General features: G+C 38.8%; 4 protein-coding genes, 1 long non-coding RNA gene and 3 pseudogenes across 8 annotated transcripts in view; 6 read left to right on the top strand and 2 right to left on the bottom strand.

Moving 5' to 3' along the window:
- Positions 1-284: 284 nt before the first annotated feature.
- LOC149102312 (histamine H2 receptor-like) lies at positions 285-1,728 on the top strand. The gene has a single exon (XM_089275601.1). The coding sequence runs from the start codon at positions 306-308 to the stop codon at positions 1,245-1,247; it is 942 nt and encodes a 313-aa protein (XP_089131727.1). The 5' UTR covers positions 285-305; the 3' UTR covers positions 1,248-1,728.
- Positions 1,729-5,738: 4,010 nt separating this feature from the next.
- LOC149102311 (adenosine receptor A3-like) lies at positions 5,739-6,914 on the top strand. The gene has a single exon (XM_089275352.1). The coding sequence runs from the start codon at positions 5,836-5,838 to the stop codon at positions 6,766-6,768; it is 933 nt and encodes a 310-aa protein (XP_089131478.1). The 5' UTR covers positions 5,739-5,835; the 3' UTR covers positions 6,769-6,914.
- Positions 6,915-8,650: 1,736 nt separating this feature from the next.
- LOC149102310 (adenosine receptor A3-like) lies at positions 8,651-10,162 on the top strand (annotated as a pseudogene).
- A 2,895-nt stretch (positions 10,163-13,057) lies between these two features.
- LOC149102309 (adenosine receptor A3-like) lies at positions 13,058-14,921 on the bottom strand (annotated as a pseudogene).
- A 3,822-nt stretch (positions 14,922-18,743) lies between these two features.
- Positions 18,744-19,828, top strand: LOC110064115 (adrenocorticotropic hormone receptor-like). The gene has a single exon (XM_020771116.2). It carries the CDS (start codon positions 18,748-18,750, stop codon positions 19,798-19,800), a length of 1,053 nt encoding a protein of 350 aa, XP_020626775.2. The 5' UTR covers positions 18,744-18,747; the 3' UTR covers positions 19,801-19,828.
- Positions 19,829-23,496: 3,668 nt separating this feature from the next.
- Positions 23,497-25,197, top strand: LOC149102308 (uncharacterized; annotated as a pseudogene).
- A 154-nt stretch (positions 25,198-25,351) lies between these two features.
- LOC110064317 (adrenocorticotropic hormone receptor-like) lies at positions 25,352-43,863 on the bottom strand. Of its 3 annotated transcripts, XM_089275088.1 has the most exons (3): positions 43,755-43,863; positions 43,514-43,571; positions 25,352-27,058 (listed from the first exon to the last, which is right to left on the bottom strand). In XM_089275088.1, the coding sequence occupies exon 3, from the start codon at positions 27,027-27,029 to the stop codon at positions 26,013-26,015; it is 1,017 nt and encodes a 338-aa protein (XP_089131214.1). In that variant the 5' UTR covers positions 27,030-27,058; positions 43,514-43,571; positions 43,755-43,863; the 3' UTR covers positions 25,352-26,012. The 3 variants fall into 3 exon arrangements, with proteins under 3 accessions (XP_089131214.1, XP_020627012.2, XP_020627013.2); XM_020771353.2 differs by lacking the exons at positions 43,514-43,571; positions 43,755-43,863 and adding an exon at positions 32,508-32,847; XM_020771354.2 differs by lacking the exons at positions 43,514-43,571; positions 43,755-43,863 and adding an exon at positions 28,165-29,658.
- Positions 43,864-56,224: 12,361 nt separating this feature from the next.
- LOC149102307 (uncharacterized) overlaps positions 56,225-60,948 on the top strand; it is a 10,111-nt gene continuing 5,387 nt past the window's right edge. The window contains exons 1-4 of one of the 2 annotated variants that reach the window (XR_016202463.1): positions 56,225-56,359; positions 58,959-59,115; positions 59,773-59,848; positions 60,437-60,948. The exon at positions 60,437-60,948 is cut by the window's right edge and continues 5,387 nt beyond it. This is a non-coding gene — a long non-coding RNA (uncharacterized LOC149102307). The remainder of the gene's footprint in view (positions 56,360-58,958; positions 59,116-59,772; positions 59,849-60,436) is intronic. The other variant, XR_016202464.1, reaches the window with a different exon arrangement.

Raw genomic sequence — 60,948 nt, 5'->3', positions numbered from 1 at the left:
TGTCTGCTTGCTCTCGGTGACTCATCGAAGAAAGCGGGGAGACCACTTACAAACTTAATTTTATTGCTTTGTTGCCGTAAATGCGATTTTAATTATCCCTCACGCGTGTCACTGACAGGAAACATCCTGACTGTAATTGAAAAGCGGGTCAGGGTATTATACATTCATGTCAATCACATGTGCACTTGAGTGCTTCACTCAGATTTTTGCCATCGCTGTTGTATCTCTTGTTCTTGTTAAGAAAGGATCTCTCCAGCGGGACCAAACCTTCTAAGTTAGATCGATAACCTCCTTAGAAAGTTAAAATGATCGATTTTACGACACAGAGAAACGAGGGAGCAATCCAGCTTTCTGCCTGTTCTTCGAGTTTCGCGGAAAGCTTGGAAAGCGAGGGGGCCATTTGTAAAGTCAATAACTATTTTTTTGTCTTCTGTGTTTCTGCGGTACATGTGATTTTATCCCTCACCTCACTGATAGGAAACATCCTGATTCTCATCGCTCTTCATAAAGTTTCATCTCTTCATTCATCGTCGAAACTTCTGTTTCGTTGTTTATCATGCACGGATCTCATTGTTGGACTTTTCTCGCAACCCATATTTGTAACCTACCTCATGGCGTTTGTTAACAAGAACTGGGACATTTGTGAATTAACTGAAAGTTTAGCATTTGTTTCAGGTTCAATATTGTGTGGGGAATCCATCAGTACACTAACTGCGATAAGTGTGGACAGACTTCTCTCTTTGGTGTTAGGGTTAAGATACAGACAGATTGTTACTTTCACTCGCGTTCGTCTGTTCGTAATAACTTCTTGGCTCATAAACGTTGCATTTGCCATGACTTATTTATGGAGGAAACGGTTGTTCTTTATGGGATCTTGCGTAATACTTCTGTTATTATTAAGTATCTCATCATGTTGCTACTTGAAAATTTACGCTTCTCTTCGTCGTCGACAAGTTCAAGTGCACGGTTCCCACATCAATCATGGTGCGTCCTTGAACATAGCGCGCTATAAAAAGACAGTTGCCAGTGCATTGTGGATATATTTAACAATATTGTTGTGTTATCTACCATATACTATTGCAACAACTGTTAGTGCATTCCATGGTGTTTCTCCATGTAATGCTATTGCTTGGAATATTTCTGGAATATTGGTTTTTCTCAACTCATCTCTAAACCCAATTCTTTACTGTTGGAAGATAAGAGAAGTGAAGCAAGCAGTGAAGCAGACAATTAGACAGTGCTTTTAAATTATCAGGTACTTTGGAACCTACGTACGTACCTATTCCTATGTATCTCGGTAACATAGAGCACATGAGGTTGTGACATTCTTCTTCCATCCACGTCGATTGGTTGCTAGAGCTCTGACAGTCAACCCAGCTGCGCGCCTTTCGTCCTCAACCGTTCTCGTCCTTGTTTTTTTATGTCGACCTTGTCATCACATAATTTGGAACCAGGTAGGCTGAATGACTTCAGAGAGGTTTTGTGGTTCATAACTGACTATCGCAAAATTCTGATATCCCAACACGTGGGTGGTCTCTTTTTTTATTTTGCTCTGAGCAAACGAGGTTCCTCTGTTTGCAAATAACTGAAACCCAAAAAACTCTATTTACTGCGCTGATTAACTGTGCAGGGAAAGGAGATGAAAAAAAAAAAAATTAGTAGGCTCATACGTGATACCTTATCATACTTTTTGAAATAGCGGATACAAGGTACTAAATCAAAATAAGTTTATGAGTTCCAGAAGCAAACTATGCCGCATTGAGCGTTGTCACGGCAGCGGATAAAAAAATCGTCACGACTTCTTGTAAGGTTCAGTAAGGTCTCCCTTATTTGAAACCATGCGATGACTGATATTTTATCAATTTCATTGTTTTAATTTCGCTAACCTTTAGCAATAGCACATGAGTTGCTCGATCTGTCGAAGTTATTATTAATCTCAGTTATAAACAAATAGTTTTGTGTCGGTAGTCGCCGATAATCTCAGGGCTAAATTAGCTCATACGAAATACTGTATGCCAAGCCGAATTTTGTACTTTTCTTTATGTTGGTGGAGACAGCTGCTTCGATCGTAGACTGCCAAAAATTTATTCTTCTGTTGCGGTTGGGAATCAAGAAACCATTTTCTTTTCGACATTTCATTTTGGACGTTTTTCTACCTCTAAATGCATTTCTCGGCTTTGTATTTTTCTCTTGGTATTGAATGATAATCAATCTTAACGAAGTTACCTTAGAATTTCGATCTTTCGGCCATCTTTTGTAGCGAATTTTATGCTTTAAAAGCGAACAGGTTTTGCTATCTGACCCTCCCTACTTAGCGATTTGCATGCATATTTTGTGTTTTTGGAGATTTCTGCGTTTTGCTTGTTCAGTTTATTCGGTTTGGATTTCTTTAAAGGTTATTGATAAAGGACTGGTAAAGCCGTCGGTGTTATTGCTTGGAATATTTCTGGAATACCGGTTTTTCTCAACTTATCTCTAAACCCAATTCTTTACTGTTGGAAGATAAGACAAGCGAGGCAAGCAGTGAAGGATCAAGGCTATTACACAGTGCTTCTAACTTATCACGAGACTACTAGTACATATACTTTTGAACCTCGCAACCTATACGTATATTCAGCCGGTTTCTCCACGCCATTAGGCAAATGAAGCTGTGACATTCTTCTTCCATCCACCTCGATTTGTCAGGCTAGAACTCTGACAGTCGTCCATGACTGCCACCCAGCTGCGCGCCTGTCGTTTTCAACCGTTCTCGTCCTTGTTGTTTCGGGTCGGCGACCCATGTTCGACTTTGGAACCATATAGGTATTCAGAGAGGTGTTCTATTTCATGATTCACTTTCTTGAAAATGAATCTAAGTTTCTAATCACCGGGTTACTACTTAGACTTGAAGCCTGGCAGGAATTGGAAATCTCTCTAGGAATTGGATCCAAAATATCACGTTTAGGGTTACTTTTACGCGATAAATTAAAACAACAGGAGAGAAAACGCTGTGGAGTTAATATCTATAATATCATGGGTGACAAATTACTCCTTAACTTGGGCGCGAAATTTCAGCGTTAATTCATAATTTCACACGTGAAATTACAAAATTGCTATGGCAGCATCTCTTGTATCTCGATCAGTGCCAAGATGGCGTCGAGATTTAAGACCGTGACCATTGAAGAATTTACGGAATTAAAAAAAGCGGATTAAAACTTAAATACGCGAAAGAGCACAATTAACTGGGTGAGGGTTTTGAGAAGTGGTGTGACGAAAATAGCCTTGAGAGAAACCTGGAGATGATTGTTCCTGAACAGTTGGATGAAGTACTCGAGCGGTTTTACGCCTTCGTGTGCAAACAAGACGGAACCGATTACGAACCTGGATCTCTAAAACTGATTATCGAACCACTCAGTGTGGAAAACGGAGGTCAGAAAGCTGAAGGCCAAGGGAGTTCCAAAATGCGAAATAATAACAATAACTGTTCATCGACAAGAACAAAGCGTTGAAGCCTACGACTCCCGAAACGAAGACGAGCTGCGACAACTGTCTAACATCATTGATGGCAAAGAAATCCACTTCAACCAGACAACCAGTCGAGTTCCCCTTCAGCCGCTAATCCAGTCCACTGCAGCGGTGAGCAGTGGCCACGTCTACAATTTCCACAACTCACGGTAATGTGGTGATAAACCAAGGACATGCCGGGCAAGCTAAAGTTTCGTGCACAACAAGCCGTGATTTATAATTTGTCCGCAACCATGCTCCTTGCCAGCTCTGAAGGTTTTTCAACTTTGTGCATTTTCGCTTGACTTTCATTTAGGCAAGTTTTCTTAGACCATAAAGTAAATTTTTAGTGATAATTTCGCATCAAAACAAACTGTCAAAACTTTATATGGCCTCGTGCAAAATTTTAGTTTCAGCTCATTTCAACGGCCGCCGTTGTCATTTCATTCATTGGTTCATGACGAATTAGAGCCAATCATTGTTTTAAGAAAGATTTGACAGTTGCCTAAATTTTGAAACATTATGAACAAACACGAAGAATTCGAAAGGTATTTTTTGAGAAGAAACTCAGAAAATTACGAACTTTAGCAACAATGTATGCTTTAAATGAAAACTATATTCTTCTTAATGTTCTCGGTTTTCGATAGAATAAACCAGTAAAAAAAGGTTACGGTTGTGAGAGTAATTTGTCACACACGATATTAAAAGGAAATCAAATGGTTTTCTCGTGAAAATAGGAAATAATTTCACGCGCGTTTTGTCAAAATTCTGATAATTTCCCTCGCCTAAAGGGTCTGGAAATTATTAGAATTTTGACAAAACGCGCGTGAAATTATGTCCTTATTTCACTCGTCACCATTTGATTACACATACAAATCGCATCTAAGATCTCTACTGTGTAGTAAGTCGTTCGTTTCTTCAAAGATTAACAAACATCAACATTGTGTAGCCGCTTGAGACTGAACCCAGAGACAAAATGACCTTGACCAAAATGAATCTTGGAAGTACAGTACATGCGCACCGCCTCTGCTGACTCACATCAGGATCAGTGGTCATTTTAACTTCATAGCGGAGCTCCGGCGGCCCAAAGGAACTCATCTCAAGGGCCGCCAAGCGGAGCCCCATACTCTGAAAATCTACGAAATCACCTGGAGTATCACCTGGTACTAAGTCGCCGGAGGAGGCCACAAGCTTAAATCAGATTCCGGATTCCGCAAAATTGCTGGATTATATTTTATTACTCAACATATTTTCAACGTTGCGTATTTTAACCGCTAGATTATCCCTGATTGTGCAGCAAGATGTCGGTGAGCTTTATTGAACACTCTACCAAATATGGAAACTAAGTCCTGATATCACAGCATAACTGTAATGAACGGATTACCGATAACGAGAACTCTGTAACCCGATATGTGAGCATCGTGGCAATTTGTCGATTAAGAAAAACAGTCATTTTTCTGACTGTCAACAGTATCAATCTATTTGATTGGACTGAGGATTTGAATTTTTAAGTTTCCCCTCATGATCTGACTTCCCCTACGTACATACGTAAACTTTATTTCTATTCGGATTTTTTTAAAATAGCACTGTTGTCTGACACTTGTCACTGACTGTTTTCTTGAAACCCACTGAACATTTTCTCTTTTCTTATGCAAAAAGAAAAAAGATAGAAACTGCCGCTAAAATCTGCTAACTGGGACAGCCATGCATATTAAGCAGCAGACCTTTCATTATCCAAACTAACAATGAGTATTTTCTGTTTTCTTATCGTGTATAACGATTGTTTTATTCACTTTTCCTGTATGTAATTCAAATCCATAATCGGACACCGTTTTCTGACATTGACACAGCTGAGTGCCACTGAACATTAGCCCACAGAAGCAACAACTGCGAAAACTGCAAGCAAGTGAAAATTATTAAAAGAAAAGTTCTGGTAAAAATGATTACTGCGGGATTCGAAAATCGAAAACAAGAGAAACTTTTGTCTTGTTTGGGCAAAATTCGGTAAACATAAAAAAGGGACGTTTTCCGCTGTCTGAAGCGAAAGGAAAATTAAAGCAAACAACAAGAACATCCTTTCAAGTTATTGAGGACCAATATTGCGCACGGTGCGATGTAAACTAATCGGGTTAAGTCCAAAGGCCATCCAATCAAGTCTCAGAAGTAGATGGATTCATCGCCTAAGGCTCACGCAGATAGATTAAAACCAAACAGCGGAAGTGAAGACGTCAATTAGTTATTTTCTCACCGCAATGACAATTCAACTTCAAGTTTTGCTGTTGTGGTGTCACGGGATCATCGTAAACCAGGACAGCCGACTTGCCTGCGAAGGGAAAAAAAAGAAAATTTAAAATGATTAATTTTACTTTGTATGGAGAAGAAGAGGACCTCAAATTGTCTTTGTGCTCGTGGAGTGTCAAGGAAAGCGATCAAAGCGAGGGAATCAAAGCGATATTTAGTCCTTATTTTTTTGTTCCAGTGAGCGTATTTTTATCCTTCATTTCACTGACAGGGAACATCCTGATACTCATCGCTCTTCAGAAAGTTTCATCTCTTCATTCATCGTCGAGGCTTCTGTTTCGTTGTCTATCATGCACAGATCTCTTTGTTGGACTTCTCTCGCAACCCATATTTGTAACCTACCTCATGGCGATTGTTAACAAGAACTGGAACTTCTGTGCAATAAGTGAAAATTTGGCCTTCATTTCAAGTGCTTTACTGTGTGGGGAATCCATCAGCACACTGACTGCAGTAAGTGTGGACAGACTTCTCTCTTTGTTGTTAAGGTTAAGATACAGACAGATTGTTACTTTTACTCGCGTTCGTCTGTTCGTAATAATTTCTTGGCTTATAAACTTTGCATTTGCCATAACTTATTTATGGCGCAAGAGGATTTTCTTTCTAGGATCTTGTGTATGGCTTTTGTTATGTTTAAGCATCTCGTCCTGCTGTTACTTGAAAATTTACGTTTGTCTTCGCCGTCAACAAGCTCAAGTGCACGGTTCCCAGGCCTATCCTGGTGCGTCCTTGAACATGGCGCGATATAAAAAGACGGTTTCCAGTGCACTGTGGATACATTTGGCCCTTGTAGCGTGTTACCTGCCATATACTATTGCCACTGCTCTAAGCACAGTCCGTGGATTTACTCCACGTAATGTTATTGCTTGGAATATTTCTGGAATACTGGTTTTCCTCAACTCATCTCTAAACCCAATTCTTTACTGCTGGAAGATAAACGAAGTGAGACGAGCAACTAAGGAGACAATTACACAATGGTTTGGGTAATCATAAAGCTTCTTGCGGAGAAGAGGAAGAAGAAGAAGAAGAAGAAGAAGAAGAAGAAGAAGAAGAAGAGGAGGAAGAAGAAGAACAAGAAGGTTTTATTCTCCCTATTTACCCCTCTGTCGACATTATAATAATATCATAATAATAATGATATTATTACATTATATTGTAATATATTATTATTACTATTATTATTATTATATAATGTCATTGTATTATTATGATGTTAATTTTATTACTTCTTTATTGACGTGTCAAGAAACCTTGCAGAGGAAAGTCTCCCCCACTAATAGGGGACACCTACACTGATCTAAAGTACTAGCTAAGATACAAATGAGTCAATCTAAAATCGATTACAAAAAGCTAAAATAAAAATTAAATCCTACTAATACTGTATCTCTATCTAAATTCATAAAGAAAATAAAATGAGATCACGAATTACATAAATGACAGCCACTACAGCCTTCAAGGTTGTTACTTAAATCAAGTCTGCGTATCCGTTTCTTAAATTGCTCAAGGCTTCTTTACCGTTATACTTTACTCTTGGACCTAAATCGATATGTGTTACATGCTAAAGACAGTGTCCCATGCCCTTTCCAAATACCTCGTTTAATTACGCAAAGAAAAACGTTAATTAAGTATTAATCTCCAAATCAGAACCAACCCCCCGGACGCAGTATCAGATTATCACTGTCTGCCAATCTGCATGGTAATCAACAACAGCAAGTAGACACGCGAAAGATGTTTGATTTGTTTTCATTTTTAATAGATTTCCCGCCTTTGCGGTCGTTGTCGTCATTTCCAGGTGTCGTTCTAAATATTATTAAGATATCTGCTTTTTAGATAGATCTTTTCGAGTATTCTAATACACCACCTAAGACAATGGGCTCCTACTACACTAAAAATTATACTTTTTTGGTTATTTTACACCACCACTGTTCTGACATAAATTCTGTCAGAGCAGTCCTGTAAAATTAATAATCCATAAATAGAATAGAATGATCGTGTTAAATTGAAATTTCCTTGTTGCTACAACTGTTTATTCAGTTATTCATGTTGTCAGGTATTTCGTTCAGTCCATTGTTAATAATTAATTCATTTCTTATTCTACCTGTGTAACTGGACCCAGTCCATACTACGCCGGAGAAATTTGGAGACCCAAAAGTCACTGGTCGTTTTGGATTCTATTTGAGGATAAATATTGGGCAGGGAAATCACATGATTATCGGGACGTCATCGTTTTGGAAAAGCTCCGTTTTCAAAATGCTTTCCGATCACGTACACTAAAACGCGAAGTCGACGTTTTGAAATTCTTACGGTTTGAAGAGCATTTTAGAAAAGCTCTGTTTTCGTGACGGATTAGTGTGGACGGTTGGCCTACCCGTAGACAATAAAGCTGCGTTTTCAAATTTCTGCGGCGTGGTGTGGACGAAGCCTTAGACCGTACGTACTTAAACCGAAAACATTTATTTTTGATAGGAAAGTAAGTAAATTTGCGAAATAACCAAAAAAATAATTAAATAGACGTGTCAATGCAATTTCCTTGTCCTTAGAGCTGTTTATTCAGGTACATGCACTATCTAAACATTTTCGCCTACTACATTATTAATTTCAAATTCAGTTCTCGCTTTTAATTTTACCTATTGATACAATTGCGTATTTCTACAATTCTTACGCTCGAGAATCGGTTTTATGACGTACGTTGCTGCAATTAATGTGGTGGTGATATAGGGAAAAAGGCTTGTTTTTAAGAAAATTACTCCGAGCCACTCTGGCATACATCATAAACGGTCTACTTCAACAGTTGATAGCTTACGTTTATTACCATAAGATTAAGATAAGGACCAGGAAGATGATTTGTTTGGCTTCCTGTCAATTGTTAGTTGTTTTTGGCGTTGTCGCCTCTGGCGTGTTTCGCACTGATCAGTTCTGGCTTCTAAACATCGACCTTCTCAGAGCTCTACTGACTCATTTAAACACGCTGCGATCACTTAGTTTGCAAAGAAAAAGAAGTCGAATTTCAAGATGACCAATTTTACTTCACGTCTAAACCAAGAGACAATCAAATTATCGACTTGCTCACTGAGTATGGAAGACAGCGAGGGAGCCAAATACATATTTAATCCTTATTTTTTTGCTTCAGTGAACGTGATTCTATCCGTCACCTCATTGTCCGGAAATACCCTTATCCTCGCTGCTCTTCCGAAAGTTTTATCTCTTCATCCGCCATCGAAACTTTTGTTTCAGTGTCTATCGTGTACAGATCTCTTTGTTGGACTTCTTTCTCAACCGCTATTTATTACTTATCTCGCGACCATCTCTAACAAGAACTGGAGCATTTGTGGAATAACCGAAAGTTTAGCGCACATTTCATGTGCTATACTGTGTGGAGAATCTATCAACACGTTGACCGGACTGCAATAAGCGTGGACAGACTTCTCGCTCTGTTGCTGAGGTTAAGGTACAGGCAGGTTGTTAGTTACAAACGCGTTCGTTTATTCGTGATAATTTCGTGGACTGCAAACTTCACATTTGCCTTAACCTACTTGCGGAACAAACGTTTCTTCTTTCTCTTGTGTTCCATATGGATTGTAGCGTGTCTGGCCATCTCGACCAGTTGCTATGCGAAAATTTACGTAACCCTTCATCGCCAACGAGCGCAAGTGCAAAACGCCATTCTTCAACAAAGAAATCCTGGAGGATTCTTAATGAACATTGCAAGATACAAAAAGACGGTTTCCAGTGCATTGTGGGTGCATTTAACATTGATGGTGTGTTATCTACCATATACCATTGCGGTTGCAGTAAGTACGATACGTGGAAAATCCTCGTCTAATATCATTGCTTGGAATATTGCTGCAATAATGGTTTTCTTCAATTCATCTCTAAACCCAGTTCTTTACTGTTGGAAGATAAGAGAAGTGAGAGCCGCAGTAAAGGAGACAATTAGGCAATACTTTTGTTCATTATGAGCGGCATAATCAAATTCAGTGAAGTATAATCAAATTCATAATCAAATTTTACTGTCATAATCAAATTCAGTTTAGTACCTGCTCATTAATGCAACGGTAGAAATAGACAAAAAGAGGGGTTACGGGCAAACTGTAGACCTTGACCGCTGGGGCTTAAAGCCTTATTAGGAACTGTTATACACAATCAAGATTTGAGGTAGATACGAGAAGCGAACCTGGAATTTTAATTTGACACGTGCTACTAAAACCAAGCATTAGGAAACAATCTCGTTAGTCTGCGAGCTACGTCACTCAGTTTGGAGAGTCCAGTCCTCCGTACTAGACTTCTCCCCGCAGGGCCGCGTTCGCGCGTTACTCAAAGGTGCTGCCGACTCGCAGGTTACATTTTTACGAATTCGTACAATATATATTGGAAATTAGAACTTGTTTCTTGTAAATCACTTTACTAAGTTCTTGTTTATCGATACCGTAACTCATGGCTTATGTTGACTAGGTTTACACCGTAGTTTTACAGTTCCTGGAGGGATTTAGGAAAGGTATCCAGGAAAGGGATACAGGAGTTCCAGTTCTTCTCTGCTTAAACAGGGAGGGGACAGGGCGCTAGACAACTCAAACGTTCTTGTATTTCAAGAAAGATCGCAACATTACTTCCACCTCCCCAGAGTATGACTGGCTGGAAGCAATTTAAAGCTGCGCCAGCATCGTAACATTTAGCCACTTTCAACCTTTTCAATAGCGGTTCAAGAATGAAATCATCAAATTATGGAAAATAAACAAGCAAATGGTGGTGATTCCCTGTGCCGGATAAAATTACATTTTGTTTCCCGTGAGGAATTTGTGAAGAAATATTAATTTAGGCTATATTTAATGGAGGCTAACCAACAGTCATGTTTTCTAAACTATCTCTTCTATGGTTACCCATATTCGATTAAAGCCCTTCTTGATAAATTAAGGATATGTTTTTATAGATTGGAGATATTACGCTGAGAGACTTGGCAATAATAATCGTATAACGCACTTACTGACGCCGCTTCGAGTTTCAATAGTGCTACTGCTTAATAATCTGAAAGCGCGTGGACCTACTGCTTTCTGGCCTGGGTTGTGGAAATTTGCCTTGCATCAGGGTACACCCTTTTCGTCAGCGACAGAATCAAAAACAAACGCCCGGAAAGCATTCCGGTCGACAGAGAGTCTTTAAGTACACAAGAACTCATCTGGGGCATCTGGGTCTTTACTCCAATGACATCCCCCTAGACAATTTGCACTCTTTGGACCGCTCCGGTTATGGCTTGCAAAATGCCAGTAACGTGTGATCACAGCGGCGTATATAAAATGGAGGGCTTGGCTAGCATTTCTATTTATTGTATTTATAAATAATCATGATGAGCCAGTTTTTTTTCACGTAACTTCAATAGATGATGTGCGATGTTCGAATTATGGGGCTCGTGAATACAACCCCTGCAGAGCAACAAACGTTTTAGCTTACGACCCGACACGACACTCCTTGGATAGGCAAACATATTTCGTTCGTTTATCTTACCCACTTGCATAATAAATGTTGAGGGTTGGTTGTTCCCATATAATGTGAAATGCCTACAAACTTATTATTGGAAAGAAGATAGCATGCAGAATCCTCGATAGAATCGAGATAGAAAAGTTTGTCTACGGAGTGCTATGTTGCATCTTAAAATCATTACTGGTATTGTTCTTTTTCGGATGAAATGCGACCGTATTGAGATTGCTGGCCCGTCGAATTCTGCTTGCACTTATGTGGGCACAACTGAAGCATTTTTTTGTACCTTAACAGAATTTGTATTGAGCTTTTATTTACTCCTCAGTGCCACGGCCAAACGATCGCACATTTCAACGCAACATATCGCAACATTGTTGGCCGCAACATGTTGCGCGCGTTTGGCCTCTGTGTTGCGACGTGTTGCGACATGTTGTGTGTCGTTGGCTCAAATTTGAAAATGGTCAAATTTTTCAAGCAGCATTTGTGGATGTTGCATGATGTTGCACTCGTTTGGCCAGGTTCGTGCAACAATGTTGCGTCCGGGCATGCGCTCTAGTTCGATTTTCAATACTCAACATATCGCAACACGTCGCAACAGAGTGGCCGAACGCGCCTAACAAGTTGCGCCCAACAATGTTGCGATATGAAAGTGAAGAATGATCATCGCAGTAAATTTTCCAATTTAGGCAAAGTACAGCTATTTTTTTCAGGCTTCTTCTTTCCAATTGCCTAAATTGGAAAATTTACTGCGATGGTTATTATTCACTTTCATCTACAACCGCAGTTCATGTTGCGATATGTTGCTTTGAAATGTGGCGATCGTTTGGCTGGAGCTTGCAAATGCTGGATCAACAATTTTGCGATTTGTTGCGTTGAAATGTTGCGATCGTTTGGCAGAAGCTTTGCACTTGTCTCATCACCCGTTTCGAGTGAATATGGACCCCTTCTTTCTTCCTCCGGTAATGGGGAAGGAAGAGGGGTGTTGCTTTTGAAAAAGGCATATGCATCTACAATTGTCTTATGGATGTAACTCAGTTTTACTGAGAGAAATCATCGTAAAAGAGGGTATTAAATGTGAAATAGAGGGTTATGTTGATGCGTTACTTCGCATCCGAGTCAGTTTAATAAGAGGACAAACGACGTCTTCAAAAAGAAATGTGTACTTTGCTTTTCTAAAATGGTATTAGGGCACTTACACTATTTACAATGCTACAGCTACTTATAATTCATTATGGACATTACTTACAAGCTACAGCTTCAGCTACAGCTTTTAATAAAAAAATTTCAACACTACTTACTATACTACGGCTACAAATGCTAACCAGTGTATGCTAACATTACTTAAGGACGGTGCCTACTTTTGTTACTGCGCACACGTTTTGCGCATCACGCAAGGTAGGTTTAAGCGCCACGCGCGCGCTGGGGTTGACACTGACGCAATCAACTACGCCACCAAGTACACGACTAAAATGAAAGCAAAATCTTCCCACCGTGACCAAATCAAGTTTAATGAACCTGTACTTAAACCAGGAACACCAGAATAGCAGCATGTCGCTAACCACTAACTGTCAACGTCTTCCAGCTGAAAAACTAGCTGTTATCTGGCGAGTTATACTGAAATCCATCTGTAAATATGTACCTGCAGATCTCGTAGTGCGCGCGCAAAACAAGTTCGAGATACGCAAATGTTTTACTTACTGGGGAGGTGACAGGAAAATATGTAACGGGCACCGTAAAAGTTTTCAAAAAAAGATCAATAACTATAAAAGACGCGTGGCTACCCCGACATTTCATGTTATGAAATGGAAGTGGCAAGCCTATTAAACACGTGATTAGTTTCTGGTTGCGAGCAAAAGGTATTTAGACTGTATTTTAGCTGAACCAGAGGAAGGCTGTCAGAGACCCTCAAAGCGTCGTTGAAACGATTTTGTAATTAAAAACATATCAAAAGTGGTTTTTATGTTACCATTTACCATGTAGTTTTAAGATCTTTGTAAATGTGTTTGCGTTTCTGTCTGTAAAGGCGAATTCTAAGGAAATCTGTGAAGCCTTACCCTTTCCTTCTTTTTTTCAGAAAAATGCTGATGTCAGCATTTTTGTTGAGATTTAAGGCTAATTATCTCGTAAAAATGTATGGCTACCCCAATTTTTCTTCGGGAATTCCAGTAGCCCTCGCAAAGATCTACTTTTTCCGCGTGGTCCTAATCTGGCGCAAAAACCTTTGTATTTAGTAGGCACCGTCCTGAATAACACATCCAATTTGCCTATCACTGAAACAAGTAAGTACTGTAAAATGGTGTTCTTGGATCACGGACAAAAAGCAAAGCTATGTATTCAGTAATGAGACAATTACAACACTCCTGTGAGCAACAGTTTGACCAAGCCTAACATAATAGCACTGAAGTATAAGGACTTCCATTATGAAAGTTTTATAAGTGAGTTATGTATTGATAATCCACAAGTGATCAGGGGGATCAGTTGTGTCTCCTAACTGTTTTCTACCAGTGTGGACCGGGTTTGAATCCTGAACCTAGCGTCCTAAGCGGGTTGAGCATGTTGTTGGTTCTCGTCCACTGAGTAACTAAAAACAAAAAGAGCAGAAACGCCTTACCGTCATGTTTATTGCTTGTCTCACTTCTCTTATCCTCCAAAAGTAAATAACTGGGTTCAGGGAAGAATTCAGATAAACCAGAGAAGTTGTGCTTCCTTCTGCGATAACAATGGACGGGCTCTGACCGTGCGCAGTTCCAGTTCTTTCGCACTATAGCGAAAGGAAGATAAGACGCAATCAATGTAAAAAAAATCCACAGCGAATTAGACACTGTCTTGTTATAAGCAGCCAAGTGAGCTCTAGTAGAGTTGTTTATTTGTCCTGGTCTAGACTGTTGAGATATCCGAGTCTGCCGATAACGCAGAGTAAAATAGATTTTCATGTAACAAGACGTTGACGCTGCAAGACATAGCAGTACATTCACGCAGAGGGTTATCGTGAAGATATGTATGTTCCAAAAGAACAACATGGCGAAAGAAGGGAACACCAACCACGAGGTGACAATAATTCCACGAACTCGCGCGAGAGTTACGATTTGTCTGTATCTCAGGCCCAACAGCAGAGCGAGAAGTCTGTCCACACTCATTGCCGTCAGTGTGAAAATAGAAATGCCACACAATATAGCTCCCGAGATTTGTACTACACCTTCAGTTATATGACAACTGCTCAAGCGTTTTCTGACGATTAAGATAAGGTGCATAACAAAACATGGCTGTGAAATGAGGCCAACGGCGAGATCAGTCGATGCCAGAGAGCGAAATAACAGCTTCGATGGTGAATGAAGCCGGTGGCAATCCACTTGAAGAGCAACTAAGATCACAATGTTCCCAAATGCAGCAGTAATACATAAAGTGATATTGATAGAAATGGCAATATAAGTAATCCAGGCTAGGCTTAGATCATGCAGAGCTTCAGAGCTCGTAGCACACGAGGGTGGTTGCGGTGTTCCAAAGCTTGAATTGTCCATTTTAATGTTGTCAAAGAATTGCCCAGTGGGTTGTTTGCGAGGTGGCGACCTCCTTTTTGAGACTAAGATGATGTAAAACTAATAAAAACGTTGTCGAGCTCCGGAAAGACTGAGTTTATCGTAGTCCTTGTACATGTGACATGAAAACAACCCGTCACCCTATTTCAAATTAACTATCAGTCGATTGAAATTAAAATTGCCATAAGTGACATACTAAAATACCATATCTGTAATTTGCATGATGAATTCATTTCCGAGTAAAACATGGCTTAAAGTTTGTTTAACCTGCGTAAAATGTATGTGATCTTTAATATATTTTTGGTTGAGATAAACCTAGGACAAATCTACAAAGGCAAATAAGAACAACGGTCCCTTTGGCTAAACACAGTAAAAGCATTTTCCTTTGTTGAAGTGAAACCGTTTAAGTCACTCAATTTCTATTTGTGACTGATTAGGTTGTGAAATGACGTGCCGTTGTCATGGGGAAATCTTGAGAAACATTTGAAAGTAGAATGACTATAATTAAACTTTCCATTAGCCCGGACGTCTCGCGTCAGAGATTTGTAAATACGTGGAGTGGACGCAAAATTATTTTCGAAACAGCTGCCGAATGGATTGGACATCCTGTAAACGTCACTAACGAACAAATGAAACTGTCTGATATTTTCCCCAGGTTTGATTTTATTACTTCCAGAAATAAAAATGTGAACTGAATAATCCAGCCATAAATCCTCAATCGTCATGGTGTCTGGTTTTAAACTGTAAACGACGATCTTAAAATAGATAACGCGTTTTAGTTTTCCGTAGCCACCTCTTTGCCGAAGTGCAAATTACTAAAAGTTCAATGAAATTGAATTGAGCAGAAAATAGGCAGAACCGAGAGAACGAGAGAAAGAAAAGCTGCCACAATCCGATTTTCTTTTCCAAAACGAGTTGCGAATATTTCTAAAACATGCTTTGGAATATCAAACATATTTTTGCCTCTAACGACTTACTGTTTTAAAGTCTATTATTTTTAAACATTATTAGAAAAATCATCTTGAAGAGATCCTTTGAAACTGGGGATAAGCCGGTGCAGCGCAGTTCTTCATCAGTGATCTTCAGGTTCTCGCCGGTATAATATTCACGCCTGCATAGAACAAGAACAGTTCCAGGATAAACACTTTCAGAACAGCTGCGTTGAAGACATTTTACCCAGTCAGGCTGATTTGTTGCCCACAGACTGACACCGTGTTCGCGCTGTTTTTGTCGGCTACATCGATTATATTCCATTACTGTAGTAAACATGAAGTATGTCGCAAGGAAGTTGAAAAAATTGAACGTTTAAGCAAAGATGTCTATCAACATGATGGACTTCTTAATTATGCAACTTTTTTTTTCCTGGATTGAACGGGAAGGTAAGGTTAAATTGTTATGAACTATAACAGTTGTCTTCAATATTATTAAATTAGTTTTCAAATTATGAGGTCGTACATAAAATTGCTGTAAGCCTAGGAGAGCTATAATCATGAGTTATGTTACCAAAGAATAAAATAAGCCATGAAATCCTATCCAAATTTTCTGTTGGGTCTGCTGAGTCGAATTTATAAGAAATTTTAAAACCGTTTAATTAATTAAGGTGGCTCAAAACAGTTTACAGCACTTTCCAAGACTTAGATTTTAATGGGTCATTAGAACCACTCTTTATCAGTTGATGTTACAATCAAGGTATCAAAAAACTGCCCAATCATTGGTGAACCTTAAATTTTCGGAAATTTATGTTGGCTTTGAACCCCATGTGCAAAATGTTTTTTTTTAACTTTCCCAAACGCTGCGTCTCATTAATGGGCTTCATGTTATCGTTATTGAAATATAATAACATAAAGCCAAAATTAAGGGTGGTTTTAGCAGGTCATTCTATTGCTATGGTAACCCATTTGGTCACGAAAATTATAACAACGTGGTCACATATGATTGGGCAATGTCTTGATACCATGACAGTAGCAAGAACTGATGAACAGTGGTTACAATGACCCATCAAAGCTTAAGTCTTAGAAAGTGCTGGAAACTGTTTGGAGCCGCCTTAAAGGCAGTTTCCGAAAACCATCACTCAAAGTAGGCCGGGTCATGTGATGTTCTCATCTTTTTGGTGGTATATGCTAAAAGATTTAGCATTCGATAGCTGAATATACAAAGGAAGTCAATTGCGCTTTAAAATTTTTTTGCAATTATTTATTTCCTAAAGGTTTAATGGTAGCTTTTGTTCAGTGAGGTAAATATGTACTCGCGTATGTACTCAAAGACACCAGCAAATGTTCACCGCGCAATCAATCAAACGCACTTTTGCCGATCGGCTCAAGCCAACATTTCCGCGCTTCCTTACTAATTAAAGCTTGAAAACAATCAGAGAAAACCGTTTGTCGTCGCATAAAATGTTTACCCATCTCTACTTTAACCTGGACTATAATGTAGAGGCCTATATTGGTCTCCCTTGATGGTCGATTAACAGACGAGACCGACAGTCTTAATGCAGCCCTACATTAGAATATTGCCCCATCAAACAAAACTCTTAGAAACGACCGCTTTATAAATCAATTTCACCCTCATGCAAAATTTTAACGTGTCGTGAACATCAATCAGACTACAGAGGGTAAACAGAAAACCGAACAAATTTTTATCAAAAGGTATAGTGAACTAGACTTTAAACGATTTCAAGGACGCCTGATTTAAATTCTATACTAATAATAGATTGTGGGTATTCTTGGCCAAGTTAATATCAATGTTATTTAAATAATGTCGAAAAATTTCAGTTAGTTTTAGTTTTTAATTGTTTTTAATTTCAGGTTCGTCTTTGTTTTCACGAAGGACCATGTTAAGTAACCTCAAATGGCTCGAGTGTTGGATTTAGTGCGTCATCACGTCAGAATTAAGGCATGGGTCTGAAACTCGCAGCGAGTGTTTTTAAAATAGATCGTGTTTAAGACATCATTTAACAATTTAAAATGATAATTGTGAACTTTTATCTTTCCGACAGAAGCAATCTTAAAAGTAATGCATTAAACGCTTTGGAATCAGTGTATAGCCCATCGAGTCATCTGGACACTAAGGTCAGTACACGACAGTTCTGACCCCGGCCACGGAAGACAAGTTACTCCGGACTTCACCCGGTAATTTACAGTTTGCCATATCAGTTTTGAAAGTATTGATTCAGTGTTATATGTCTGAAGATTCCGTTAAGCTGTCAATAAGTTTTCCACTTCCATTTTTTCATGTGTTCGATTCAACACGTTCAGCTGTTAGTAAAACATGCATCCGGCACGTCGAAGCTGTTGGTTTGAAACTTCCGTTACACACTCCATTTTCAGGTCCAGAGGGAGCCAAATTTCTACTTATTACCTGAATGTTGTAGGGACCTAGAAAAGTACAAAAAACTTCACAGTCAACAACTTAGCATTACTTGAACCCAAGAGACGATGGTCTATATATCATCGTCTCTTGTCGAGCTGTAGTCGCGTCTTAAAGAACTGATCATGATCTTCATGAATTATCTTTTTCACAAAACACGAGCTCTTGAATTATACAGACCTATTAATCTCCAGGGCCGGGTTGTTCAAAAGCCGGTTAACGCTAACCCAGGGTTAAAAGTTCAATGAAGTATTAGTTTTTCTCGTATAAAAATATTTTTTACCGCTCACGTTTTGTGTAGTTTGAGCTTAGTCAAGCTCAAAACTGAAGGACAAACATTATAAACAAAAAACCTCACCGAAAAGTTACAAAACTGAAATCAAAATTCTTGATAATCCTGGGTAAGCTTAATCGGGCTTTGAACAACCCGGCCCAGGTATTGATTTCATGTGTCATCTTTTGATAAATTTAGCAATGAAGTTTTTAAAATTAAGATTTTAAGATTTTAAAATAATTAGTGGCTACAGTTTTTAAATTGGTCGAGAATTCTCACGAAATCGATTTGTTTCGTGGATAGGTGCGCAAACTGAAGATGGCAAACTCATCGTCTATGCTGAACATCACCACACAATGTCCTTCAAGCGGACCAACTGTATCGACAGAGAGAGAAATTCTTGAACAGACTACCATTGTCATTTTATGCACTGTACTGGGCGTTGCCAGTTTTCTCGGAACTCTTGGAAACTCCTTAGTTCTCTCATCCATAATGAAGTTTGACGACTTAAGGGAAATTCCTGACTTGTTTATTTTCAGTCTGTCTATGTCTGACTTCCTAGTAACAGCAATTTACCAGCCTTTGAAAAACTACAGGCTTGCAAATTTGGATCAAGTCTCCACGCAAATGGAACTTTTTGCAGTATCACGTTTCCTCGGATTCTTTTCACTCATTGCCTCTATCACAAACATGTTTGGTGTGACTGTTGAACGACTGATTTCCATTCGTTTTCCCATGAAATACGATCTGGTAGTGACAAGGCGGCGTGCTGTAATCACTCTAATCTGCATCTGGATCTTTTCGTTCACACTTGTAATATTAGTATCCACCGAACTTCTTTCCCTTATGCTCCTCTCCACATACTTTACTATGGTCCTCCTTGGAACAGTGTCAATTTACCTTTACATTTTTCTTATCGCGAGAAAAGTCGAGAACTCCGTGATTCAAATACAGAATGGTTCACTTGACCATGAAGTGTCCAATAATAAGCGGAAACGAAAAGCAGCAAAAACTATTGCGATCATTCTGGGAGTCTCTGTCGGTTGCTGGCTGCCATTTTTGATTTTTTCAGCCGTTCTTTCCAAAACTCCAGATACATGTACCAGCAATAGATGTTGGAAGTGTTTCTACTCACTTCAACTTTTGTCAGTGTGTAACTCTTCCATCAACCCTTACATATATTGTGCGAGAAATCGTAGGTATTTCGCTGCGTTTGTTAAACTGCTTGGACTACAAAAGATTTGCAGGGTGCAAGCGTCAGTTACTCCTGCTTATTCACCTCGCAGCGCGGTGGCTATTGGTGCACGTGCTGCTCCTGCTGAGATTCAAGCTCCCCAAGCTAAAGGTGAAATCATTGACGTTGCCCTTTAACCAAACATGCAGATCCCATCATTGCGGTAAGCGGTCGAGAATATTATAGTCGTTGGCGACGAAGGGCAATGTTCCGATCCGTACATAAAACAGCATGGATTGCAGGCAAGTCTGCTTCTATAAACTTGTGAAAGTAACATTACATGAGCAAAAACATCTATTTAAACGCATCAAAAATATTAAAAGTATTTATTGTTAAAAATATTACATTTGAACTTTTGTATTGTTCTTTCGAAAATGCTATTGAATGACAATATCCAAAGATTTATGTTTCTTCAAAAATATTCAAAATATTACCTGTTATAATATTTATTATTAAAAATATTACGTTTGAACTTTTGTATTGTTCTTTTGAAAATGCTATTGAAGAACAATATCCAAAGATTTGTGTTTCTTTAAAAATATTCAAAATATTACCCGTTATAGTATAATTTGAAGTTGAAAGTAAATAATAATAGCTATAATTAGAAAGAAAATCTTTCTAGAGCTTTGATTTTAACTTTCGATTTTCCCGGTGGTTTCAGGCCTCATTTGAACTTTTGTATTGTTATTTTGAAAATGTTACTGAAGGAGAGTATCCAAAGATTACGATATCTGAATGAATACATAGAGTGAAATTCTTACGTGTGTCTAATTAATTTAGCAGGTAGGTTTACCGGTAAATGGGTGACTTTAAGGATGATGTAATTAAGTAGTTACCGAGGTTCAGGGAACGCCATCCTGCTTTCGATAATAATTTCAACACGGTATTCTTGGTTAGTATAGGTAATCGCATGAATGCGAGTTCAATTAAGGATTTACACTACGACATATTTGAAACTTCTCTCAAAACTACACGAGCCTTTAGGCGCTTGTAATTTGAAAGAATTTTTGAAATATCACGAGCTTTCAAACGATTACTCACTTATTATTTGACTGAGAGAACTGCGAGCGCGCGCTCGTCAATTAAGAATTAACGATAAATTGGCCTGTTTTCAGCCAGTGACAATGAAGTAACTTTCTCATTCATATAACAAAGAATGGAAAAGGTAAAGTAAGCACAAAACTTATTAGGAAGTAGAAAAAAATGATATGCAATTATTCCTAAAATAACGTAAAATTAAAGAACGAGACTTGATAACATCACATCGAAAACCATACACGAAAAATAGCAGTTTGTCTATAGCTACGAACAGAAGTATATCACCCAGAAAGGTGATATGCTTCTGCTACGAATAGTAACCTGGTATCTAACTCCATTTGTTAAGCGAATCTTTGATTTGAATCTCGGCTTGTAGCGACTAACTGACGAGTTCAAGGATGAAGTTAAACTAGCCTAACAGCTGCACATTAATATGTAAATATGAATTTAAAGCTAGGTCAATGCAAATGGGTGCTTCCTATTCGATAGGATGTTAGTAATACTACTTTTCTGGCTTCGGCAAGCAGAGTTTGACAGAAAAGTATGCAAGGCTTACTTGAAAAGCTTCTACTTAATAAGTAGATGTGATTAATATAGAAAAATCCAACATTAAGCAATCATTGTATAATTAGAATGAGAAGAAAACTGCAGGATATGAGAATATTGAAGAAGTAAGAAACGGATAAAAATGTAAATAATAAAGATTACAAAAAAAAGTGAGCTGTATATAAGTTTGCATGAGCTATATTAAATTGGGTTAGACTGGGTCGACCCAGTGAACACTAAATCGATTCAGGTCCACTCTGGGTCCATTGACCTGGCCTTATATTGATCGCCCCTAGTTTACTACTATATTTTACAGTAACATTTGTGGCCTATCTTGAGAATACTCATTCTCAGATTCCAGTTTGTAGACAATATATAACTCAGAAGCACCGCCAAATTAAAATTGATGAAAACTCTCAAATAAAGTCACATGCCAGGTGCTCTTGTGATTTGAACACTACCAATATAAGTCTTTAACGTGAAGAAAATAATTCTTCTCAAAAGAAAGTCAGTAAAAGTATACGCAACTTTCCAAATTTATGATATACCATACTTTTTTCGTCCAGTTACTTTCTGCGTCTTTGATTTCAAAATGTGTTACCCTCCTGTTTGGAAACGTTGCTAATTGATGACATGCTGCTGTCAAACTATTATCATAGCAATGACAAAAGACATCCATTTACTATGACCGTAAATGACGTGCATGCATGTTTGTTGTAATCAGTCAAAGACAAAAGATTTTTTGCTGATTAAATCCAACTTTAATATTGTTTTAGAATTACAAAATTTAAAGGGTGAATCATTCATAAACTAAATCTCCCTGAAAATGAATATAAATTATTTTCCGATTACAATATTAATTTTGCTCGCTTTCGTAAGAAGATTGGAGCTCTTTATACTAATTAAAAATATCAGGCAGCCACTGAATGATTTATGTTTACGTAAGTTCATTTTCCCTTCTGCTCAAGCGGATTAACTATTATGCCACTGAACGGCAGGGTATCCCAAGCTCGTAATTAATACGAGTGTCCGTACATAGTACAAAACGCAAGAGTCGAAATATAAGGATATGCATGAGAAATAGCCTAAAAATATGAGCGACTATTGAATACGAATTCGAAAAATAAACTTAGCTCAAATTGGGTGTGTCGGTTTGCGGTGAAGTTTCTGGATCGGTTAATGGGTGTTTAGGTGTTTAGCTCTATTGTTCTTTTAGAACATAAAGAAGGCAGTTAAATAGCCATTAACCCCCAGGGGGAGGACTCCGATATAAAAAGGACGGGGTACTCATGGTACCTTTTAGTGTTTAAAAAAGCGGTCTTGGTGCCTCTTAGGGTGTTCAGTCTCAAAAGGTCCACAGCGGGAGCTTTTGCGATAACTTTCAGGGCATTGAGCCGAAAAAAAAAAAAAAACGTCAGGAAGATAATATGTTGTTTTAGAACGGGTACCTATTAGGGGTGAAAAAAAAAAGAAAATCAAGCTACGCCACACAAAACAAAATCTTGGTACTTCTAAGGGGTTCTTTTCAAAATTTCCGACGAACACCTCCGTACTTTATATATGGGAGTCCGCCCCCCCCCCCCCCCCGGGCGTTAACCAGCCCAGAAACTTCGCGTCAAGCAAATAGAGGTACAATCGTTTATATTTTTAGGTTAAAGAATTATACAACCGTTTTTTGGATTGTTTATTCTCGACTGAGGCGTAACGTTTAGCCAAGTACGCTCATAATTCGTGACCTGAGGCGACCGTGAAATTGTCCTGTCGCAATACTTTCTAGGGTAAAGCGTTATTTCCTCCGTGCTAAATTAAAGTATACACTCGAGCTATAAAGACTGATATCACTTAATATTGATAATGATAAGATAGTAAATTTAACCCGTACATGCTGGACACGAAAACAGCAATTGCTTGCTGGAGAAGGGAAAAACGCTCTTTTGTGTTGTCTGTTATTTACTATTGATTCCATCTCAACACTGTTTCCTCATTCAAAGAAGAGCAAGGCTTATTACATGATACACGTAGTTTACGATATTTTGACAGACCATTAAGGAAGAGACTATAATTTATTTGCGGAAATGAATATTCTATCTAGATGACAAATATTTATCTTCCTCTCGTCCGGTAATTTGGGGTCCATGTCAGTATACACAAAAGAAATATTACAGCCATTATAACGTCGTCAGATCGATGAACTATCTTAAATTTGCCTCCTACACAGTTCACGAAGTTCTTATGTTTCTGCACCTATCATGTCGAAGTTCACAAATGAGGGACAGGAGGTACTTCTACTAAGAAACACGAAAGTTAGTTCTTTCATCTCTCAATGGAAAATATCACCATAAACACAGATCTCTCATGCGCTTTGCACGCTGAGGTTATGCAAGATCTTCGAACCACCTAGATTTTCTATTCTCCAATTTCTGTCAACATCGCCTTGTGCATCACTTCTACTCTAGGGAACGCGTTGATCTTAGTTTCGCTTCAGGTTTGTCATCTCCGTCCATCATCGAAGCTGTTGTTTCGTTCTTTGGCATCGACTGATCTTTGTGTTGGCCTTATTTCACAGCGATGTTTTGTCATCTTGGTGTCAGTCTTAGTAGCCAGACAAAATTGCGTAATAGCTAAAGGTACAGTACATAATCTGTAGTGCTATCCTATGTGGTATTTCTCTTAACACGCTGACTGCAATAATCGTAGACAGACTTCTCGCTCTGCAGTTAGGGTTAACATACAGGCACACTGTAACTCTTGTAAGAGTTCGTGTGATTATTATTATCTCATGGTTAGTTTTGGCTTTACACAGAATGGCGTACTTTTGGTCGGTACGTATTTTCACGATTGCTGTTGTTATAAACATACTACTCTGACTACTATGTATTGTGGTATCATCATTTTGCTACATGAAAATATATTCACTCTACGCTATCAACAAGCCCAGGTTTTACAGCAATCTGAACCAGATCAACTCAACAAACAGTGTCTAATTCACTGTGGGTTTACATTGCTGTGACACTAGTTGATCTTCCATACACTTCCCTGACAACTGTAACAACTATGCATGGCACAGCAGGTTAACTGTATTTGCAAAGGGATTCACTGCAACTCTGGTTTATCTCAGTTCGTCCCTTAACCCGATCATTTATTGTTGCAGGATCAGGGAAGTTAGAAAAGCAATAATGGCGACGATCAGGCGTTCTGGCTCTGTGCTTTTCTAGAAATTTTCTTGTTGGGTTAACACTGGAAATAAGATTCAGCAACGTCCATATGTCGTCCACGTTTCGTTTTCTCTCAGATGTACATTCTGAGTGTCCTTTTCAGTAATTCAACTTAGTTTCCTTGAAGTGTCAGCGAGGATCTTTTCTATCGGCGATAGTCTAACAATATTGCGATTTGTGCGTCTTTTAGGGTATTTTATCTCAACGAAATACTCTAATAGTCTCAATAGATACAAACTTGTTGATATCCATTCTTTTTATACGAAATATGTTAAAAGAATATAATGTGTTTGGGGATGTGAACCGTAGTTCTGCCGTCCAAAGTCGATCCAGTTTCTCAGTGGATTGGCACACTCATGAAAAGGCCGGTTTTCCTTTTGCATTTCCGGACGCCGTGAAAAGAGGGAAACCGCAAAGAAATACCGATGAAAAATTGAACTATGATATACACATTGATTATACTAATGCTGCATGACAATAAAACTAGAAAAGTCATGACAGCTTTTGCCACAGACAAAAACCACAAAAAGAAGAAAAAGAACAAAATTGTGCAATGTTTAGCTTGTAAGGAATGCTTCGTATTTTTCAGATCTTGAATCTTGTTGTATAGATATTTATACCACCCCCCCTAAAATGAATAAATCAAATATATCCTCGACTCCAAAGGCGTGAAGAGTAATAATACATATACGCTATTGTTCAAGACGCCAAATGACGTTCCTGAAATACTGTGTTTGTAACTGTTCTTGAAGTTCCAAGATGATACTTTCAGTAACAATTTTGCGTTTCGGTTCTTTCCGTGATTTTAGTCAGTTGAGGAAAAACAGCATAAGCTATCCATTAGGCCAGATGTTTCTTGATGAAGCCTACATTTATTTGACGAAACAAGTTCCCTCTCTTTAAGTTTATTTTAAGTCACTAAGCTTAGATTTCCCTATTTCTTTTATATTCTGGCTCATGCATTTATTTACAACGTTGGTTTGCTTTATAGTGACAAGAGATTCTCTTGATAAGGAAACCCACGTCACCCCCAAGAGTGCTAAGTTAAAAATCAATCGCAGAATGCAAATATGAAACTGCGAACGGCATCACTGCTAAATAGCTTTCTTTATAATGGTAAGACACTAGTGTTTCTTCAGTATATAACCCTAAATTTAGAATCATGTTTCTACTGTTTGAGGTTTGATTCTGGGCTAACAGGCATTGAAGGAACAAGTGTTACTGTGTCTGGCAAATCCTACCTCCTAACCCATCCTTTTCTTCCAGTAAGAATTAGGAAGGTTTTTCCGAAAATCGATTGTTACATCAATACAGAGAACTATGGCCTAGCTGGCTTAGTTAATTCTTAGTTAAAGGATTCCATCGAACAGAACTGAGTATACTCAATTCTTGATGGTGGGCTCATGCAAGCGGGGTCCCTTCTAAGTAAAACGCTGTACGAATTTTGTTAGACCTTTCAGTTGCAAAAATCTTGATCACGGTTGACGTGTTTACTGAAATGTCCTGAAACTGCCAGTTGCACATCTGTATAAGTGATAGTCAATTCTAAGTCAAAGAATGACGTCGTTGATTTCACTTAGTGGGAATCGCTTAGGAGCGTCACCTTCACTCATTGCTGGATTGCGCACCGAATAAACAGGAGTAATGCCAGCAGTCGCTTGTACCTTACTAAAGCTGTTTAGTCTAAGTAGCTGAACAAACGCCACCGAATACCTACGACTCCTTGCGCAATATATGTAAGGATTGATGGAGGAATTGCATACCGACAAAACATGGAGTGGATAGAAAACGCTCAAGAAAGTGGTGTAATCTAGATGACTGGGAAGAACGTTTGGAATAATCAAAACCGGGAGCCAGCAAAAAACAGCCACTCCCAGAATGATTGCGATAGTTTTTGCTGCTTTTCTTTCTCGGTGTGTTGTAGGCCTTCCGACATTCACTGACTCGTTCTGGGTTTGGAACATTGAGTCCTCGAGCCTCTTCGCGACAAGAAATATGTAGAAGTAAATTGACACTGTTCCAGTCAAGACCAGAATGAAATAAATGGCCAGGTATTGAATGGAAACAAGTTGTGTGGACCAAACTGCTCCATACGCAATTGAAAAAATCCAAAAGCAGATCATAGTAGCCACTGCACGTACCCTCGTCACCACGAGATTGTATTTCAAGGGAAACCGAATGGAAATCAGGCGCTCCACCGTCACACCAAACATGTTTGTGATGGAGGCAATTAATGAGAAATGTCCGAAAAAACTTGATGTCGCCAAGAGGTCCAGGTTGGTCGAGACTTGCTGCCAATTTGCGAACCTGTAAGTTGTAAAAGGCTGGTAAATCGCTGTTACCAGTAAGTCAGACGAAGACAGACTAAAAATAAACAAATCTGGAATTGCCCTCAAGTTGTTGAACTTCATTATGGAAAGGAGAACCAAGGAGTTTCCAAAAGTTCCCACAACACTGGCCACGCTCAGCACAGTGCATAAAATGACAGCATGCGGTAATCCATCAATGGTTGGTATGCTCGTGGAATAGCCTGTACTCAAGTTTAGCAAAAGTGACGAGTTTGTCATGTTCAATATCTATCCAAGTGACAGTCGATCTAAGAAGGAAAAAAAATGTGCGATTAGTTTAATTATAAATGTATTTCTCGTCACAAAACTTATTATACTTCACTCAGCTATAGTTTTTCCAAATTCTCTCACATGTTAATGACATTTGAGGGAAAATGTAACCTTACCGAGATGGGTTTTTTTTTTAAATATTGCGACAAGTGAAATTACCTGAAAAAAATTTATACGACTCTTCCTTAACAATCCTAATAATTTGTCAAACTTCGAAGGAAATAAATCATCGAATAATTTAGTGATTAAATTGCGAATTAAAATCTCATGTCTACCTAGTCGAGGTTGCACGCCAATTATTTTTCATCTCCTCGTCACTGAAAATTTGTAGGTGTAGTTTATGACGTATTACGGTCGTAGCACGTCTTAATCTTTTTTTCGTTACCTCGGCAACGCATTAATTTGTGCGTTAAAAGTAAGTTATATGGAGTTTCCTTAATGCGAAATTTATTAATTAGCGAGTATCTACAGAAAAAGAAGTTGCGTAGATGCAGCAGTGGGTTGACTTGACGTTAAATAATTATTTGCTTTTAAAAAAGGCATGCTGTTAGGAAACTAATACTTTTATCTTTCAATTTATTTGACACAGAAAATTGTCATTATCTGCTCGATACCGTCTGTAAAACAACCGCTTAGGAAAACCAAAGAACGGTTCTACATTAGTAAACCAGCTTGTTGAGGTTATTTTCAATGCATTATATTGGATATATACCGCCTTTGGAAAATTTGTTTATTTGTTGCTGCTTAATACTAACTGTCGCTGACTACAAGATCTGCCAAGTGGTGTTACGTTTTGCTAGGGGTTTCCGCGAAAAAGGTTGAAAATGGGACCACCATTTGCAGCGTAAATTAAAGTTACCTTCAAAAACCTTCTGCTGAATATACTGAGAACCGTAGTCCATGATACGCTGAAAAATCTAAATTAGCTTCGATAATCTCAAATGAAGTCCCACGTTATCAAGCAAGTATCCTGCTTTAACGAAATTTAAATAATGAACTAGACCAAAAAGCAGAATATTTGCGTAGCTGTGTGTCACAGCAGGTCAAAAAATGTCGTCACGTGCATTAAAATTTACTTTCCGACCTTCATTTCTCTTGAATATTTGTCAGCTCAGTGCAGCTGGAAGGCTTTCAAAGTTTCCACGCGGAAATCGTAGGATCGTTCCTTCTCACCACCAGCGTCTTCTAATAATAGTTCTGTGCCAGAGACGTTTCCTTAAATTGTTTTTGCTCGATGTCAACACGTATATTCTTCCATTTGACAAAGGTCAGCGTTTGTGGAAAAGCCTTTTACTCTAATTTCCTTCCCTGCCGGAGAGCATTTATATTATCTTTAATTTTCAGAATAAAGTCCATTAAACTGACGCTAAACTTCAACAGCTAATGTGGCAATTTGTGTGAGACGAGTTGTGGCTGTCAATGATATTACACACAGTAGGGTTGTTCAATGCAGCGTCCATTATCTTTACGGGTGCATGTAATAACAATTTAAAAGCTGATATGAACAACAATGTCTTGTTTGTTGAGCAGACATTGAAACTGATCTCGCTTAACGTAATATAACAATAATTTCAGTTTGCAAATGGATGAAAGATGAACACACTGGCGTTCCCACAGCTAAAACAAAATTGGAAACATCCTTTGTGTACAGTAAAGCACCTAGAGGTGAAGTTTATTTTTGCTGTTTTGATCGCTTCCTGTTTGTTCGACCTCCGGTTCATCACGTTCCACGGAACTCCGATAACAACCTCGTCAGTCTGATGATATGGGCTTTTGTTGACTGCAAAGTGGGTGTATAACTGAACTTACATCAAAACGCTCATTGGTAGTACCAATTGTTCCTTTAATCAACTGTAATCAGAGATGGCTCCGGCTTATAACATCTAAGTTAATGGCGATGGAAAGTATGGTCAACATTTACCTGAAAGAGGCGAGTAGTAAGGAAAACGCTTTGATCGTCTTTGATCGTGCTCCTAAAAGATTGAACGAAACGTTTTCGAGGGCCGGTACGTACGAAGAGGCCAATGTATTACAACAATAACTCGCCATCAGTACTCTCAAAAATATTTTTCTACAACCACTCAATTTCCACTAATTCCACCTTCATCTAAGCCACAGGCATCGAAAAAATACAATGAGTTGACTTTGAAAAACAATGCGATTGTCCCATCAATAATCTGATTGTTAAAGAGGACGATGCTGGAGAGCGATTTGCATGGAAACGTTTCAATAAAGGGCGAGTCAAAAGAAAACGAATATAATCATCGTGTCTGTGTGCGTCTGAAAGATTAATGACATGTGCTTTTTCAGTGGCTGCAGAGCAACTTATCACACCAATAAATAACCTGGAAATAAACATAGGGATCTCAAGATGAAATACCTTATCTGCAACCAAATGGTTTCCTCTATACTAAAGCTAGGGACATAAAAAAGGGCTCATTATGACAGTCTTAAAATTCTGGTTTTTCAGTTTGCTTCACTGGGAAGAACAAACCGAGCAATGATATAAAACGCGAATTTTGGACGGTGCAAAAACTCCAACCTTACGGCTCAGTGAAAACTTCCTCTTTACTTACCGTAAGACAGAGCAAATTTAGTCACGCAAATTTAGCCAACCTTTCGTCATTAGTATCTTCGAAGAAAGTGCAAATTGAAAACTTAAAAACTTGAAAAACTTAAAAGCCATTAAACGACTGTAAAAAGACCTTTTAGGTGTTGAAAATTCGGAAATGTACGCTGTGTCACATTTCCGAATTTTCGACAGGTCCGAGAACTTTGCATTTTAAATTGTCACATAGGAACATGCCCTTGGCCATTCTTAGCTTCCAGCTGTTACAACAATTGTATATACCTCAGCCCCATGGAAATTCTCGTATCTGGTAAACATCCATTTATTCACAAAGAATAAGAATATTAGATTTCCTTATAATTATAGTCATTTTATGTCTTGATCAATATGTGTATTCTCAAAACGTATTCAGCTTTGAATTGATAATCAATTTTGGAGAACTTATAGATCGTTTTCACTGTCACGCAATAAAAAAAATAAATCGAAAACCATCCGGTGGAAAAAGTTATGAAATTATGGTTTTATAGAAGATAACTAAATAAGCCGCTTCTCCAAGTTTTAGGCCTGTGCGTTTCCCCAAACTTCAGATATTGGTCGAAATGTTTCGCTGATATTTTCAGAGCCCAGTATGAAAACGCCATGTTGGTGTACCTCCGTGGTACATCAATATGGCGGCCGGAAAATAGTGTAAACATCTGGAACTTACTTTGGCTATCTAGGCGACTGATTATCAGTACTGATCAAACAAGCAGTTACATAAGCACTTTTCCTAATGCTTTAACTTCTAAAAAGGCTCAAAATCGTGGGATAAGTATATATTTTTCGACAAACTCGATTATAGCCTTGTGTCACGCACCTCCATAACCCTGAAATTCAAAATGCTCTGGATTCCAAACGAAGCACGCTATTGAGCTGTAAAATTGTAAACAGATATAAATATACCGCCTCTTGTGCCTGATGAGGACAAAAACTTTGGTGGCTCTTTCGTTTTGGATTTTAGAAAGTGATGACGTCACGTGAAAACGATCTATTTCCGGCCAATTCTTAGAACAAATCAGAAATACCACAGGTCACCCAAGCGTAATATAAGAGTTTGTATGGAGAACTGTGACTAAAATATAAGAGTTTGTATGGAGATCAGGAGTTGACATTAAATTCGTTCAATGTATGGGTGATTTACCGAAGAAAGACTCTTGAAAATTCAACGGTGTCATTTTTTCTCATCCTGACACCACTAGGTAGTTCTCATTCTAACATTTTTACATCGTAGTAGAAAAGTGGTCGACGCGGATATCAACTGATAGCAAAAATTGGCAGTCAGGACTGCGCATCACGGAAATCTGTAAATTTGTGCTGTGCGGTATACGAGATACGACTAGTAGCAGGCGCCATGTCATCAACTGTTTTGCGTTGACCATAGTTAGTAGAGGAGACCTCCTCTACCAACTATGCGTTGACATAACTGCAGTTTTCTTTACGTCTGACGGCATAAAGTAAAATAACTGTTGATTACTCAGCCAACAGTTATCGACGGCCTCTTTAATTTAAAAAAGCGTTTTTAAACTTCATGAAATTTTGATTGAAAATGTCGTGGGTCAGCTGCTATTAAAGGAAAAAATAAGCAAAGCAGCTTCTAATGAAATTAAACTAAGCGGCGAGAAAAAGAAAAAAAGCTGTTAAGAAACTGTAATAATGGAGCCAAAAAAACGGTTGCCATGTTCGCACAAAATGTTTTCCAAGACGCCGACAGGTTATTTAATTTGGGTTTCCCATTTTGGTCTCAGCTAGAGAAAAGGAATAGTTACCTTAGAACGGAACCGATAAACATCTCATTTTACATGTTTGATGCACGTTTCCTTTGATTGACAGACTTCACAACGCGTGTTTCTTAAAAACTATATTCTCAAGGAGGAAGGTTACGTACGTAATATTGCATAAGTGAAGACTTTTTGAAATTGATATGCAAGAAAACAATGAAGAAATGCAGCAAACTAAACTGGACTCTTTGTTAGAATTAATCTAAAATGCAGCTTAGTTTATACAATGGTTCATTCAGTGCAAACCGAGGTTAATTATGTACCAGCACAAAAAACCCAGAGAAGACCTGCGTAATTTTAGAATGCAGATGAGCAACTTGTCCTTTAGTCAGTCTTCCACAACCGTTGCCATCGATAAGCGCGCAATGGAGGATAACGAGGGTTTTCAATCCCGCATCCCGTCATCCCTCAAACACGCCATCGCGCCCCACTCAGAACGATTATCCCGATCCCACCATGTTTGAGTTGCAGTTCTCTGTGTAAAGTCAGTAACGCGTTACTTTCTGTTTTTCATCCCGCAACCCGCAGTCAATTTTAAACATCCTTCGGTTCAAAGTGAACAAATCTCGCTCCCGCCAAAGTATTTTTATCTCTTATCCCGCGATTAAAATTTTTGCCATTCCGCATCCCGCCAAACCTCTGTTGCACCTTCGATAACGCGCCATATTTTGTCTGAACTGCAACTTGTTCACCCTGATGGACACTCAGCTACTGACCTCCAATATTTATGCCGTCGAGTTTCTGAGATATTTGCCTTTTAGTTTTGCTTTTCTTTTGTTGTACTTAAGAGAACATAATCTTTATGAGCCTCTGCTTTAGTGATAATGAAGCATTGGAATATCTAATCTGTAAGAACTGGGAGTTAATCGTGGATTTAATCGCTTTCTGCAAGTGTGTGTAGAATTCTTCCGGCAATAAATTTTCACTGGTTATGAAAAATTAGTAACCCGACGATGACAGGCTCCCTTGCAAATTAAAAAGCCACAACCTAACCTCTCAATTTAATGTATCTCTCAGCCAAATTAAATTTTAGTGTTTTACCTTTTTCAGGTGATACTCTCCTGTGCAAGATTTATCCACAGCCACCGATGTACAAAAGAACAAAGGTAGCGGCCATGGCCAATACGTGCGTGAGCAGCCTTGATCGTTTGAACGCTTAAGATCTTCTGTAAAATTAATGCGAACTTCTTTTTCAATTTCTCTCTCGCTTTTTTCCACTGAATGGATTTCAGTCAAATTACACACTAATTTAAATAACAATAAGAATCACTTTCGAGAAAAAATATTCCCGCCGAATCCTTTCGTCTGCGTTTAAGCGATATTGCCGGAGCAAATACAATAACACTATATATCTACCATGCCCAAGGCACGTATTTTGAGCCGCAGTTTTGACAGGTCTAATTTTACAGAAGCTTAAAGTTGTCAGTTTGAGTTGGCAGCTGTTCAATTCCGCACGTAGCTTTTAATTTTTCTTTGACGTTTGCAACTGCTTTCTATTTACTAAATTGCTTTCCACCGTTTACTTTGTGGAAATTTCCACTGAATTCTAATTTGAGTTAAGAAATTAAGCAGAGGAGTCAGCAAAGTTCAGTGACTTTTAGTTAGAATTTCAGTGGAACAACGGATGTTTTGAAAAAGAAGTAGCTTGAAAAAAAAAAAACACTGTCTTCTTAAGGCAGTAGTGTGTCGGAGGGAACCAAGGTCTAAAAGGGAGAAAAATTGACTGCCAATGCACATTTTGCATTTCAAAAGACCTCTTTGTTCATGGACTCTTTAGTGTGAAAACGTAGACATGCAAGGTCTAAATGAGTGCTTGAATAGCCAGGAAAACATGATGACAATATAATGTATAAAATTAGAAACAACTGATATGTTTAGTCGACATGACTCATTTTACAACAAGATCTACGTCGGTAATAGAAGTTGGAAACTTGGTAATTAATTATTATTTACACTGAGCTGCATTTGGGATGGAAATATAACGCCTATTGAACAATCAACACCTTGAGGTTTAACTATAGACAATTACATTATAGTTTTTCTAGAAACAAGAACTAATCGAAGTCACTGATGTTCACCGATACTTGAGACAGGTTTATGGAAATATCTCGATCATTCTCGATGTGATGCTCAAACGAAATCGAATTTGCAAATGTTTTTTTTCTTTACATGCAAAGAAGAGATTAAAGACAAGAAATTTTTACATTTAAGGAAATAACCCACTTCTTCTTTAATCCCCATTTAACGCTTTCGGATCAAAGAGAAAATGGAAATAATTTAGAATGGCTTAAGACTTATCATTAACATAAAATCAATTCAGTATAGCAATTAAAACAAATTGGTTTCACTCTTGTAAGATTACAGGTTTGAAAGTTGAACACTTGGCATGACCCCGTGCAATTGAACATGTAATTTCGGGCATTACGGCTGTGGCGATTAACCAATGGGAATAGAGATAAGGAGTAAACTGTAATAATAATAATAATAATAATAATAATAATAATAATGATAATAATTTTTTAAATTAAAACACGTTTAATGTACGGAATAATATACAGAAGATAACTCGTTAAAAAGAATGTCAAAAAATAAAAGTAACAATTTACATCATCGCATATCTTGTTTTCATACTAAGTTTGTTTTAAAATTATTGTTCATGGTTCCTTAGATCGGCGGAAATCCGGGACAAAAGAGTAACAACAACAACAACAACAACAACAACAATAATAATAATAATAATAATAATAATAATAGTAACACTAAAATACTAAAATCTTACTAGTTCCTTATCGATTTCAAAGGCCCTGCTAATCCTAAATGTGAAGAATATTAAAAGGTCTAATCCAAAAAACTTGCTAGTTCCCTACCGATTCCAAAGCCCCTACTGATCCTAAATGTGAAGAATATTAAACGTTCTAATCCCAAAATCTCGTTAGTTCCTTATCGATTTCAAAGTCGTTATCTGCAATGTTCAGCCGAGCTCTTCGCGTACAGTGTGAGCCTCTAAAGCATAGCAGCGCAGACCTTAAGAGTAATTGCCACTAAAAATCAAAGAAATCGGGGCCACGGTCGAAAAATCGATTTTGCTCATACTTTGCCAGTTTGAAGGCCTAGGTAAGTAACTGACGGAAACTAAGTTAGTTTTTTGAAATATCCAATATAACGGCAGAAATTCACGAAAAACGGTTATCGCACCGAAAGCTCAGATTTCACTTCGCGGTAATCCGAAATTTTACGATTTTCAGTTTTACAGTCGTTTACATTGCTGTGAAACGTTTTCAACTTTAAATGTATACATTGATTCTTCCTTAATCAAGAGATAGTGATTGTTTTTATTTCTTGTGCTTTCTGGCCGAACTGAGCCCCGATTAAGTAGACATACTTTTCTAATTAAAACAAAACTCAAAGGTTATGAAAATTCAGTGAGGAAAAACGCTGACCGGTAGTGCTTCAAATCGTCTGATATTCTAGCAAAAGACAGTTCAGTCGATGAATTTTAGGCTTACGGATTCATTTTTGTGGGATCTACTAGCAATTTTGCATGAACGCCGATCAAAAATCGAGAATATTGCAATTCAGCCCCTTTGAAATTTGCAATGTAACGCAATACGCTAAAATAGGTAAGACCATTTTTGTTGGCTTGAGACAGGACAATCAAAGCCTATTAATGTCTTTAACGTTTGAAACGCTTTAGAAATAATATTTAACTTAGAAATTGCCTGTAATAGCGAAAAAACACGAGTAGAACCAAACTTAATCGCTCCCTAACTCTCCCTGTTTTGTGTCACGCATTATACACTTGGCCGATGCTACAATCTTGGAAATGACAATCTGTGGCGAAGGTCAAGTAATTTATGCAGCTTCGGGATAAGTGACGGAGTGTTTGAAGCGTTCAAAGTATTTCCCCACCAGTTGCTCTTAGATTCCCTTTGCGTTTAGATAACTCCTCCCAGAAGCAATTCAAATCTGCAGAAGCAAGGATATTCGGGACGGCTAAAACGCACTGTTCAGCTTTCTCAAATAACAACGCGTACTAGAGCTTTACGCTGCAATCCACGGTGCTACTATTCAGTGAGTACGTGACGGACTTGGAAGATGCGTCAAATCTGTAGAAGATGATGGAGCTTTCTCCAGAACTCAACCTTCAATCGCTTTTTCAAATTATGCGATATCCAGCTATCAGTTTGCTTTCCTTTGAAGCTTCGTCCAGTGCAAAAAGCCTACCTTTGCATTCAGCTCATTGATCGGGGTGGAAAAAGAGACGTCAGTATCAGTTTCATGATCAACTTGCAGGGCGAGAAAGGAAGAGAAAAGAGTTGAATTGCATTGATAACGCTGGGGTGGGGATGAGAGAAAACTCCTGATAAAAACTGCCTTGTTTACAAACCAAATTTGTGACGCCACGGTTGGTTTTCATTGCTATTTAGCACTGAAGCATGAAGCATTTTTGTAGCCAATGACATGTCGGTATATCTTCAACCTACGTTGTGGTTTACACTTCTGAAAAAATTAGTGCTACCTACTCTTTATCATGCTTTATCATGTAGTCTTGTGGATCGTTTTATACCACCAACTACTGCCTCATTCAGTTGACGAGCCTTTCTTCGACCCTGGTTTAACAAGCTTTTCAGTTCAAATAAATTAACAAGAAATAATTCGAAAACACAAGTATCCTGCAAGATGTTGGATGTTGCAACAAGGTGGCCAAATGTAATTAAGCAAATTGCGTGTGTGCAACATTGGTGACATTCTTGTGCGCGTCAATTTTTTTTTTCCTTGCTTCTAGTGCGGTTCTGGCCCTTTCTCTGTCACGAAACGTCGGGAGAGAGCCGAGAGAGAGGAACCCTCCCTCTCGACGTTGCGTGACAAGGAGAGGGCCAGAACAGGACTACCTTGCTTCTGGATAGTCATTGAGGGTGTGACCGTTAAAACTACGGAAATTATTTATTTATTATTCCTAAAGTATTTGCTTACCTCGACTTCCTTCAATGATGAAAATTTTTAGCACAAGGGCTGGCGTGTTGCTTTTTATCTGGTCAGACTTACTTTGAAGTACAAGCCAGCGGGTGCAAGTCAAGGAGGAATATGTGTTGTTATCATTGAGGAGAGTTTCTGGTTCTCTGTTCATCAAAGACTTCAGTCGTCACTGGCGCGCCTGAGCCCACAGGGAAGAACTGTTCTGAATCTTCTAGTAAATTCACGGACTTGAATAAATTTCCAGTTGCCGTGTGTGTAATTTCCACAGATCCTTGAGTGACATGAATCAACTTCTGGACCTGTACCTAATCAGGAGCCGGTCATGGGCTCCTGACCTAATCAATGAGATTGTCGATTCCAAGAAGTTTCTCGGTTTCTCGAAACGCACACATTCGCCAAAAATATTCTTCACGTATGTCTCAATGCGATAAAATCTGAAGGACTTTTAGTGGCTTTTGATGTCCTTGTTACACTGTATGAGCGGTATGACCGTAACTGCGTGCCGGCACAAATTCCACCGTACTGAAGAACGAACTCGCGCGGGGCGTCTTTAACTCATCCAGCTTACTTCGATTCTTCTTTGATAAGTGCGTTGTTTGCTTGGTTATCGATACAACATTAACTTTTCGTGGGAATAGATAGCCTCCTACTGGTTGGCGACGGCGTAGAGCTTGTAATCCCTAACGTCGTTCCAATATGTATATACTATTGGGACCTTTTTTACTTCGTTCGGCGGGTTAACTGGGCAATCTTCTCTTATTAATGCATGATTTCGCACATCAACAACAAAGATCTTGTTATTAAAATTTGCCTCATTTTGAACGGTGAAAAAATGGTTTCAAATTTGTTTCCCTTGAAAAATCGCTCGAGCGTGACACTAGGCAGCGAGAAGATGGAGAGTGCGATTTAAAAGTTTGGTGTTTCATTTTCGCTTTTTTTTAAACTCTTGTCGGCGATTTTTTTTAAAGTTAAATACTACTTTTAAAGCTTTTCAAATGTAAAAGACATTAATAGGCTTTGATTGTCCTGTCTCAAGCCAACAAAAATGGTCTTACCTATTTTAGCGTATTGCGTGACATTGCAAATTTTAAAGGGGCTAACTTGCAATTTTCTCGATTTTTGATCGGCGTTCATGCAAAATTGCTAGAAGATCCCACAAAAATGAAACTGTAGGCCTACAATTCATTGGCTGAACTGTCTTTTGCTAGAATATCAGACAATTTGAAGCACTACCGGTCAGCGTTTTTCCTCACTGAATTTGCACAACTTTTAAGTTTTGTTTTAATTAGAAAAGTATGTCTACTTAATCGGGGCTCAGTTCGGCCAGAAAACACAAGAAATAAAAACAATCACTATCTCTTGATTAAGAAAGAATCAATGTATACATTTAAAGTTGAGAACGTTTCACAGCGATGTAAACGACTGTGTAGCAAGAAGCTGAAAATTGTAAAATTTCGGATTATCGCGAAGTGAAATCTGAGCTTTCGGTGCGATAACCGTTTTTCGTGAATTTCTGCCGTTATATTGGATATTTCAAAAAACTAACTTGATTTCCTTCAGTTACTTACCTAGGCCTTCAAACTGGCAAAGTATGAGCAAAATCGATTTTTCGACCGTGGCCACATTTTTAGAATTTTCTCTGATTTTTACTGATATTTACTCTTAAGAGGGCGAATGAGAATTTGGCGCGAATAATAATAATAACGATAACGATAACGATAATGATAACGATAATAATAATAATAACAAGATTAATTGCACGCACATGCAAATGCTACCATTAGCGGAGCTGTCGTAAACTTACAGCTTTTGGTGTACAGTGGTTACAACCTGGCGATCGACGCTTTCGCGTTTCTAAGAAGTCTAAGAAGATTCGGCCTCCGACGATTTATAAACACTAGTGGATGAATAAATTTCTGAGAAGACTCAACGAAGGACGTTCACCGCTACTCGACTTTACGCCGGTGAGCTTCCAGGATGTGCAGCTCTGTAAGATGCATGTGTGCATTTATACCGTTAGGGACATTAAGAGCTGGGACTGAGATGAAGCCTCAAAAACATGCCTAGCGTCCTTTTGGCTCTCTAAATAGAGTACATTGCAGTCTCTACAGTGAACACAATGTACAATGAATACATTCTCTCTACAATGAGTATTCGGTTTTGTAAATTAAGATGGTTTCCGCATAACATTCGAGCAATCATGGCAAAAATAAAGTTACCAAAAAAACTTCATAGCGTGGTCATAAGGGTAAGATGAACTTATCGAGACTTAAGCTCTCAAGCTGTCCTCACGAGAGAAAAGTGAACTTGAAGTTATCCATATTTCAATCAAAACGGACGTTTCGTGTTAGTTGAAAATACAATAACAGACGCATTCTTAAGCATTCTTACGGGGTTTGACATTAAATTTCTCGACAATGTTTGGGGATTTAATCGCGGGGTCACCTAGAGAAATGAATTACAGTAAGATGTTTCAAATAGTATTAAAAAAGTTACCGTGCTATGAGTAAATTTTTAGTAAATAATTTTTGCACTCATTGCTCGAACTTTCAGAGGAATCCGTCTTAATATCTTTTAGAGTCTAATTCTCTTTTTCCAATTCTTCATTATACACTCTGTTTGTCCTCAAAATTTTTGCATAAACTATTCAGTGTTTTTAAATGCTCTTGGGAATATGCAGACCTCCCAAGAACATTTCACAACAATAGTTTATGCAAACTTTTGGGGAGAGGTGGGGGAGAGGGGGAGGGGGCGCAAACAGAGTGTATTATAGGGAATTGGAAAATAGAGAATTGTATTTATCACCGTTAGTGGGTAAATTACATACTCTAAGCGTTTGTTTTCATTCACTTTCTCACACAAACTGAGGTTTTCAAAGACTTCCTAATCGTCTTATTTGTTGTTAACACGATCAGGAGCCCTTGGGTTCCTGACAAGATTCATTAGCGACTGGATTCGAGATTTGGGATTGTAATTTAAACAAGACATGGGATGTGGCGATTTTACGAATGAAAGCGGAATTCGGGAAATCTCGCTAAAAGAACCGAGATACGGGAAGTCCGGAGACGAAAATGTATCACGTAAATCAAGCTGTCTTCTTAGTGAATGTCCGAAATAGCCAAAAAGTGAGTTATTCGAGTTGCACATGCCGTTATCGGTGTAGTCTGAACTGGGTTCTATGTGAGATGACCGGGGCATCGAGTGGCCTCGTAATATGTTCTCGATCGTAATTGTCTTCTTTGATTGATAACATCCTTGACTAATTATATAACAAGTCTGTCAGTCATCATAGTGATCGGGAAGGCAGGCGTCACCACAAAATAGAGGCAAAACAGACGAAAAAGAAAAGAAAAGAAAAAATAACGAGCTACGAAAAAGAAACGACTGACTGACTGACTGACTGACAACCTCGATCCCAGGGTCCTCTCTCTTCCTCCCTCGAGAAAGTACCCTGGTTGCGGTTGGTCACGTGACTACGTATGCCAACCAAAGCCGCACAGAGGGTGGGTCCTCAACTTAAATTTAGTCAACACTGTCTAGGGAGGTGAATGTTGCGTTGCTATGCAGACGTTATTTATTTGAAAGTGAAGCAAGTTGTTTGTCAGAGATCCTGCCTGACCAATGCTTCGTCGCTATAATCTGAACTCCTATGAGTATGAGATGCTAATTGAGAGGGAACTTTGCTTATTTTTCAGTGCTTTTTTAAAAACCGTCAACAACCTACTTCGGATTAGTTTAATCAGTTTTTCAAAGCAAAAGAATTAAGAAGCCGTAAAATTATCGACGGGATGCATTCAGCTAAACGAGAAGCTAGTTTCAAGGCCGAAAATTGGACTTACCGCTAAAACAGTTTTAAAACGAAAGTCGTTGGATTTTGTAAACGCGCGACCAATGTCGCTGTTGTCAAGTTCTTCATAGAATTTCTCACAGCAAAAGAACCGAATGACCGTCGAACCGTCGATTGGATGAATTCAATCAAATTCAAAGCTAGTCTCTTGGCCCAACACTGGACGTATCAAACTCTACATGAACGCATCCATGTCTTCGTTGTGATTTTGCCGATCGAAAAATATAAGCTGCTTAATCAAGTTATTAGTATTCAGCACTCAGTCGTTGTTGATGTCAAGTTCTTCGTAATTTGTTTTCGCCGCAAGAGAATGGAATGACCGTCAAAATGTCGATGGGAGTAATTCATTGAAATTCAAAACTACCTTTGTAGGCGAACAAACGACGTATTTAATTCTGAACGAATGAGTAAATACCTACGTTGTGATTTTGCCGAATGAAAAATGAAATTAAATTTACCGCGCGGTTCATTTATTGTTGCGGTCGTCATTTCCAAGTTCTTTGTCAATTATTTTCACCACCACAAATTCCAAAGACCGTCCAACTATCGATGGGAAAATTCAGCCAAATGCAGGGCTAACCTTTAAGCCGAACTTTGATGCATTGAACTCCAATATCGAATGTGTCAATGCCTTCGCTGTGAGTTCGCCCAAGGTTACAAATTCCATTCCCTACTGGGCTCAGTAGGTGAGCTTAGTGGAGACAAACTTTAACTGTCTTGCCCCTGCCTCCAGTCATTTTTCTGGTATCTGCAAAATCTAGCAGACACGTGACCAGTCGCAACCAGGGTACTTTCTCGAGGGAGGAAGAGAGAGGACCATGGGAACGAGGTTGACTGACTGACTGACTGACTGACTGACTGACGGACTGACGGACTGACGGACTGACGGACTGACAGACTGACGGATTGACGACTGACGACTGACTGATTGACTGACTGACTGCCTCACTCACTCACTCACTCACTAACTGACGCAACTCATTTGAAAGTGATCGTGAAAACAAACGAACGATGTCATCGTTTCGGTGCAGAGAGATATTGTCTGATTGGTCGACTAATAATCAGTGCTTAAGTTTGCTGGACCTGGACCGCCAAAAACATCTTTTTCCATCGGGGTAAAGGACTAAAGACGATACGACCATGATCGGTATTAGCCAATAGAAATCGTCGGGATTACGGGTTGAGGGAATATTCTGTTCGGGATAGCGGGATTGAAGAGCCCTAGCTCTGTGCACACTATGCCACTGACCTCAAGAAATAGCCGTCATGACTCCAGGCACGATATCGGTTTCATACGACCGGTATCCCTTCTGAAAAGCCTTCGAGACTTTGCTCGTCAGTTTTTCACCTAAAAATTGAAATATCCTGTCTCGGGTTTGTTTCAATTTCAGTAAACGCCACTGAAAAGCTAGCTAGCCTGAGGAGTTTGATCCGTCATTCGTTAGGATATCGCGCATTGAACGGAAAGCAGAGAGCTTACCATTGTTAATATCCGATCAGCTCATTTACATTGCTTATTTTTGGTTATAAAACTCAGTATTTAATGTAACTCAATTCAACAATGAAATTGATTGCAGACCTCGATTTTCGGTGCTAATTAAAAATCCAATAAGTAGTACTTACATGTGCCATCGACGGGTAATTCGTAAAGTCAACCCTCTTGAGAAAGACAAAGACAAAGCCTGCCAAATTTTCGTTGTTTTAATTAACCACTAGATTTTATTGATGAAACTTTCCAATTTCAATAATATCTGATAGAAAAATCAAAATGTTTTTTTTTCACATGCAGATATTAGCTTTAATGAATTTATGATGGTTATTCCCAGCAAGAAGATACTGGCAAAATTGACAAGGGTTTATCCGAAGATTCGTTTCTGCTTTCGAATTAAGTCCTTGAGAGATATCGTAGAAAACATTAAACAAATCTACATTTAACTTTTAGCTATTAAACACGGCTCCATCGTGGTTTGTACAATTCTATATCATAAACATATCACCATACAAATTGGCAACTATTTCATATATTGCTCCAAGGTTTTCTTTGTTTTACTTTGATTGGCTTACCAATTGTCACTTGATATGTAGCATTATTTCCCCCAGGTAACCGAAAACAAAATTAATTACTTTCTCCCCTTGAAACACTTGGCCCGAGCCCATGACTCATTCTAAAAATTTAAATAAAGCTCTGGCAACCCATCGCGGAACTGAACAGCCACCTATACAAGTTTACTTTAATTCTAGGAGGTTGTACTTGATTATCCGGCAAAACAGTAAAACGCAAACATCCATTTACCTAGTTTCATGATTTATATTTTCTAGGAAATTGCTTTTAGCTTTTTTGATCAGTTTCCGGCACAATGAGGAAATTGGTATGCATACACTAGGAAAACAGTGATTCTAAAAACACAGATGTATACAGTTTGATTTCATTGCCTTAGATTGCTAGCCAACTATTTTCCGTCAGAAATGATTTTTTTTTATATTTATGAATGAGAATAACTAAACTTTAAGACTGGTACATAAAATCTTTGAAGATTCCCAGGAGATGGTGTGGCCAGAGTGTAAACAATGTTCCGCTAAAGCTGACTTGCACGAGTGCTTGTTTACAACCGCTTTTTGATGTTCTCTGAGCCGGGTGGAAAAATTTCGTTTCGTTTCCCCGATGTAGCTTTTGTCACAACCTTGACAGGAAATTGAATAAATTGCGCCACGAGTCTGATCTTTCGGGATTGGGTCTTTTGGTTTGGGAAATAAATTGCCGATGGTATGGTGTGGTTTCAAAGCAACTTTGACATTGTAATTGCTTAGGATTCTTTTAATCGGTTCCGTAGTGCCCTTGACATACAGTAAAATACAGAAACCTTTTTTGTCATCCGGTGCAGTTGCAGGCGTTTGTTGAGAAGGCCGTTTCGGTTTACTTGCATGAACAACAAAGCGTTTCGGGTAGCCATTCGACCTGAGTGCCGCGATCACATGTTTCATTTCCTTTGATTGCTGGTCAACAGAAGACGGGATAGCTTTTGCACGATCAGTCAGAGACTTCACCACAGCCCTTTTTGTGAGCAGCCGGATAGACATTACATCGAATTTTCTAGCAATTGGCTGAAAACATCCATTGTTTTCTCACCCTGGTGCCATCGTGAGTCTTTGTACTAAGGGAAGCTATCGGAGTATTTTTCACTATTTTTTTACTTTTAAAAACACGTTACACGTACAGACTCACCGGCACGATTCAGTCTATATGTAGGTTCTGAGGTACGCGGTCTGTTGAGCCATAAAAACTGCAAAGAATATAAACAAACACTTCTACATAATGATATGACGTTTAAACATATATCTGTCCTTTGAATCTTCTGGAAATTGGTGTCAATACACTAGGACAGAAAGTGAATCATGATCAGGAAATATTTGAGATCACGGCTTATATTCAGTCCATGATGGTTCGACTTTCATCTCAAGTTTACCTGCTGTTTCTGCACCCCTTCGTTTTGCTCTTTTGCCTTGCACACTAAACGGAATTAACTAAATTGTTTCCTACATCGCCGTTTTGCTAACTCGTCAATGACTCTGTATCGTACCATTCTTAGCCTTTTTAACCTTACAAGGCTGGAAAGTGCCTTAAAGTTTCGAAACTCTCTAAATTTCATTCAGATGATCGAGACGATTTTGTGGGCATGCACCTGATTAGTTGAAAGTGCTTTTGATTTTGTTGTTATTTTTTGATTGGGAAATGTCTACTGCTCATATACCAAAAACTTTCAAAAGCCAGTAATCGTTAGCGCTCAGATGTACGCGGGAGCTTGGAAACCAGCCTTAGTAAGAGCTTCTCGGTATTGATCTCAAACAGCGACATTGCAATTGGTTTCTTATTTTAAACTTAATCTCCGCCTCAACCGTATTTGAAACATGTAGCCGTTTGAGACTGATTTCCATACCAGCGTTGCGATCGCTCCAGAATACGTTAAGCGATTCTTATGACTTTCAGTTTCCATATAATCGTTACCATGGCTACAGGTTAATAAAAATACCCGAGACGCCCAAGATCAAACGAGTACGCAAGGTGTTCTCGTACATTTTTAATCGCAACCATCGCTACAATCGATGGAGAGAGGTTTCCATATGATCTCTGTTATCGCTACGATTCTCTGTTGAAATAAAACATTAACTGAGATGTGTAATGTGCGCGTTCCGTTGTCCAAAAAATGCCGGCACTTTCCACTAATCTCCGATGTGGCACTTTACCACGAATTTTTCCAGTTCACTATTAGGAATGTCGTTGAGTTGCTTTTTTATAGGTATTTTGATGAAATAAATCTAAGCACAAAAGTCTGGTTACCAGAATGATCTAGAATCGGAACTTCCATTATCATCTTAGCATCTCCATTCAAACCCATTCAGACCCGGCCTTCGTTGTTTTGTTTTGGAAGCCCCTTTCAAAACGGTTAATTTCCCGAAAGCTATTGGTCCCTTTTTGCTCACGTGTCTGTCAGCTCAAGTTTCACCCTAACACGTGCTCTAGATCAGATAGTGTTGTTCATAAGCGCTGCCTTGGTGATTAGTCTTACCGTCTTATAATTAAGTATAGCGATGACTTATAATTTGCGAGAACGAGTTCTTCGTGATTACGCGGCATTTCACGAAGGGCGGAATGTCGACAACGATCATGGCATGACAAACGCCATTTCGATTGTTTTCATTCTGTTCAGAATTGAGGAAACAAGGTTCTTTTGGCCACATTGAATTTTGGAAGAATTTTCAACCAGAACTCACGTAATAGTGAAAGAAACCTTAAAGAAAAATGATCTTATAAGCGGAAAATCTAATGTATCCTTGCTAATAATTCAAGTGCAAGCATACAAATTTGTAGATTTTCTCCATGCCGATATGCAAACTTCCAATGAATACCCAGACCACCATTTGGTCTTGTCGCGTAAACGTGATGCTTTCATCCGGTAACGTTAACTGAAACAGCTGAGAATGAATGCTAATTTGAATAAGAGCGCAACATCACACGTCACAGTGATTGTTTACATTTTGCCATATTAGCATACGACTTAGTGCACATACGGCATCATGTTAGACACGGAGTGACTCATTTTACTTATTTGTTAGCTCTTTGGGTGTAACATTGAACGAGAAATTGGCTTTCAAACCCTCCCAAATTTTTGCGTGGAAAACCTTCTAATTAAAGGGCATATATATATGTTCGTGGAGAAACTTGTGTTTTAAAACCGTGGGACTGTCAATTAATCGAGCCATTTTTTTAAAATTGATTAGAGATTGCATGACGCGCTTATGCTTAGGAGGCATATATTGTAAACAAAGATTCCCCCATTCCCACACAAAATTGAAATATTCCGTTGGGTGTCCTTGATGATGAAAACTTCGTGTCTGAAGGTAAATTATTAAGCCATTAAGCGATTGGGTTTACTTTTTAACCAGTTAAATGGCAGAAAACGCCGGGTTAAGGCAACGTCGGTTAACATCTGGCAGTATTTCAACGTATTTTTTTTAAGGTGTTTCGGTTTAAAAGAACATATATATTATTTGTCACCAAATGGACAATAGCATTTTGCTAACGTTCGTTAACTATTGTACTTCTTTTCGAAGTGCAGTCGGAATTAATCTAGCCGAAGACAAGAATAGATTTTGCGTCTGACAAAACTTGAACGGAAAAGAATAAAAAACACTTGTTTAACGCTCGTCCACATCTTTCTCCTCTTATTGAAGAAATTTCCCTCCAATCTGTGCTTTTATTTGAAAATCTCACGGTATGAGTAAGCCATTATTAACTAACATAATGACTAACAGAAATATTTTCCGCGGTTAACTGGCGATGAAGTTTGTTGTTTGCAGCTCTTTAACTGAAAAGAGTATAATCGCTAACTAGAAGGTGATACTTGGTCATAATCATCAGCTGAAGAACACGACAATCAGGGCCAAACCTCTCTCAGTGAGTACCTGAACATTATTTACCCGTTCTTGTGGTTAACAAAGTGATCAGTCATCAAGATGAACTCTAGCGACACAGACCTGGTAGGCACCGCCTCAAACAAGGTGCTTTCTGAGTATTTTTGCCCAATTAAACCTATACATATTTGGGTTTTAAGCGACAGAACCATGTTCAAGGTTACGGCCGCAATTACAATCATTCTTTTTCCCGTGGTAGTTCTCCTAAACATCTTAGTTATAATGGCGGTAAAAACGAAAAGAGAGTTGAAAGAACACAATTCGAACATTCTGTTGGCAAGCTTGGCCATAGCAGATCTTCTAACTGGCATCATCTCCATGCCAGCAACTATCAGTCTAGATGTGCTACTTCTTCTCAAGCGGTTTTTAAACCCCGATGTTTTTTGTATGTTAGCTTTGATAAATGAAACGATGCTGTTTCTCGGAGGTTGTTCGTCTACGTATCATCTAGCTGTGATTGCTTGGGAGAGGTACGTGGCGATAAGAAAATTGACAGAGTACAAAGTCATTGTCACCAGAGGTCGTGTTACGAAGTATGCAAGAATTGCGTGGCTAGTAGCGGTGGTGGTAGCGTTTCCACCGCGCGTAATGAAACTAGACGCCTTTGAAGTCCCTTACAAGTACCGACAGATTGTCAGCCTGGTCGGCGTTATCCCGGGAGCTGTGTCCATAATACTGATTGGTTATTTCTACATACTGGTTTACCTCGGTGTGCGCAAACGGAATGTCGACGCAATCACTGAGGTCCGTTCTCTGATCAAAGCCAAACTCGCTAGAAAAGTGGCCAAGACGACTGCCATACTGACAGGTGCTGTGTTTATCTCGTTCATTCCGTCGGCGATCTACCTGTTCTTCGGAGAAGCTTATCCTCTATTTCGTAGAAGTTCGTATTTCCGTTGGTCGATGATGCTGGCTCACCTCAACTCTGTCTCTAACCCGGTTCTTTATTGCTACAGGGATCGGCGCTATAGGGAGGCAATGCTGGAGATTTTAAAGATCAGAAAGCCAACACCCGTCGTAAAGAGAAAAGTAAGAAGAAATGACTCCATTAAGTCATTGGAAGATCCCCAAGAGAAAGACCGCAAACCAAGATTACGAAGCTGCGGCTCGATACGAAAGCTGCCAAACACAGATGACAAGAAGACGAACGGGAACGTGAAGCGGGAAAGACGTTCTTCAGCTCCATTGTGCGAAACAAGCAGAGTGGTTTGTGTCGATGTACATCAGCCAAAGAACATGAGAACAAAACCAGAAGAGCAAGTTAAAGGTACCTGGCATGATAACATACCCGAAATGATAAGATCAAAGTCTTTGGATGAGCGAGAGTTAGCCAGGATGATTGGCAGCCAACGCCAATGCCGACAGAAAACGACACGAAGAGCGAAAACAGCACCATTGATGGAAAGAAGCATGAAAATCTCAGAATGTGAACCAGATGGTTTTAAAAGAAAACCAGGACCCAAAGTTGAAAGTAGTGTGACCACAAAAGGGGATCAAAGTCATCTTGAAGACACTAGCAGTAAATTTCAAGCATCAAGAATCCGTGCGTCACTTAAGCCCTCAAGCCCTCTGCCCAAATCATCCCGGCACCGTGAAATAACAAGATCAAAGTCCCTAGCAGGGCATGAATACCAGCAGAAGGAAACGATACTTGGACCCAAGAGAGCGCTATCAACGTCAAGAAACAAGGAAATGGCAACTTCTAAACTGACTGGTCAGACTGCACTTACAAGAAAATCGCACCTCAACGTTAACAGTGGTGTGACAACAAAAGGAAGCCAAAGCCATGATCTTGAAGACAACACCAAACGGCTCCATGCTTCAAGATTCCAGGCACCGCTTCATGCTCAATCCTCAAGCCTTGGACTTAAAGGCTCCCGGCACCAGTACCACGAAGGCATAAGATCAGAGTCCTTGGATAAACATCACCCATTTGAGATGGAAATGCAATCAGCTCAAAATTCGGCAGGAAGCGATATGAAGACCCAAGACATCGTCACGAACTTTACTGATCAGCAAAAAGATAGTCCCAGATGGTGAACTACCACAAGGAACTGAGGCACATCAAAAGTTTAAGGACTGTCAGGTCTGGTTACAGACGTGAACATTCCATGAAAGGTCAGGCTGTTTTAATTAAGCTATAGTTGAGTTAATCGCATATTTAGAGTGTTTTTTTTTTTTTGGCTTTCTACTATACATTTACCGTTGATTTGACATCGCGTTTTCGTCAGACGTTAATTCAGTTACAAAGAAAACAGAAACCGATTATTAATTTTCATGTGGAGAGCTTTTTTGTGCTTTCTGATTTGCTCTTTACGTTTCTTGTGATTGTCCAGATGTAATTAATTTGGTTTTGGCTTTCCAAGAGTCATCGAAAACCGCTCTAGGTGTATTCATGAAAAACTCCGTAATTTTTTGAGAGTTTCTAGAGTTGCTTCCTGAGAAGATCTTGACATACATAGGGCTTTGACGTACATAGATGTAGTACGGTACAGCACCATTGAAAGCTTTCCGATAGCGGACCCGGTGGAGGGGGTACTCCCTTATATGGGCTATATAGGTATGTGCGGCCCCAAAGGGTATGGTTTTTCAACCGCTTTGGTTATAAATAGGGTATCAATTTTAGCTGATTTTGGCCTTGTTGGTCATAAATAGGGTATGGTTTTTGCACTCAAGCCTTGATATGGGTATGTTTTTAAGAGGAAGCCATTTTTTCATCATTATCGAAAAGAAAATCAACAAAAGCCCTTCACAAATTATGTTCACGGTAATTTAATATTGGTCTGAACTAGGGAAATTATTATAACGCAGGTCAGAAACAGGGTTTTGGTTTAAGAGTCAGGTCATATATAGGGTTTCGAATTTTTGGTCAGGTCATAAATAGGGTAGTGAATATCGCAGATTTTGGTCATAAATAGGGTAAGAGTTTTGGGAAGCGGGCCCCACAGCCCCATCCAATTTTTCTGGGAGTACCCCCCCCCCCCGGGTAGCGGACAGGCAGCCCGGTGGCTGATCAGATTTTTTAGTGCGCGTAACAATTTGAGCCGCTGTATTTTGAACTGATTGAATCTTGAAAGTAAATACTGTGGAAGGCCTTATAACAGTGAGTTGCAACTGTCCAATTTCGAAGTTACAGAAGCATGAATAACAATTTTACAACTCTCGTCTGTAATGTAATTTTCACTTTTGGTGATATTCCCTACGTGGTGTGAATAACAAGACTAGCTTGCAGATTGATTTGATATATTCCTTAAGGGTACAACAGGAATAAATAATGGCGCCATGGTCACGAGCTGCGATATCTTGAGCTGATAAGAAAAACTTCCGTCTTGTCCTGATTTCATTTAATGAAGCCTGTTGGTTACCATCCGGTTATCAATATTGTTCAATAGTAGATTTACATCGCAGTATTTCATAAGTACAGTCAGTTTTAAATGCCATACAGAGCAGGATATTATGCTGTAAGGTGTGAAGCCTTACAAGAGTTTGGACCAAGAACCGACCCTCCGAGACACCGCAGTTCTCGCTGCAATCATGATAACACAAAACAGCCCAGGCATTGATGAACACCGTGTTGTTATCATTTTCGTGACACAATAGGTTGCCAAAGCAGCAGTATGACTTACTAAAAATACCCTGAAATTTAGCTTTTCGTACTTCAGCCGTATATTATTTTCAAAAATAGCATGGTAAAACCTATTTTTTTACAATCGAATTTTAATTAGCAGTATAAAATGCAGCTTTTGGCAAAGTTTATAAAAATTATGTACGTGGGGTTCAGAGCCAGTGCGTTAAATTGTCGAAAATTTATGCACTTGTCATTCTGCAAGGTAGTCTACAACGAGTTAAAGCCGTGTGTGAGTTTGTGAAGAGTCTTTTTTATTCAGCTTCAGTCCGATCTTTTTCATGTAGCATTTGGTTAACAGAAAATACTTTAGAATTGCTACGGTAAATCTTCCCAAATTTAGGTAACTGTTCAAACGCTCAGTACAAAATGATTTTCTGAAATGATTTTTTTTTCCGGCGTGTAAAATATCCCAGTAAGTGATAATTTCAGGTAACTGTGGTTAACTGATACCGTGAGAATTTTTTTTAAGTGACACATTAAAATAAATTCTTTGAATCAGGGGGAAATCCCTTTTCACAAGCGAAACAAATAACTTCATTTTTTTTGTCCTTTGAGGTTTGTCACATGCAAGATATGAATTATATTTTTTTGATAAATTCCGATTGGGCATTCTGAAATACATGCGACAGAGTTTTCTGAACGAAAAATACATTTAACAAGCGTTCTCATGTTAGTGCACCGCGTGCACGAAAGTTAACCTTAATTAGCGCTATATATTTTTTTCGTCATTTTTGTTCCTGTTTTCAGGAAACGTTTCGTTAAGTATCCGGCGTCCCACTATCGATGTATTTAAATGCGATTTCCATTTAAGACAGAAAGCTATATTAGATTTTTTACCGTTTCAGAGTTAAAAAAAGTGTTCATTTACTGTCAGTAGTTATTCTCTCGTTCGTTTGCATAACAGAAACTGAAAAATAAAAAAAATAAAAAAATAAAAAATAATAATAACAATGAAAAAAAAAAAAAAAAACACGGGCCGGTGACTATATGGGATTATGCAATAATATTGCATAATCTCACAAAAATGCCCTAACCGTCTGTTGAAAAATGTTCTGTAATGAAGTTTGGTCAGTTCAGACGAAAAAGTATGGTCATTCAGAGACTAAAGGTGATAGAAGTTCATAATTAAACTCACGGTCAAACCTTTGGCAGTGTAATTGCATATCTTTTGTTTCAGTAAACTCAAGATAAGCTCTAGGCGTTACAGATCTGGCAATCATCGCTTCAGGCCAGGAGCCGCGATTCTAAGTTTTTTCCCCATTAAAACCAATAAATGTGTGGGTTTTAAGCGACAGAACCGATCAGAACCATGTTCAAGATTACCACTGCAACTACAATCACTCTTTATCGCGTGGTCGTTCTCCTAAACATCTTAGTAGATGAGTCAAATATTAGCCGTTAAACTGAAGAGAGTGTTGAAAGAACACAATTTGAACATCCTGGCGGCAAGCTCGGCTGTGACTGATGTTCTAATTGGCTCTGTCTCCATGCCATTAAGGTAACTATCAGTTCAGATGTGTTTATTCTTTCCGTACGAATTTTTAGCCCAGATACTTTTTGTAGAATGCAGTCGTTTTAGTTGTCTTTAAAGGAGCTATGTCGCGGCTTGCGCATCTTGAAAAGTTTAGCCTAAAGTTTTCAAGTTCGTCGTTTGTAATCCGTGTCAATCTTCTCCATCCTTAACCATCCTTGTTTCTTTTTAGTTTATCGTTATCTCCTCGGTGTTTTTCTATCTTGGTAAACTATTATTTTCAAGTTCCCTTCGATGAAAAGGCAATTTTCTACGTGGTCAAAACAACTCAAAATACCGTGATTGAGCTGCTTTAAGTTAAAGTTGTCTATCATTTACAGAAGACGACTAAAGGGAGAGCTTGAGAGATATTGGACTTTAAAATTCTTCGATCCTCACGAATGACGGCAAAAGGAGACTTTCAGCCTTAATCACAAGAAGCTTCATTGAAGCTCGCCTACCTACGTGTTAGGCGGAGATACTCGCTAATCTTTGGATCTTTCAATCATTCATTTTTCCGGAATGAAAAACAATACCATGAGCGTTTTAAGGAATATTTACGAACTGATATCTACGGTTTTTTTCCTAATATTTTGATCGAAGTAATGTTAGGTCAAGCTTACAAACGTTGTATCCATAAATTTTAAATTATCATTTTTTTTAGTTATTCCTTTCTTTCTTGTATAATTTTTTTTATTTTTTATTTTTTCCGGCGTCCAGTTTCTTTTTCAAAAACAACATACTTAAAAGCAATAGGTCTGCAATGTGTACATTCAAAAAGCATGATGAGGGACGGACCATTATTATTTTTGTTTTGTTTTGTTTTTTTATTTGATGGGCAATAGCTTGTTCAAGAATTTTTTTAAAAGTCAAACATAGGACCTGGATTGTAGTAAGCACTTGCTCGATTTTTTTTTCCCACGGCTCCCCTTGCTAAGTGGCCTGAATTTATTTTTCGCGATACGCTGTGCTGAAAAATCGCTGTATATCTTGACGGTGCGAAAGAGTGTAAAGTTAAGAAACCGCCTGCACTAATGAAGTTAATTAGCGGGCTTAAACAAATGAACTTGAGCTTATCGTGCCGTTCTCGCAGAACAGACGCCTTCTGAAACATACACGTGTTTCCATAATTGAAAAACTGAACAAATCAGAAAACAAAAAGCGTTTTTCTAATGACTGAACATATAATAAAAGTGACATAACCAGGTCAGCCAAGTCATCATAGCGAAAAATACATCGACTGGTGCTAAACCCTCGAAAATGCACGCAAGAAAAAGCACTACCAGGTTTTTCGTTTTTGACTTACATGTAGTGGATAAACTGCATTTTCTCTGCGATGAATAGGCACAGTGCACAAATTAATTTTGTTGAATAAGTCAAGGACGGCATAGAGTCAAAGCAAACACTTACTATGAGACTCAGAAAACCGTGAGCACCAGAAATATTTATGGAATGTTAACGTTTAGCAAGGAAATAGCACGTAGGGCGTGAGAAAACTAAACCTCAAACAGCAATGGTAATTTGGTTTGTTGTTTTGAGGTTTGCTCGAGTGTCCTGAACTTTATCGCGACTGGTCAAGACACAATTGACCTGTCAGAATCAAATCTCTCATGTTCACGGGTTTTTGATTTGCACAGTAATTAAGAAAGTAATTATAAGTAAGTAAGTGACTAAGGAAATAGCTAAGAAAGTAAGTAAGCAACTAAGTTAATAAATAAGTACGTAAATAAGTAAGTAAGCAAGTAAGTAAACAACTAAGTTGATTAATAAGTAAATAAACTAGTAAGTAAATACGTAAGGAAGTAAACAACTAAGTGAATAAATAAGTAATTAAATACCGTATTTATTCGATTAAACGCAGCGGCGTTTAATAAATTTTTCGCGATTCGAGTTCGGCGTTTACCGATATTCGAGGGCGGCTTTTATTTAAAATCCAATTTATTTCTTGCAAACAATATTATGGTAACTGAACATTTGAATTTAAAAAGAAAACAGAAACATGTTTTAGTGCTTGTCTGAAAAGTCATTTTCTATATCGATCTCAACTTCAGAATTTCAGGCATGTTAATGCTACTGCAATATATAAAGTGAATAAAGTGGATAAAGTTCGCTCAGTTTCAATGCCACTGTCCTATTCATGATCCGAGTCCAAAAGCTCTAACGTCGGATATGCTTCTTCGACATCATAACTGGTACATTCAAAAGGATATGAGTCTGGTTCATTCAGAATTTCCAACAGCGATCGAAGCATTGATAGTCCACTGCTACAAGGCTGTCCTTCCTTGAGGCAGTGAATCATGTCGTCTGTCGACCCGTCCGTGGGATGGTTCAACGCGCAGCTTGAGAAAGATTTTTTGATGACCGGCTGTGGGTATTATTCTAATAAACGCCGCATCATGACGCGGCGTTTATTCGAAGGCGGCGTTTAATCGAATAAAAGTAAGTAAGTAAGCAAGTGATCGAGTAAACAACTAAGTAAATAAAATAAGTAACTAAGGGAGTAAGCAAGTGTGTAAACAACTAAGTAAATAAATAAGCAAGTAAATAAAATAAGTAAGTAAGTGAGTAAACAACTAAGTAAATAAATAAGAAAGAAAGTAAGTAAGTAAGCAAGAGAGTCAACAACTAAGTAATATAAATAAATAAGTAAGTAAAAAAGTAAGTAAGAAAGTACGTAAAATTTGTTTCAAAATTTGCTCTCCTTATTGCCATTTGCTTTCTTTATTTTAAAGACCGTCATCTTTCTGGGATGAGCGATGCATTAATCGGCCAATTTCGATAGGGGCCGGCTAAAACAAAAGGAATCACTTTGAAGCTGAGGCACCACTAATCAATTTCTTTTGTTTCTAGTCCTCTGAGCCTCGCTAGCATGTTAGACTAGACTGAATTTTGATTTACAGAAATTATCCCATTAAACGTTTTAAGTTTCTTAGAGACGAGTCTAGTGGTCCTAGTGTAGGCAGAGTTTTCGTCAATCTTTTACTCTTTTAGTATTAGACAGCACCACTGCTGGGTAACCGCACTTTGACTATTACCAAACACTTTTTAACGGTTTTAGATTGTCTTTTGTTGTCGTTTTTGCTCCAGCTGATCTATGTTTTTTGTCTTCGTAGTTACCAGGTTTTGTTTTAAACCTGTTCACAGGCCTTGTATTTTTCTTTACGACTCTAACATCGTCGAGGAATCGTGCAAAATAATTCTCTGTCACGGTGGATTGAGCTAGTGTAAATGCAAGAAGTAGGAGTGGAGGAGGGGGGGGGGGGGGGGCGGGCAGAAAGAAAATAATTTGTAATGCATTTCAACCATTTCGTGCCGCACTCGGCGATTGCCCTTCCTCTGCTGGTGCACTCGTTTTCCCGCTTTTGTTAGCTCCCTCGAAAAAAAGATGAAGGGAAAAAAGGTTGTGGACAGACTACTGTAACGATTTCTGATCACATTTGTATTCTCAAAATGATTTAGTCTTAATTAAACAACACGTTATCAAAATAAGTTTTACTGCGTGTTCATTTTAGACATCAGCTGCCCTTTTAAAGCCCAGAGAAATAATTTTCTCTTTCTTGCATGATCTCACATTTGTACACATTCAAAGGTTTTCCTGTAGGTCACGCCCTGTTACATAATTAATCCGGTCGACAGCGTACTTCTGTCGCACTAAGTTCGCCTCCATAGCATTGTTTTTCTTACCTAGCGAAAGACAGGAATGAAATCTCAGGACTGGGAGATACACGTGCAAAGACTTGAAGCGCGAAAAGGACCAAGAAATGGGAGGGGCCATTTTTCTGTTCCCCTCAAAAGAAATTTTCGTTCAACTCTTTCTCTTTCTCTTTTAAAGCGTCTTGTTGCCGCGAGTGTAGACAGAGGCGATAATCTCTTGAAATCTCTTGAATAAATGCACAACCTTGGAGGATTTGTCGATGGCTCTGTCCTGGGAAGGGGGTGGCCTTCTAGTATTCGCAATATTTCTGGAATATTCCTGATGTCAGAAATAACAGCAGGTCATAAATGGTTTCGTTATGAGACGTTTCGTCTGGTCGTCACCTCGTTGATTTAAATCAAATAGTACACACTGACCAGTGTGTGCAACCTTCCGAAATCACTGGAGGAATGAGGCAGTCCGGTCATGCCTGGTCTGGTTGTCTTGTTACGTTATGGATAATCCAAAGCGGGCGAAACGACTGCACTTCTTGCGGAATCAGTTGCTCTGTAGAAGCCCACTGCACAATCCCGTGAACGAAAAATACCGGTATTAGGGTATTAGCTAAAGTAAGACCTAAAGTCCATAAATTGCAAGTGAGTAAGAAGAAAACTTATTCTATCAGCGTAGGCCTAGACTGTTCACAGCCCTCCATTTCCTCGCATTTTCATACGAGCGTTGAATGTGCTGATAGAATCGCGAGAGAACTGGATGCCGGCGCAAAACGAGACTTGACTGGGTAGGGGGTGACTCGCTTCGCCAGCCTCCCCACCCCCACTCCCGCGTGCTTCGCGCTCGCTTCGCTCGCTTTTTCTTTCACGAGTGTTGAAAAATAGAGAGGCTGTGAACAGGTTAGCGTAGGCCAAAAAGATACCCGTACGGCTCGCGAGCAAAGTGTCAAGGATGCAAGGAACTTTTTCAGGAGCATATCACTACAGTTTTTCCCAAGTATGTTTGCGTACATGTAATCTCACCCTGCGAGCAGAGCCTCTGTTGTCTCTTTTTTACACGGAAAAAAGCATATGTGGTCTATATGTGCCGTAAGAAAAGGCTCTGCTTACAAGGTGGTACGTGTTGCCCATCTACTCTCATAACCTGGGACTAGCTACTTGACTTTGTAGTTCCCAGACCTCAATGAACACTCCTCTTCAAGATGGCGACCAAGGCGCTTGCCCCGTTTGAGAACAGATACTTTTGTTATCTACTGGAACAACTAACTAGTGCCGCCATAAGAGGTGCTGTCGCTAAATGAGAAGTTAGAAGCAAGGTGAGCACAAAATAATTTGTAAGTTTATCCTTATCCAGCCTTATCAAACAGTTTGCCGTTTAGAAAGTTCATGCCTACTACATGTAAGCTTACATATGCATGCATGTTACATGTCGGTGGCGGGTCTAGGGGAGGGGCCTGGGGGGCCTGGGCTCCCCCCTTATTTTGGGTGAAAAAAGAAGAAATGACTGAAGGATGAAAAGCCGGCAGGGCAAGTAAAACTAAACGGGGCCCTCCCCTTAGCTGAAAGTCTGGATCTGCCACTGCATGTAGACGTATTACTATTAAATTCAGGCCTGTAAATGACATGTAAGCTTATATAATAAGTTCATAAAGTATCTTCAGTATTGTTACGTTTGATACAATCCGTTTGTTACAGTCTGTAACAAGCGGAAGGAAAGCCTCCCTAAATATTAGCTTTCAGGTTTTGCCGCCATCGCAGAGTGGGTGGAAATGCAGACTGAGGGACCATTTGTACATTGTATATGTATATTTATTATCCAACTGCAGTGAATACCGTTCAAATAACAGTACAAATATACAGCAATATTGTACAGTTATTTGTACAGTAGAAAACCTGTTTGGCGTACAGGTCGGCTCACGCACACAAAACTGTCACACTCTCCCTCTTTTCATTGATAAATTTATTGACTACAGCAGTTGGATAATAAATCTCTCATTAGATGTTTTGGTGTGTAGTATTGCTTTATATTTTTGCTTGTTGTTTGTATTTTGACTTGCCCTACGTGCTCGTCAAAATATGGCACAACTCATTTACAAAAATATACAGCGATACTACAACCTTGTTCCCAGGGTCCTCTCCTACTCAGCCCCTGAGAGGACCCTGGGAACAAGGATGGCGATACCTACACACCAAAACATCTAATAAGACATATATATGTATACCTGTCAACTTTGCCCAAGTAAAATGTTTGTGATTTTCATATTCTCATCACCCGAATTTCAGACAAGAATCCAACGACTTCAGAACATTAACGAAGACGTTCCAATGACTTCTGAACACTCCTGAAGATTGCCGATGAATTTTGAACGTTACTGAATACAGCAGTGTGATGGGCCAAATCTTGTCATCACATACTAATTGCAGGGTCAAGAAGAGCCCGAAACCTATTTTGCACGGCATAACTTGATTTTGGAGCAAATTTGTTCTGCCAAAATTGATCGATAAATCCTCGTAAACTAACCAGAATCCATTTCCACTTGAACAAGAATATTTTAAAAGATGGCTGTGAAGTCGGCCAGTGTGCTAGATGTAGATCTTCAAAGCCAAAGTTTTGCATCATTGAAGTGTTAATGTACATTTAAAAGATTGAAAATTGAAAGAAACAGTTTTAAAGAATACTCAGTTCTCGCTAAGATGAAAACTTGTTTAGTTTGGCCCTGACTCGATTGTTACTCCATTTGGGTGGACTTCCACTAAGAATGTATGGAATGCAAAGAACGTGATTTTATCACGCGCATCACGTGTATTTGGACCTTGGATCATGTGAAACTCAAGCATAGCAGCACCGTCCAATCCAAATTGAGCGTGTCAACTTGGGACGTTTCCTGTTCAGTGTTCATGTCGCATTTGAAGTCCGCCTCGAGCGAGTTGTTATATGTTCTCGTCCTTGGAGTTGAGCAAGTTGTGATCTGTTCTCGTCGTGTGGAGTAGAGCGAGTTGTGATCTGTTCTCGTTCTTGGAGTCGAGCAAGTTGTGATCTGCTCTCATCCTTGGAGTTGTAAAATTAAGTATAGCGTGACAAAGTGCGACAAACAATTTTAGAATAAGCTTTGATGACATAATTACAGCTGGAAATATGATCTATGTGTAAGCCTTTGTGACAAAAAAAAAGCACAATTTCAGCGTTTTAGTAAAACTAAACAAAACAAAACGACAAAACTAGTGTATCATGGAATTTTATAGTGTAGTTAGTGTAGGTTACTGTTTCATAGGTTTAGTGAAATTGCTCTATGCAACACCTCCACGTACACTTTTGAGCACATAAATTGGCAAAAAGGAAAAAGGGATGCTGCTGAACATTATAGCTACCCTAATAGGCAAATATTTTAGCCCCGCGAAGTGGAACATTTTACTTCAGGCCCCAAGAACCATGTATAACACACCTATTAAAAATTAATCTCAATGCGCCAATGATTACAACTTAGAACAACCCTGATACATTTTTAGTAACCCAAAGCACTAAGCATCGTCCTCGCCCGCATTTCCTAACCTTTGGTTATTACTAGTATGTAGATTTAGCCAAGGCTAAAAGCAAAGCTCTGGGCCGGGTTGTTTAAAGCCAGATTAAGCTAACCCAGGTCAAGCGAGAATTTTGATTTGAGTTTTGTAACTTTGCAGTGAGATTTTCTGTTTTTATTGTTTGGCCTTCTGTTTTGAGTTTGAATAACCTCAAAAATACACAAAAGATAAGCAGTGAAAAACATCCTGTATACAAGAAAAAAATTATACTTTCAGTTGGTTAACTTTTAATCCTGGGTTAGCGTTAACCACCTTCCGAACAACCCTGCCATGATTGTTAAATCTGTTACATTGCAAGTGTTCCATTGTTAAGTTTATGTTTGCCACAAATTTCAGGATGGTCCATTTAGGCTAGTCCATGGGTAGTCCATTCAAGTAGTTCATGGACCAGGTCCATTGAGGTAGTCCATGGACTAGGGGTCAGCAAAATGTACCATTACATGGTCAGCATAAATATGGACAGTGGACTGCAGACTGTGGACTATGCACCTAGGTATAAAATGTGGACTAAGCATTATGGACTGGGTATAAAATGCGGACTGTGGACTATATGTGGCCTACTGACTGCAGTCCGTGTTTTTTACTGACCAGTTGTAACTAATTTTACAAAATACATGTGTAAATGAGAACAAACCCTCTTGTGCGTACATGCTTTGCGATCAATTCATTTGTTTTCGCCCCTGTTGAAGAGAGGCCAATTTCATGTCTACCCAACAGCTCAGGCACAAAATGCTGTCCCTAGAATTTTTGCTTTTTTAACATACCAAACCTACCAAACTCAAATGCACTCTTTAATCTATGATTACCACTAGTTTTCATTGTAGCAGAAATGCCTGGTCAGAGTGTCTGACCAGGCCAAGCTTTTACCTGTCAAAACCTCAAATTTATTGGACAATTGTCCGTTGACCTACTGTTATTTGCAGGCTTGACAGTGATATGTTCTTGATAAGCATTAATTTTGTTTTAATAATTGCCAAAGGTACATTACTTTCAAAAATTTTGGATGTTTAATTTTCGGACCCTTTGCTAGTCTAAGAACATAGCTTAGTTAAATTTTCGCCTACCAACCTTGAGTCAGACTAGAAAATTTATGGAATTGATCTGTATCACATGTATGTTCTCATAAAAGAAACAAAAATTTTCCTTTCAGGTGATAAAAAGAACAAGCAAATCCTAATTCAAGTTCTTGCTTCATCATGCGTGTGATGGCGCTGTCCAAGAAAAAAGTATGTACTTTATACTGTACTGTACATATTTTAGATGCTTAAAATTTCAGGCACATACAAATAGCAGACGGTTATATTTCTGGACATTTTTTTGTCTGAAATTAACGTTGTCCGAAAATTTTTGCAAGTATTGTATATGCAAACTATTTAAATTTTATGTTGTCATAATGGGGAGAGTAATGAGCAGAGAAGAGTCTTCATTTCATTGAGATGTCCATAAGTTCAGAGGATTTTAAGTTGCTTGTTTCAAGCTTATTTATTCCTGGGTCAATATAGTCCTTGGAATGAATCAGAGTTTCTTGCCTCTGGCTTCAGAGTTAATGTCTGGTTCAGAATCACATATCCCAACAAGGAACATCATTATTTGTCTCAATGCTAACATTCTTCTGCAAAAACACTGATTGATTGCACAAGGAATTAGTTTGTATTGGTGGGATATAAATGTTTGGGTAATCCTTTAGGAGGTAGTGAAATTCTTAAGACTCTGATGCAAAATTTTAAGAGAAAAGAATTATTTGTACATTGTTTATAGCAAGTTTAGCAAAATTCATGTACAAAATACTTACTAGTTACATATTGGATTTGCAGGCAAGTTGTTAGAGACATAGATCACAGGATCAAGGACCGGGGACCCAGGACCGGGAAACCAGGACAGAGGACCCAGGACAGAAGACCTTGGACAGAGGACCCAGGACAGAGGACCCAGGACAGTGGACCCAGGACAGAGGACCCAGGACAGAGGACCCAGGACAGTGGACCCAGGACAGAGGACCCACGACAGAGGACCCAGGACAGTGGACCCAGGACAGAGGACCTGGGACAGAGGACTCAGGACAGATTACCCAAGACAGACAACCCAAGACTCAGAACAGAGGATCAAGGAGCAAGGATAGGACTGAGGACTGACAACTGGGGATCAAGGATTAAAGCAAGCCTTGAATGAAGAGTTTTCATAAGTTGAATTATAGATATATTAAGGTATGTAAGATATTACTGGTAGCAGAGATGGCATAGTGCACCTTGCCCCGAAGGTTTTTCTCCGGGTACTCTGGTTTCCCTCACTCTTGAGAAACCAATATTTCCAAATTCCAATTAGCAAA

Source organism: Orbicella faveolata, unplaced genomic scaffold (assembly GCF_042242905.1).
Source record: "Orbicella faveolata isolate gen_17 unplaced genomic scaffold, um_ofav_v1 contig_36, whole genome shotgun sequence".
NCBI classification, from domain to species: Eukaryota; Metazoa; Cnidaria; class Anthozoa; order Scleractinia; family Merulinidae; genus Orbicella; species Orbicella faveolata.
This window is presented reverse-complemented; position numbering and strand designations above follow the sequence as displayed.

Coding starts and splice junctions, on each gene's coding strand:
- LOC149102311 (XM_089275352.1), top strand. CDS start 5,836: ATGATTAATTTTACTTTGTATGGAGAAGAAGAGGACCTCAAATTGTCT.
- LOC110064317 (XM_089275088.1), bottom strand. CDS start 27,029: ATGACAAACTCGTCACTTTTGCTAAACTTGAGTACAGGCTATTCCACG.
- LOC149102312 (XM_089275601.1), top strand. CDS start 306: ATGATCGATTTTACGACACAGAGAAACGAGGGAGCAATCCAGCTTTCT.
- LOC110064115 (XM_020771116.2), top strand. CDS start 18,748: ATGGCAAACTCATCGTCTATGCTGAACATCACCACACAATGTCCTTCA.